At 34.4% G+C, this 72,089-nt stretch overlaps 2 protein-coding genes across 6 annotated transcripts in view; one reads left to right on the forward strand and one right to left on the reverse strand.

Annotated features, from left to right (window-relative positions):
• Window positions 1–5,795: 5,795 nt before the first annotated feature.
• On the forward strand, window positions 5,796–50,331 carry LOC123538586 (BMP-binding endothelial regulator protein-like). 2 transcript variants are annotated; one of them, XM_045322797.2, is made up of 14 exons: window positions 5,796–5,969; window positions 10,389–11,389; window positions 25,459–25,544; window positions 28,419–28,527; window positions 30,107–30,189; window positions 32,180–32,270; window positions 37,337–37,419; window positions 37,730–37,829; window positions 40,587–40,696; window positions 41,173–41,310; window positions 42,252–42,408; window positions 44,129–44,798; window positions 45,655–45,785; window positions 46,478–50,331. In XM_045322797.2, the coding sequence occupies exons 2-14, from the start codon at window positions 11,257–11,259 to the stop codon at window positions 46,660–46,662; spliced, it is 2,076 nt and encodes a 691-aa protein (XP_045178732.2). In that variant the 5' UTR covers window positions 5,796–5,969; window positions 10,389–11,256; the 3' UTR covers window positions 46,663–50,331. The 2 variants fall into 2 exon arrangements, with proteins under 2 accessions (XP_045178732.2, XP_045178731.2); XM_045322796.2 differs by lacking the exon at window positions 5,796–5,969 and adding an exon at window positions 8,040–8,422.
• Window positions 50,332–62,018: 11,687 nt separating this feature from the next.
• LOC123538455 (uncharacterized) overlaps window positions 62,019–72,089 on the reverse strand; it is a 24,265-nt gene continuing 14,194 nt past the window's right edge. For all 4 annotated transcript variants that reach the window (XM_045322572.2, XM_045322571.2, XM_045322569.2 and 1 more), the window contains exon 2: window positions 62,019–62,802. In XM_045322572.2, the coding sequence (XP_045178507.1) occupies window positions 62,271–62,792 (522 nt within the window). In that variant the 5' untranslated portion in view covers window positions 62,793–62,802 and the 3' untranslated portion in view covers window positions 62,019–62,270. The remainder of the gene's footprint in view (window positions 62,803–72,089) is intronic.

Raw genomic sequence — 72,089 nt, forward strand, 5'->3', positions numbered from 1 at the left:
CACATTTATTACTCGTAAATAAGTTCTCTTCATGTAAAGATGGAAGACACACCAGAAAATTGTTTAAACACATTTTATTGCCTTTGCTCGAAGAAAAATTGTTTATTTAACAGTTTGCAGTGCTACTATGAAATGCAAAGAAAAAAGTACGGAAAGAGCAGGAATAAAATCGCTTTAGAAATGCTGACGTCACATCTTTGCTGAAAATGCTTAGCGCTGCAGCGGTTTTTTTGCAAAATCTTTAAAGAATTGTGTATCAGTGATCCCGGAATTTAAATCTTAAATATTTTTTGAACTTGTAAATTAAAAAACGGAATCCGATAATAATTGCATATAATTTAAAGTAAATTCATCAAAGTATTATTGGTAGGCTATATCCGCGGCCGACATTTTATCATTGTAGAAATACAATACAGTGTTGTTTTTTGTCTACTTTTATTTCTGCTTAAATCTGTGATACAATGCGTTTCAAGTCGAAAGGAAGTAAATTGCAATTATTTCATATTTTTTATTCTCAAGTGAGACTTTTGTCTTTACATTATTAAACAAAACAGCAATAAACTGTAATAAAATTCATGAAACGTTTTAAGTTTCAATAAACATGGCGGCAATAATGATGACTCAGCATAATTTTGGAATGTGCATAATTACTCAAATGGGGAGACTAAAAGTAAAATGCGTTTGATAAGCTTTTAGTAATGCTTGATAGTAATCCGCTCCGTTTTAATATGTTCCCTCACAGATGGAGTGTTTTTAATTAGATATGGCAAGAGAAAAAGACCTGAAGATCTCGTGTATAAATATCCGCGAATCTTTGTTTTTTCTATCCTATTTTTTTTTGTTTTTGTTTTATTTCGAAAGAAATGAAATAAAGTATTACTCTAAACAGTGTTAATAATACACTTTTAATCTAACCTTCCTTCATTTTCTCGCCTTTTCAATCACTAAAAGACAAATCTGAATGCATTTCTAGGAGAAAATAAATATCATTCAAACGTTTGCTGAATTCCCACAAAACGATAAAAACTGTAAGACATATTTAGAGTTACAAATGATGTGTCACATAAACAACGACTGTTATGTTTTTATCATAATTATCGTATGTCTGCCTGTAAATATTAATTATCTTTGAGCCTCCTAACTATCTCTAAACACATTTTTGCTCAAAGATTGACATCTAGCCGTCAAACTAATGATTTTCATTACCACAAGGGGGCGTCTAAGTCTCGACATGCGCAGTAGTGTGGCGCGTGCCTAATAATCTATTGACGTCGATAAAATTAAACATAATCCGAATATAAAAAGCTTTCGTAACTAATAGCGGCTTGTTAAGAGATTAAAGTCGCAATTTCGCGCAAATTTAACGTAATTTCAACAAAGTCGGGTTTAAGTGTATTCTTAAAATATTTGAGCATCTCTCCATCAATGTAAACGCCCCGTCTGACTCTAAGCAAGTGTCTGCGCTTTTATCATTAAACATATTTTATGATCCGAGAGGTATTTTACACACAATGAAAAAAGAACTGAATACTTGAAGAGATATATACTACGTATAGTTTCATTCAGAAGTGTAGTCTAGGGCTATTAATGTCTTCCTCAATACACGATTCAGTTTTGGAACTTTTCTTCAGCTGGTAAGATATCAAAGAAAACTTTTCACACGACAAAAAGGTTTTGACATCTTTTTTAACTTAACTTCGTTTTCAGACAAATTTGTTTGTGTTCAGTTCTGTTGATTTCTGTACAATAATTGCGAAAAATAACCAAGATGTACCCGATTCGAATGCAGCTAACTCTCCATCGGTCGTTAATTTATAATATATTGCTCTGGCATTCACCGCAATCTGTTCGAGTCATTCCAGACGCTGATGAGCAACTATGTGCTAAACTGCGGAAAGCCGGAAGCCCGGATATGCATAGTGGCGGTGAAAAACAGGAAGTTGCCATGAAGTTCATTTTGATGTGTACAAAAGGAAATTATATCATATATTAGTCATAATTAAACTAATTTTAATTTAGTCAGCACGTTGTACCATTAGCATTATACATTTATTCTGGGGAAAACACACACACATTTACAATCTCTTATGTTCGGCCAAGAAAGAATGTATATTCCGGTAGGTAGCTAATGTATTAATTGAAGATTGAATAATTTATCACTTACACTCCTGTCCTACTTAGTGTGACGATTTAATTACTAAAACTAGTGGATTGAGACCAAAGTCTTAACAAATCAAATAAACATGATTAATAAATTATAGATCATGATATACCAACAATAAAACACTGTAAACAGCATCTTTTTTCAATAAGAAGTATCGAAGTGGAGGTTTTTAGACTGGACTTTTTGGCCGTGACAGCCGTGTTAGCTCAGCAGGTCAAGCCAAGACTTCTAGTATATGACTCTACAGGTCGCTGGCGAGTTTGATCTACAGGTGCAGGGTATGTTCTCCATTACGATGTGACAGTCATTCGTTCTCCACCTCTGGTCATGTGGAGAAATCTGAATACTTGTACAGAATCTATGTAACTGACCAGTTACTAACAAAAACGGCCTGAAACCAACTGCATCGCTTAAATTTTCATAATTATCGGTACTTTTTTCATTCTGGGGTCAAAGCCGTGTGCTTATATGTGATCCCGTTCATTTTACATAAAGGAGATTGGCAGCCTCCTTAAATTAAGTGTTTTGCCACATATAATATAGAGGGCAAAAGACCCAAATATAATATATTTGTAATATTTGGGAAGGTTTAGGGAGACGTGCAGCATAATATGTATGAATACACAGATTTCTTAGCAGCAACCAAAATTTAATTGTTTACATTCTTTGTTTATAAATCAATGAAAATATGATAGAGAAGGACATATCGTCGTTATTATACATTAGAACAGGAGCACTGTAACACCGCCGAGAAATCTGTGTTACACTCTTTGTCGTAACTGTAACAGAGAGCGATAACCGTTACAACCTTAAAGTATGTTACGATCAAGACTGCGGTAAATTTAATTATAGAAAAAGTTTAAATATTTGACATACATGTTATAGCACAGATACAATGTATGTTGCATCTTTAACCACAACAATGCTTGTAACTTTTTACGGGAATGCTGAAACATAGCCGGCATGCCTAAGTACAAATACGACAGCCTGTTATGACGTGTGACAAATTATACAAAGTTTAAGATCATTAAAAATGTCACAAGAGACGAGTTATCTTGACATATTTAACTTACTGCATACAAATTGTATACGAATTAATTGTATAATCAGCAGACGGACTTAACAAAGGTGTTACGAATGATGTAGCCAACAACGATAACATCTAGAGCTCTCCGCATGACACTATTCCTGCAAAAGAAAATGGCGGTCAAAATTTGAAAAGGTGTTACATCGATTTTGTGATAAAATCTTAATCCCACAGACTAGGAAAAATTGATTTTGTGCTTTCTTGTTGTATTTTACTAAAATACAGACAGCTTGACTAGCAAAACAGTGGGAAAGAGTTCTGTTTTTGACGAAATCTTACATAAAGCTTGTTCCTATATCTTTAACTAGAGCAGTTCAATTGTATATTCCAAATGTCATAGCATGAAGTCAGAAGGAACACTTACATATATTTTTATACTTTATGTGAAGTTAGTTGAAGGACCCTACTTTCACAAAACAAATGGGTTCTAATTGTATTATAGATTTATAGCATTATAAAAAGGACGTTCTATTATTAGGGATGACATCTGTAAGTTAATAATTTATTATAATATCTTTAAACAGGCGAATTATTCATAGACGTTTATACCCTCATAATGTCGGTCAGCTCTTTTCAAGTTTTCTAGATATATCTTATCCGCTATGTTTAATTAAGAAGCAAGTCAAACAAAAATTTATTTTGTTGAGTCATAACCGCAAAGTTGTATTTTTAACTTTTGTAAACATTTAATGTAATCTTAACATAAGAAAAAAGTATTCGTAACATAACTGAAAATATCAAAACGTCGGACTTTTCAGACTTTGAGTCTATCTTGACATAATTGAAACGGCCATAAAATTCAGAAATTACATCTTAAGAAGTTAAGAGGGCGGGCTTTAATATCTTTCTCATCCAACCGCGGTCAAAGACCTTATCAATATTCATTATTATGAACCTTAGTGAATGTTTCAACGCTCAAACAAATATGGTTATTAAAATGTTTAATGTATTTATAATTATACACCACTACGTAGCATGGTAATCTATCTAGTGCCTCAAATAAATATTATTTCAAATAAGCGCTTTAGATTTATGAGAATGGCCCTTTTGAAAAGAGAACGAGAAGTAAAATTGGCCGAAAAGTGATATACGCCATTTAAAGTCACGTAAAATATACTGAGTTAAAGTGATTAACCGATATATTTCGTTTGAGTTGATAGCTAGTATATATGTGAGCGTTTAGTCAAACACAGTTGCTCGCTACATATGTTTACAAGTGATTTAAAACCTGCATAAGCCAAAATTTATTAAAACTGCAATGTCCTCTTTGAAATATAAAATTAATTTTTATCTCATTTGTGCGCGAGTACAAAATATTTCACTTTCTGTATGATCTGTGTATCTGTTAAGATGTCTCCCTAATAAAGAAAATGCTTAGCTTCGTTTTAAAACCAGATTTCATCCCCTGCAGCCCCAACAGCTTTCAGTCAGCGAATTTAGTAGACCTATATAGGTAAAACTGACATGTATCTGTTTTCATTCATAAAATTTGTAAAAAGATCCTTTGGAAGCATAGAATGCAACCAAACAGAATAATGTCAGTCTTGGTTTGATTGAGTCTACGCATGAGAGGTAATGAAATGTGTAACACCTCTCACGCCCCTAGCACTCTATATCTATTGAATGAACTCCACATGGCCCCGAAGTCATAGTGCCCTTAATATAAGTTACGACTTTTTTATGAATTTCGATGTCGGTCGATGTATAAAGCTGAACCCGGAAAACAGACTCAGAACTCCAAATTGACCAATGGCAATGCTGAATTTTCTGAATGCAATTTCGGAATCCTTCGGTCGTAACAGGACATTGTTTTTCATAACGACCGGATAATGTTGAAATTGCATACGGATAAAAACGTTAACGATCGGAAATGGCTAGTTTGCCGATCCGAATCCGAGATAACAAAAATATTTCATTTCTTAATTTAATTATATGACTACTGATAGGATATGGGTTCATATCGACTGGTTAAGTCACCATAAATGTTTTATCTATAAAAACCCGTAGCGTTCCAATACGAGTCAAAACCTTTTAGACATGGCCTTGTGGTCTGTCTTAAGATTTAGGGATCACGATATAATGATTCAGTAAAGCACAAAACTGACACGAGCAGAGTTCTTCAAAACAATGTAGGTACTTTCAAGGTAAAGTAAAACTGCGTTTACCCAAAGAAAAGAAAGAGGAATGCCAACGGGCAAACTATCGGCTGCTTGATCCGTGTACAAAAACCTCCTTGCTGACACAGGTTCTAGATACATGTGACCAGCCTCTTTGACCCCTGCTGACCGGCTCCTTTGACCGACCGATCCCTGATCCTCAACACCTGTAATTAAATAAAACAGAAAGCGAATATTAAGAAATAGAAACTACAGTAAAACAATATTTTAAAAACATGTAATATATAATGTGTACTCATCTACACTTTAAAGTTTAAAAGATCGTGCAGCATTTAAACCACTACGCTCGCTGTAAGGGAGGTCGGTAGTTTAACTCAGTACTCGTTAAGAGTGATTGAAAAGAGATAATAATCAGGTAGCGCGGAGACTGTGCTAGCCGTTAGCGTACTTGTACTGTCTGAGAAGGTGTTCGGGGCCTGATAGGCTGGCGACGAGATCACAGTCTCACCGGCTACGGTGTATTTCCTCTGTCGCTAGTGTGTGTAATAAACCAAAGTAGAAATGGGTGATACAACACTGCATGTTGGATAATATTCCACAGGTGGGGAAAACATTTTTATGTTTTTTAAGCATTTTTTAAACTTTTCATGCATTTTTCTTATACAACACTTGTATTTTTGATATTTATTCAAATGTTGAGACAATAATTATATATTTTAACGCATTTTTTATACTTTAATGTACCTGATATAACTTACAGATGAGTTAAAGTGTTCTTTTTTAATCCGTTCCTCACGTTTTCTGAAGAAAATGACTATGTATATTTATATTACTTTAAACTTTACGTGGAAAATATGGTTCAGATTGTCGGTGTTTTTGCTTCTTATAGCTAGATTGGTATGTTAATTGTTAAACATATTATCAATTTGCTTAAGTAATTTGATTCAATGCATCCCGGTGACTTGCGATAGCTGTTGAATAAATAAAAATACATCCTTGAAAAAATGAGAAAACTTCTTGTGCGATGGGTTATGTGTTTGAATATCTTTTGTAGTTAATAACATGCACAGATGTCTTTTGTACTTATTCTGTGGAGTTTTTTTTTTTTAATTTAACTTCCTTGAAAATGAAACTACTTTGTCTTTTGTTTTAAAAATATTGTGGATTCGAAGCGGGAAAAAATAACTTATATGACAAAGTCATTATGAATAAATTTACGATGCTTTTACCACAGATATATTTTATACATTTGAGCCGCGCCATGAGAAAACCAACATAGTGCGTTTGCGACCAACATGGATCCAGACCAGCCTGCGCAGTCTGGTCAGGATCAATGCTGTTCGCTTTCAAAGCCATTTGCAATTAGAGAAACCGTTAGCGAACAGCATGGATCCTGACCAGACTGCGCGGATGCGCAGGCTGGTCTGGATCCATGCTGGTCGCATATGGACTATGCTGGTTTTCTCATGGCGCGGCTCTTTTGATAAAATGTTGGGCGATATCTTTTTTAGTCGTGATTATAAAAGTGTGACTTTTATAGGTATTTTAATGGCTGGTAGAATTTTAGACAAAATTTAATACGCAGGGATATGTCAATATCTATATGCAAATTCATAATTTTAATCGTTGTCATTAAGGGTATTTCTTTCAGAAGATGTGTTAAGTATATTTTATAACAATCTAATCTATAGTTAGTTCGAGGCGGGGCGTGGTGGACAAAAAGAACATACCGAGATATTAATAGAAAAGTAGATAGGATAGTCTAACTTTTATTGCCTAGCATGATATCAGGCATATTTTACCTACATGAAACAAACATTTAAATAAATACCTTCTTCGTTTTAAATCATTTTAGAGGTGCTAGGATTCGAACCGGAGACAACGCCTAGCAATACCACACCCCCGACTCTCGACTTTATATTATATATTATATTTGTTACAACGTTCCTGAGTCGATAACAAGTGTCTTATGCAGTCTGTAAGAACGTAGAAACGAATTTTATCTTTTAATGGCCTAATTCGAGCCCTGATTTGGGTATCATTTAAGATGTTTTATATATACGAGTTTTAAAACTGTGCCCGAAGCAGTGGCAAGAAAGGACGCAGAAGTAAGAGAAATCAACAGAGAACTGTGATATTTTAGAGATGTCTCACGCAGTAAAATGTTTTAACACGAACGGACGTGGTAACAAACAAATTCTTTCAATGCCTGATTGTCGTAAACGATTCCAAAATCTATGATAGTGTAAATATTCAATATTTAAAACAGTGCCTCACGCAGAGAAAATATTTCAACACGTGAGGACATAGCAACAAAAAAATACTCTCCTTAAATGAAAGTCTGATCGTAGTAAGTGACTCCGTCCCTGACTTGAATACCAAACTGCCTTATAAGTCAGTTTAATTATTCACGTAAATGTGCGCGTTTTCTTTGATCATATAGAAATGATAAATGTACAGTTTTCCTTCTTGGTTGACATACTTTTACATTTCAAGTATATGGGATTAAGCCATTTACTAAGTATTTGTACAAATTATCAGATTTTACGAAAATATTATTTATTTACCTTACGTATATCGTATAAAAAATGTTGAATGTTTTATTTGGTAAGATATTATGCGTTTAAAACTTTGTAAAAATAAATTTTGTGCTTTAATGCCTACGGAAAGATTTACATTATGTGAAGGACTGGAATAAATGTAATTTTGTACTTACAACACGTTTTATGAAATCATACGTGTATTTTAATAAATTAATAGATCGTCTTTTGGCAGTAACGATCCATTTCTTTAGCCTTGATTTTCATTGAAGAGTATTCAATTACCACGCAAAGTTTTTAGAGTGTCGTATTTACTTAAAGTTACGTGAAATAATTTCTTAATTCATAATGAGAGTCTTTAGGCAAATCATGTTGTTCATTTACAATTTAAATTGCATGGAGTAATGTTTCACGGACTTGAATTAGTGAGGAAAAGTAGTCAATTTGTGACTGTCGTGTATTTTAGCATTCGTTACTAATGGATTAAGTCTGCGGTGATAAAATCTTCACAAAGGTAATTTTTAAGTGTGTTATGTACTAACTTTTAAGATATGAATAAAAACGAAAGCGAAAAATGCCATCCTATCTATAAACCTGAGATTTGATTGAAATGTAAATATTTATATTTTTCCTATTAAAGTCAACATAAGATATTTATAACTTTACTAGAGACTGTAGTATTAGTTGTCGTTGACCTTAAGACATAATTTGCTATTATCATGCCCGTGTAAATTTCACGTTGTAGTCAGCTGGCATTTTATCTTGTATCGGACCAATTAATAAGTCTGTAGCAGAAATTAATTGCTATGCCCGATCCAATAAAAACGTTCATGTCTCCAGTTTATTGAAGTCTACGTTCAGCTATTTCAACTAATCTATTCACCAAAATAATCTCTTAAATTTATTATTCCAATAAAAAATGGCAACTACGACAAAGTACTTAAATAAAGACCGAAGGCACCCAATTACCAACATCAGTACAAAATTAGCACATTGACAATCCCAATTAGCGGCCATTAACAGTTAAGAGGGCAACTAATATACACTATGATCATAAAACTGTCAACTTAACCTATCCAACAAAGAGAAGGTTTCGACATTTGCAAAAATATTGACAGTTTTTCAAAATGGTATCTAATGCATCTGAGTCTCCAGTTTTAAGAGCATTTATAAAAAACATTACGTAATTTCCTGCAAGGCACTCGACTTTATTGTGTATTTTTTTTTTACCTGAATCATTTCATTTCAAATTGAATATTATTTTTAAAGATTTAAACGATAGGGAGCGGCAATTTTGTCTTAAAGGCATATGCATCTTCTCCATCGTAAGAGAAAACGATGGTCGGTACTTTGAAGTTTAATATTACGCTTAGTTTTCAGTTGATATCTATGCTTTCAACAGGGCGACTATAAATTTATGTTTAAAACAATTTTAACTATGAAAGAATATTAAAATATACCATATTGTTTATATCAAACTTATTTTATGGATGTCAATGTTTTAGTGGGTCTGTATCAGTTTTTATTGCCCCTTTAATGTCGATATCAATCGTTTATGTGTGTTGTCATAATTTAAAATGCATCTTAAGTTGTGTATTAATTAAGCCAAGCTAAGTCGATGCTGTGTACGCAATTTTAACATTGAATTTTTAACAAAAATGTCGTAAAACTAAATTATTTTACTGATTATATTAATGTTTACAAATGAAACACAAAACTTGTTTATAGTCATAGAAGTAGGGAGATGAGTGGGGTAAGCTTAGAAGCAGGGTCAAATAAACTTCTATAACGATAAAACTTAAAAATAACAACTGCAACAAATTTTAAGTTACGTACTGCGAGATGCAACTTATTAATTTACTCATCCCATATCGCTATCGAAAATGTATTCTTTAAATAATATAGGGTTAAGAATTTCAATATTTTTCATGTCAGAATAGTAGCTCACTTAAAAAAGCAATGTCTATATAATTTTAAAGAAAGTAGTTTTCGGAAATAGTTCAAACAAAATAAAGTAGAAAAAGAAATTAATTGTTTATTCAAATTTGAAAAGCTTATGTAATGCGGCTTGATACGTCTGAGATTCCGATATTTATTGTCAGTAAGATTGTACTAGTATCCCCTTTTGCATGAAAGATTGAAGAAAGGGAGACTGTAATAATTTTATTATCAAAACTGCGCGATCATTCAGCGAAATTATTGCTTTACGTGCAAGTTGCATGCTAAATTTGATCGTTTTAGTATTCATGAAATAAAACTTAACACTTAAAGATGTTTAATTGATACTGCAGTGTCACAAAATGTAATAATATTTAAATTATGAAATAAAATTATGATTTATTAGGTTTAAGCCAGGGAGAAACTGATATTTCGTATCAGTTAGTGCATTCATTAATTTTAAACACTTTTTTCCCCCTACAAAATGTGATACATCTTTTGAAACACACTGTAAAAAAAGATGCATTTCTTTTATATTTCAGTAAGAAACGTGCACACTGTCAGAGAGGAATCTGTCTTTCAACACACCCGGTATAATATTGGAGAAAATCACAAATTGGAGAATAGCCGTAAAAACTTCAGACTGTCAAAATATTTAGTCTGTGTGAAGTCGTACATACTGTTGTTACGGAATTTCTCTCCTGACGTTAAAAACTGTGAAATAATCTGTTTCATATTCGTTTTTTTTCTTTTTGCAACAAGAACTATAAAAAGATTATAAATTGTAATCTGTGCGAATGAACATATATTTTTCATGGCGCCGTATTTCGAAAATATATCATAAAATGGTAAGATGGTTTAAAAAGGATAATTCAAATATTAAAACTTCGGAAAAAGTATAATAACTCTATACTTAATAAACAGTGGGGATTATAATACAAGTGAAACCTGATAATTAAACTACAAATATGCATGACTGCTTGTGAATCTATTAAGTATTAGTCAGTTTAAATCAAAGTAAGAGGGAGTTAAAACGTTGCGCTGTTCATGCGCATGAATTAATAAAGAAAGTGCGAATGCATTTTTTGTATTCATTTTTTTTTCTGTAAACCGGTTGTCTCGTTTTGGAATTAGAAAAATGTACTATTGGAATTCGATTGGACTAAATGGTTCATCGCACCACGTGATATTGGTCATGTGATTTGAAGTTCTATTTTAACATAATTTAAAAACAAAACATGCACAAGAATGGGTGCAATGTATGCACAGAATTGTTTGGTTTTGAACAGTGGAAGAGAATTATAGAATTTAGTTTCAAAAATATTGTCTGTTTGTTTTTCTAAAGTGAGGAATGCTTTTTTCAAAAAAATGATGAAACACAAATCAGAGTGGATATGAAAGTTTACATGTATGAAACTAATCCCCGATGACGTTACTATGGTTACACAAAATGATGGAATAATTAACAATTTTGTTGGATTTTACTGGTGTCTCGCATTTATTTTCATCATGGGATTTGGAAAAGTGCAAACTCAACTCTCAGGTTCGTGGAATTTCTTCCTTTCTTTCATTTCTATTTTCTTAGTTTTAAATTGTAGATTTATGTAGAGTTTCCTTTATAGAACATTATTGCACGTCAAAATATTCAATAATTTCTTCCTTATTTGAATATATTATGTTAAAATACATTTCAAAATATGTGTAACTGAAAATGCAAATAATTTTTAAGTTATGTTAAATCATTCAAATTAACAGTTTTAATAAAATGTACTACTAGGAAAGCTTTTTAACCCTTCTAATGCTAGACACGATTGATTCTGCTTTTGCGATCAGTGTAGATCATGATCTGCACTGTTCTCTATTCAGTCAGTATCTTTTTGGTAAACACCCCTTTTAACAGTTAATGATACTGTCCAAATTAAAAGGTGGATAAGTTCATTATAGAAATTTAACAGGGTAGGGGTTAAGAAATAAACACGCTAACATATACCTCGTGTGGACAGAATAAGGATATTCTTCCGTTTGTACATTTTGTATATATTTTACAAACGAAAATGACATCTACATTGTGATTTCGTCACAGGTTATCAATTCATTCTAGGAAAAAAATGAAAGCACCGAACATAAATTATATCATGCATATAACACATGAGAATAAACTGTTGGTTTTTATGTGTGTGTGTTGTTTTGTTGTTGTTTTTTAATAACTTAGAGAAATGAAAGTCTTTGCTGTAAAAATACAAGTATGATGTCAATCCAAAATCAGTATCCATTAGTCAAAGGTAATTAGCCCAGAGTTTTCTGGTTATTTTTACCAAACAACACTTTTATTCGCCTGCTTATAACTCGTCAGACATTACTGGTAGTATATACAATAATAAATAAATTTGCAGGCGCCGAATCATTGAAAATAAATAGTTCTTCATTCTTTGAAAACGTATAAAGTTCGTGACCTTTGGAATTCCGTCTTGAAACCCGTTCTAACAATATTTGTAACTAAACACATTGGTAAAAAGCATTCATGCAATTACGTACATCTATTATATATATATATAAAATCTTTTACCATAAGTTTCTCTTTTGTCTGCAAGGGTCTTAGCAAATCTAGTCGAGGACCTGTCCGACAAACACTTGCATTATATAAGTTTACAGTTGATTTTCGGGATAAAAAAGTTGATTGTCGTGATAAAGAAAAACTGTCTTTCTCTTAACTTCCCGCAATACGTTTATAATAAAAACCAGCGTAATTTTGGATTTTTTTTAAATATCAAATTCTGGACACGGATACATTAAAAAAAAATCCCAGCACCACCTCGCCCCATAACACAAAGTACCAGATACGCCACTGAAGAAACCAGCTACCACCTATGTCGATACTGATAGTGTATATGTCATGGAATTAACTTATCAAGTTTTTTTATTATGTTAGATGGAATTTCATGATTTTAATAGCAACCTTAATACCGAATTTAAAAACTATTACATCAGTATTCTAATCGTAAAATCTACGGTTCATCCAAAGTGCTTGTATTACGCGGGACAATAAATCATCTTTGCATAGGTATTTATGATATATCGACGCCGAAGATGAATGCAGTTTGTCAAGAAATGGTAATTTAGAACTTCCCATGCAAGACAGTGATTGCCAGCAATGTGGTTTATTAACGGCACTAGCCAAGCTAAAAAGTGCCGTACTTGGCCAAGTAATATGTTCCGACATAATTATATTATGTGTATAGTTTTATATAAGATAGAACATCTGAAGTACAAGGACGGTTGCAGAGAGTTATTCATTAAATGGGCGACATTTTGACATTGATTGACTCTACGCAACAGGAGATGCTGAGCCTAATGTAGATATAGGCCTACGATGCAAAGTTTGAACCTATAGATCTTCGGGCAAATAACGGGCGGCTGGAACTATCCCAAAAGCGGAAACTGAACTTACTCTGACTCAAACGCCTTGCAATGCATGGTTGATAAAGTGTTGGGCACACAGTTCAGAGCTTTTAGAAAGAAGCAACGATTGGGCACACTTGTATTCCACTGATACGAATAAGTAATTTGTTGTTGGTTTTTTTTTTTGTTGTTATTGTGTTGTTTTTACATGAAGCGGATTAGACAGAAGATCAGATAAGTTTCAACTATTCTTTTTATTTTTTTTTAATCGAGCAAAATAAATTTTATTAAGAACAACAACAGCTAAAAATGAAAGTTGCAAAACCACATGAAAACTTTACATTAGAGTATTAATCATTTTAACAGTTCTAATTGCTTTCTAATTGCTATCTTTGAACATTTCTAAAATAGTTTTAACCTAATTTTACCGTTGTCATAGCTATGGCGCCATATTTTTCTTATTTTTAAATAGCCATTATTTTGTGAAGTGACGAAGAACACATTATCATTAAAACCCCTTATACCGTGACTATCTTAAACTGTTATTTTCATTTCATGTAATTACGGCATGAATTAAATTTAGCTAAAATAGAAAAAAACTATTATACTGAAGAATAAATGAACATTAGTGAATTTGAAGGTGTATCTAACTTTTAGTGGACAGAAGCCGGCCGTCGCCCCTAACAAAATAAGTATTGATTCGAATACAGAAGTGATTTCCGCTTCAGCTACCTATCTATCCACGTCATATTAGGTCATTTTTCCCTTTTTGTAGCAGCCGGGAAAATTCATCCATCATCATGAATTTCTCACTGCATAATTTCAAAAGTAACAAACCCTTGTTTTCAAGGTCCTTTGCGCTCTTATTGCATATAGTATGTCTTTCCTTAAAACAAACGAAAAATAAAGTAAAATATCGACTGTCACTGGGCAATATTTTATTTCTACGGAAACGTGAAAGTGACATGAAAATACGCTACAGGTGTTCAAAAGGATATCAGATAATTTTTTCTGCGATTGAAATCGTCCCTGTCACCAAACGTGTCAGATTTCGTTTACAAATATCATGTTTCGGAACCACTCACCGCCGCTCGTAACCTGTTACACGTAAACGATTATCTAAATAGACAGCGGTGAAATCTTCATTTTACATGAAATGAAATTTCATTTGTTTTATCTGACCCTATAAACCAAGTGAGAGTTACTGTCTGTTAAAGAGTCAATGATTTTGAATTTCCTTATCGTAACGGGATACCACAGGGCGGTGTTTTTACGCATATAGTTTATATTATGTAATACGATTCCATTGCAGGGGGCTTTCAGAGATAATTGTGCAAAACCTTTTGAGGTGAAAAGAAATGACATTTGACAAATTGACACGTGAGACGTCTTAAGAAAGGAATGATAAAACTATTTGATAAAAATTGAAACTCTTTATTCTCGACAGATTTTATAACATTTATGTCTGATAATCTATATAGCAAAAATTCCATTTAGAAAAGTTACGATCTTTTTTAATGTTAACATGACCTTCAGCATATGACACGGAAAAAAATAATCTTTGAGGTATAGTATTTTTAGTGTGATATTACTAAACATATCTTTCTGATAAAGATATCAAAGTCGGCCTTAACGGGCCATGAAAAATATACTATACTTATGTTTTTATCATTCCTACATGTGATGATTCTTTGATAAATGTTATTGAATATAGAAGCAAAACTGTAATGATAATAATAAATTCTGGAATATCAAAAATAATGTTATACAGTGTATATCTTTATTTCAAAATCTTACAGTATAGTTTCACAAGGAAATTTTAGGATATTACATTTTAACAAATTTCTCACGTGATGAAAGACTGCTTTGCGATCAATCTAGACTGTTACGACAATAAAAAACACTAGTCCCATTAAAAAGCGTTTTTAAGATTACTGTAAGATAATTAAAATGAAACTATTCCTGTATTTTTTTCTCTCCATTTTTGCTTAGTCACCCACTTTTTTTTTTATAACATCACTAATGCGCAGGATTTTTGTCAGTTATACATTTAATGTTTTAATGAATTACAGTGAGACACCGCTCGCTTAAGCACCGGCGGCTAGAATTCCAGGGCTCGCCCGACCAGTCCGTGTTGTTCCTTGTCGTGCTGCCTGATTTTCCATGCAGGTCACACACGCATAAATAATATTCCCTCTATATATTCTATATAAAACTGACATTTTTAAAGAGCTATCAAACATAGCTAGACCATTTCAGAGAACAAATCCTTACCTCATTTTAAAGAGTTTAATATGATAAAACTGACATAAAGTGAAGAGAAAACTAGGGGCCATGTATTTTCTAAGAGAGATTTCTCTTGTCACATTTGCTTACTGTAAAATCACATCAGAATCACACTGTTGTGACCTGGAAGTATTACTCGTAGTATAATTGAGTTACAACCTCCTCTCCCATTTTTTTTCTACAAAAATGTCAAAAATACATCCACAATGAAATCTAAACAAAAACCAGCTTTAATTCAGATCTCTGTGGCCGTGCCAAGTGAAAAATTAGTGTTCAAAACCCTGTCCGCTATTATGCGACCAGATAGCTCCCACGCTGGTTCCTTTATAATAGTTAGGCCTGATATGGATCGCTTGAAATCTCAGATACCTCGAGATTTTTTGCTCATCCCGTTGCGATGTCGAGCGATCGGAGTTTTACTGTATATATCTAATGACTTAACCCTAATGTTTCGTAAATTGAAAGTATTGCTGATAAGCATATTGTGCTTTAAGCCCCATTAAATTTCTTTTTAGTTTTGGCCACAAACTTCAAATCGATTTCTTCTCCCGTCTTGCAGGGTATCTAATCCTTTCCTGTTAGAAAGTCATATACATCTGACTTCCCCAGACTGAGGTACGTCTTGTACTCAGGTACCGGTTATCGGTGCTTTAAAAGCCTTCACTTTTATCTTTCATACATTTATACATGAGTAGCGAATAAAGTGAAAATATGCCGCTATGAGTCAGTTGTTCGAAGACACCGCAGACTTTGGCTCTTTATACTATTTGGGGAGGAGGGGGTGGGTGGGGGTATCAACTATTCATCCTTTTCACCTCCCAGTTTCGGTTACCAAAATCAACTCTTTCTATCCTGTATAGTTTTTTCTTTTTCAACAACCTCTCTTTCCCTCCATTTTCTTCCTTGCTGTCTTAATTTAACAACCGTCTTTAGATACTTTTGATACTGTTTTCAGTCGCTTTAGGTTTTATCATAATATTTAATCAAAATAATACGGCGTTTTTTTCTGTTTCTTTATCAATCTATAGACACTTTAATCGCTGAAATGTTGCTCTAAAATTTTGGGTGGCAGACCCTTTAACAGTAAATCACGCAGCTCGATAGGTTTTCTGTATTAAATGCCCATAAAATCCGGTATATCACAGGAGGGGAGGCTCCATCACTTGTATTAATCCGCGGCCAATGAGGCGCGAAATTAACATTTCATTGATTTATGCATACTGTGACTAGAGCCTCATTTTATATATTTCATATTTTATTCCCCTATTTTCATAAACGTCTGTAATATACTTCGTTCAAATCGTTTTATACTTTATGACTTTGAAAAGTTATATCTTTCTCAAAGTGTGCAGGGGCGGTGAAGTAGTCACTGTTTGTATCTGTTGTGCCTCTCAAGGAAGTTCTGTTATTTAATTTCTCTTATAAGTTTAAGCTAGCCCGAAAATCCCTTACTACTAATTGTCTATGATAGTCCTCACCGCGAATTTGACGTTCAGGGATCCTTTTGATGTATATATAAATGTACAAACGTAGACTTATTTTTTTTAAATGTATTAGCGTACGGTGAATGTGATATGCACTTTTGATAAAACAATACAGCGTTTGAATAGTGACTTTTATATATTACATGCCTTTGTTAAATCTATGGCGTTGAGTACACTTGGCTGTTCGACCTCTTGCCTTTCAAAACATCACCCAATTTCAAAAAAGACCTGCTACGCGCCTGAAATATTTGGGGTATATTTCATATTACAAGCTCGACAGGAAATCATATATTGGCGTATTAATTTATAGATCTAATTTCATAATATCTTTTTAGAACGTGTAAACTGATATCTGAATCTTTTATGATAATTATATTTGTGTTTTTGTAGCTTAGATTGTAACTACAGACATCATGCGAAATCATACTTTCTTACCTTTTCATACTTTTTTCATAAGTGACTGAACTTTCAGAATAGTACCAACTTGTTTTGAAATTGCAACTGTACCATTATGCAGTTGTTAAGGTCGAATAGTTTAGACTATGTGAATACAATTGCACAATATTGAAATATATTGGGTTTTGCAGTAATTCGTGCTAATATTTTCAGCAAAAAAAAATAGTACAATTCCGAACCATAAAAAAATTGGGAAAAAAATTGAGTACAACGTCGTTTAACGATAGATTGTAGCTACTTAGTATGGTACCTTTTTTGCGTGACGAGTCACTTGTCATTTAGATTAATTGGAAGTTTCCGTTTGACCATGTTATAATAATATAAAAAAATTTCTAAGCTTGTTTTAATATGTTTTCTGCTCTGACAAAGTATAACATTTTTCTGCAGACCTGGAGAAAAGATTTAATATATCAAGCGACACCTATATTAATATTTTTTGGAAAAAAAAGTTTCTTTGATTTATTGCATACTCAGTCAAGTTTTCTATTTACATCCTCCTTCCTGCCCCGAGGTCGCGGATCTGAAACCTTCTGGAGTTCCGATGTACATGTATTTTCTAACCATGATGTTTGCCCCCAGGAATATAGAGTTTTCATTCTTCAATTCTTACGTAAGTGAGGGAGTTTGGATTTAACAAAAAAGGTCATACATCGCCTATACAGCTTTCTTAATGTGACAAGTAATGATAATAGCTAACAAATCCGAAGGCAATAAAATGTAAGACATGTATAACAGTTTGAACTTCTTGCATAGTTTTTGCACGTAACCTTCATGTTTTTTCGTTTAGTATAATAAATTGCGTTAATTTTGAACGGAAGAGATTTTGTTTTCTAAGAATACTTCTTCGTGGAGCCAAGTTTTCTGCAGAATAGATTGATGTTATGTGAGGTATTATTCATTTTTAGCCAGTGTTAATACAGGTCTTAATTAAACAAATTGTAGTTATGCTTTTAATGCAATATTCTAGAATAAAATTAATCATTTCTGAGAAATCAAGATTATAAGCCTAGTCGGATAGGCTGGGTTGTAAATCGTAAAACTGTTTGGTAATGGCATTATTATTTGTAAGAAACATGTGCGGTCTCGTTCATGTATTGGCTTATTTATAGACTAGCTAAAAGTCAGATAATAAGTTTATTTTATTATATGTCATGTTCAGTCATTGGACCTTCAATTCTGTAAAATTCTCTGTTAAATAGTTGGCTGCATTCCCACACGTTTGACAGTAAAAGAAGTTAACCATTTTCATAACTACAAAGGGAAGTATTTTAACATAATGTAAAAGAAAAGACTATGGCTGGCAAATGTACGGACTGTATATCTTGTTAAACATTGATTGACGGTTCTTGACTTAATTGGCATATCGCGTATCGGGAAACGTAAAAAAAAATATCATGCTATTGCAAAGCATCGACAAATGCTATAAACGTGAAAACGTATTATTTTCATATAATTAAGTGCATTTACATGACCTAATCAATGATACGGACTAAGTACGTGTACAATATATCGGTGCGCACGTGCAATTATCCTAATACAGACTGCACGCGTATTATGTCCTAAGCAATTGCTCATGATCTCCTAACGTAAGTACGCATATGTTGTATTCGTACGTGTTTACATCCTATATTACATATCTCTAAGAAACACCAGTAGCCCAATGTAAGTACGTGTTGATATCATTACCTAAGTACGTGTTCATATAATAAATTAAGAACGGGTTTACAATCTAACCAAAGTACGTGTCAATAGCTTAATCATAATTTTACAGTTCGTATTCATGTTCTAACTTGAGTACGTATTCACATTCTAACAAGTCAAATGGTTTATCGCGGCCAGAAATTTGTACAAACCGGACAGAAGTTGCGAAATTGTCATTTGTGCAGGAAAGAAGCGTTTACCATAATGTCCAGTACTGGACAGGTATAGTGACCATGCACGGACACAGCCAATTTTCTCAGAGGGGGTCCGCTCCCCTGCCCCCAACCCTGGAAATTTTGAAATTTAGCACTTCATTTTTTGCATTCTGGGACAGTTTTATGGACTAACCTGTTAAATTTGGGAAAATAATAAAATCAAGCTTTCTTGAAGGTAAAATTCTTAGTTTCTTTTAGATAAATGATATGAATTATGTCGGGATCGTATGTAGCAGCAGCCGCATATACTTTACATGCAGTCCTAATGTTGCCTTTTTCGAAAAACATTTTCTTTCCTTCTTGTCTTCTTTCCTTTTTTAAAGATTTTCCAGAGGGGGTCCCCCCCCCCCCCTCTGGATCCGCGCATGGTGACATATCATGCTTTCTGTTTATGCAGATAAACTTGTGTTTGGTTAAATTTCAACAGAGCACAATTGTCTGAACAGTGTGCAAACTCATTACTGTTTTTTCAGGCAAGGGTGGAAAAAAGTGGTAGACAATGAAAGCAGTAACATTTTATTAAAAAAAAATAAACAATGAGACAAACATTTCCAACATCTTTGGACGGTTCAAAAATCCCATGTTAAACATACGATAAAGCCCGAAACGTGTGAAAATGTTCCGAATGTAAATCGGGTGAAGTAGGCGCTCTATGTATAGAGTTAGATTATGCTTCTAGATACTGTACCAGAGGGGTCGGTCAATTGTGGGTTATCGATTGAACTGGGCGAGTCTACTTACTTATTACTTGAGGATGAAAAAAAAACGTTTTTCAAATGTTGCTCTTAAACAAGGGTGGCGGTTGAACTACTAAAAGTACAACAACAGTTAATTCACAACAAATCGTACGATATGTTTTATAATCAGTGGAAAGTAGTCGTATTTACGCTTATGAGACCTGTTTCACCCATAAGTAAAGAATTCACAGGTCCATCATGAAATATTTTCCCCAGCGCGCATATACTTTACCTATTCAATATGATCGCGGCCTCCCCGGGCCGCGATCAATAAAAGCACGTATTCATATACTAACATAAGTATTTTTATATTCTAACATAAGTACGTATTCATAGGTGTTCACAAGTTATAACCATTGTGGCTATCAACACGTTTGCGTTCATATCCCGGCTTAAATACGTGTTAAATACCAAACCTATATGTCTTCCTATACGTAGCCTAGCTACGTGTTTACATAATAAAATAACATTTTCTAGTCTAAATTACAAAGTACATCTACTTATATATATATAATTTAACCGAATTACGCGTTCATATCCGAACGTAAGTACATATTCATATTCTAAACAGTCTACATGATGTATCCCTTAAAGCGAAAAACGTGTTGATATTCTAACCTATGTAGACAGTATATTTTATATTCATTCTAATTTATTTAAGTTTAAACTATACATTGTACACCAGTTTGTTTAAATTTGAATGTTAAAATCCTACGTGTCTATTTTGAATCACATTTGGGTGCATAATACCGGTGTCATTAGATCAAAGGTTATGGTAACGTCTGAACCTGTATTAAAGTGAATACTTTTGGTTGAGCAGACGTTATATTATCTGGTCTGCATAACTGTCGCTTCATTAAGTTTAATAGGCCTAACGTGCAGAAATATCTTAAGAGGAAATCAAAACTTAACACTAATGATAAACATCAAATATGACATAAATGAGAATATAAATACATCACATCTGGCAAAAATATATGTAATATTTCATATTTAATGTCTTGTATCACTTAAAATTGTAGGTAAGACACAATTTATGCATAGAATTTATTTCATTTCAGGATATGAGCCGATGCAACTGATACATGTTGCCTAGCTCGAGTATTCGGATATCTTCATTTCATATCGCACATATATAATATATATTTTATCTTTTTACCCTCTACAAAAGTTGTCATCATACTAAAGTTGCCTTGAAATGAGCAGACCCCGGTGGGATAAAAAATTTTGTTTCTGATCTTTTTCCTACTATTATCATAAGCATTACGTATTACAATTTGAACAAGATGATTCTTGTAACAGAAGAATAATGTCCGGAAAAAAAACACTCTTTATATCTGAGAAAATCACTCTTTTAGTGCCTGTATCAAGGGCTTTCCTGGAAGATCTCTTTTCAAAAATCTTAAAAAACATCGACTCTTTCACCACAAGCCCACCAGGATCCATGTTATTGGAATAATATCAAAAATAATCTGATGTCATAGGAATTAAATAACGCCATTTCATAGTTTTTATATTTCACACTATTTTAATAACTTTTTAACACTGTTAGGAAAAAAGGGTAAAAAATCAATATTATAGCAGAAAAATCTAACATTTGATAAATGTTTCTTAATAAACTACATTGTAGTTGAATTCAAATGACGAAAAGCTCGGCGGAACCTCGCGTTTCATTTCTTGCAAAATCCGGTATAATTACACTGAGTGAAAAATGATCTTCGCATAATTTAGAAGCTTGTGGTTATTAACTAAGGAAATGTTCTCTTTTGTGTGTGTGTGCTAAAAATAGAAGAAGAAAACGAAATGTTCATTGCTTTGGCATAATATAATCAAGCTGGTGACGTGGAAGTGCCTTTAACTTGTTATACAAGCTATATCAAAAGTCCATTAAAGCTGATATTGTTTTGTTTCGACAGTAAAATAATAAAGATGGATAAAAAGATACGTAAAACCCATCTTCCGAAGCGTCAGTGTCCCTTAAATGCTTTTTGATTGACCCTAACGAAATTTTAAAGAGCAAAAGTAACAGATAAGAACTTTAATTGCCGCTCATTTGCATGTGCTTATTCCTTTTATGGGTTTTACTACGAAACAAGTAAAAACTGCGGTTGCATGCGACGACTGGTCAGTTAATAGCCTGCACCAAGCAGCTGACAGACTTCGTGGTCGTTTTATTGTCCGCAAACAGTGGGCAGTGGTCATTTATGTGTCCATAATCGTAAAATTATAGACTACCAGTAACACCATCAGATAGAGCACAATGAGTCGAAAGTACCACAAAGTTAAAAAAATGAGCGGCAAGGTCATGATCCGAGTATTTTAACACATTAGTATAAACAGGTGGTCATCCAATAAAGGAGGTGGTCATTTAATAGAAAGACCTTTACCGTCCTTTAGATAGCTAATAGCCGGTCTAACAAGTATTTGATACAGGTGGTGTCGTTAAACATTTGATAAAAAACTGATGTGAATTTTATGAGCCTAAAGATACGTCAAAGATACGAATTTTAATCTGATCTTTTAGTGGAGTTTTTTTTCTTGTGTAGATGAATGATTAACCATACGTATTTTTATTTCATTTTTCCTGTTTTCATAAGTATGCATCTTTGATACGTTTAAACTATACGTTCGTATATTCTATGTCTGTAGTCTAACAGGAATACAGTTTTATGGTGTTGTTAAAAAAAAAACACGCTTTATTTGATGTATGTTAAAACAATAAGGTTAATATATCAAACTGTTTCTTATACGCATTTATCAAACATCTAACAGCGTATTTATCAAATAAAATAATATGCTGAACGCGCAATACAATTCAGTTTGTCCCCTTGTGTTATGTGCAATTTCTTTCAGTTTTGACTGACCTGCTCTGATTTTTTTCAACAATATTTCAAATACTCAACGGCAGTCAGAGAACCTAGCTAGTTTCTGGACTTTTTCTAGTACTAAGTACAACACATTCTGGAACGAACCTTTCAATAAGCAATTTGCTTCCGGTTCAATTTCCACTCGTCAGTTCATTGTATTATCTGTTGTGAACTATATGTATGTAAAAATTTTTGGCGAATAAATATGTTTAAACTAATACATTCTGTTCTGTTCTGTTCTGTTCTGCTGTTCTGTTCTGTTCTGTTCTGTTCTGTTCTGCTGTTCTATTCTGTTCTGTTATGCTGTTCTGTTCTGTTATCTTAGAGTATTCGAACACGTCTTATCGTAATATAAAGTTTGAATATGTTGCACTTATTGAACAAATTTTCAATGAAAAGAATTTGGAAAAAAAAAACAATAAGAGCGAGACGGAAGAGATTTCGCTAACTCATTGTAATGTAGAGAATGTAAAGAAGCCGTCGGTAATGATGAATAATTAGCATTTCTGACATATAATAATTACTTGTATGTCAAAAAACACAGTATTTATATTATTAATACGTTGTTAACGTGATAAAATACGCACCCATCTGTTGGTAACTTCGGATGAATTCCGACAGTCAGCGTGCTTTGAAAATAAATCTAAAACTTTGCTAAATCGTGCAAAAAGTGTGGAAAAAACTTGGTAATGTACTAATAATGGCCCTTTTATGTTTTGATTTGCAAACGAACCAAGACAATACCACACAGAAGCACAGACGCAGCATTTTTCACCTGTATGAATCATGCCATTATTCAAAATCCTTAATTCCGCTGCACAGTGCGTTCGTAGTTTTTCTATCTAGAACTCTACTCAAAAATATGAACGTTTCAATGTACACGTTGTCCCGTAAACTCCATTCTTCAGTTGCAATATTTTCTGTTTTTATTTTATTTCTACTACATTCAGTAAATTGCCCAGTCTTTTCCTTTGTTCTTTCGTTCGTTCTTTCGTTCGTTCTTCCGTTCGTTCGTTCGTTATTCTGTCGTTCGTTCCGTTCGTTCGTTTTTGCTCTTACGTTCGTTCATTCGTCCGTTCGAATCTTCATCTCTTGATTCCTTTCTGTCTTTCTTTCTTTGTTCATTCATTCGCTCGCTTGACTGTACTTCCTTAATGTTCGTTCTTTCGTTCGTTCTTTCCATCATTTCTTCATTCGTCCGTTCGTACATTCCTCTCTTCTTTCCTCCTTTCTGTCTGTCTTTCTTTCCTTATTCATTCATACACTTGCTCGCTCGCTTGACTGTACTTCCTCAAAGTTCGTTCGTTCGTTCATTTATGTCTGTAATTCTTAGCTGTCTGTGTTTTGGCATGTTTAGGCATAATTACGACAGCTAATCTGCGAAATTGTAATTTAAAAGAAATAGATGAAGAAAAATACAATACAATACAAACAGAGAAAAACAATTCTCAAATTCTCTTTTTTAGCTTAGTTTTCTTTGCATATTTTCTTCCCTGTTTCCACCATGTTTTTCGAAGTGTACTATTTAATGTGTTTTGGCCATTGACCTATGTTTTAGACAGGTCAGGATGTTGTATCTATGTACCATTATGTTGTCTTACACTCAAATCGTGATAACCAATACATCATATATCATTCAGCCACCTGGTCAATCGCTTCGGGCCTACCTTTTACAAAATCGGTAGGTCGCAACCCAGTGAAACCACAAATTTTTTCACTGCACTACGGTAGCTCACAAGGACTATAAAACGCAGTAACCGAATTTTCTTGTCAAGGTATTGATACTGGTATTGTCTTAAGCTCTTTCAATTCTGATATTTATTTATATTTAGACGCCCGTCATTCAGTTTCGCCAACCATTTTATAGCAGTAAAATTAGAATATTAATTTTGCATGTGTATGAAATCGGAAGTTCTTTACACGCCTTCGTTACCTATCTTTGAGTTCGCTACATTCGAATTAATTATCCCGCATTTTTACTGCGCGGTACTAACTTACCAAGTATGATGCTTTTATGCATATCGATGACATTGAACCGTATTCAGACTAAAAATTTTACGATTTTGAATTAAAAAGAATATATGTGATATGTGAAGTTTGTATTTAGATTTAGTATAGTTTGTTGAACAATGATTTCTACACCCAATAATTCATCAAGGAACTCATAAAAATGTGTGACACAGGAAGTTCTATTCATTTGAAAGCATACATATTAAGTTGTCTAGAATATCCCTTTGCATCGTAAGGCAAAGGGTATTTAATGATGATAACTTCAGGATTTGTTTAAAGTTCCTACTTCGGGTATATTTATCAATTTCTTAAACTCATTTGACTGTTCAGTTGTTTTGAAAATAATAAACAATGTACGCATTAACGGTTTTACCAGTATCAGTTTTTCCTCCTTAAAAACAATAATTTAACAAGAGGTTATATAGTCAACAGGGACTTTTTTTTTTGTATTTTTCAGGAAGTTTTGCATCGTGTAAAAATGAAGGTGAAATCGTTAACGTGACAGGTATATCTGAGAACCCGTGCATCACATGCATTTGTATGGTAAGTGTCTTAATTTTTATTCTATACCTATTTTACTCTTCCAATCAGTGAATCGTATTTGTACCACGTGGCCGTTCAATACATTTCCATATTGGATTCAATATATCCCTAATAAAAGTCGCTGACAGATGAAAGTATCCAAATGAAATTCAATATCAATAAACACTTGACGCAATGTTTCTGTTAACAGTTTTTAAATGGAATCGTTTCCGTCTCTGTTACTGAGAGAAAATTAGTGAAGAATAAAAAGATTATTTACATTAACCTGTACAATACGGGATACATTTGGGTTGCCGCCTATCGGCTTCTAATTAGCACTCGTCCAAATATATTTTATAAAACAGTGATGAATAATTCATATTGTTACATCAATGGAATTCCATCAAACAATTTTGCAAACTTACCAGTTCATATCAATTTAGCAACATCTTAAAAATAGTTCGAAGATTTAAAGCTCCGTATTCAAAATTGGGGAAAAAAATAATGTCTTTCTTAATTTTCAAAGAATTTGATACAGAAGGTTTATCTAACATTGAAAAAGGACAAAACGAAATTAAAAAAAAATCGGTATTTAACATGTAAGCTGTTGAAGTTGTTCGTCCATGCAAAAATGTCTCTGAAATTTGTTCCTTTTGAAACATATTTTTTTTTTGTACTTTCCAGTCACATGTCAAGAAATATAGACCGAATGTCGTCTTCTACAAACTTAAAAGAACTTAATTTATATAATGTTGGTCTAACGATAACTTCTACTTCTTTCTTTATAGACACCTTTTAAGAAGTCGGCTTAAATAAAACGCTATGACCGAAGTAAAACTTATCTGAAAGACAGGATTTCTAAAAAAGCTAACATTTTTTCTTCTAAAACGAATACTGTTGCACTTCTACACCTTACGTGAACATTTGTATGAAATAAATGGACTTATTCGAAGTCTATCCAGCTATATGTGGGTAATTAAAACTTCATCGTAGGTGAAAAGGGTCCAATGTTACTTATAAAATTATCATTCCTGCGGTTTAACCTATTCCTGGGAGGTCCCTGAAGAATGGTTACCTTTTTGTGCTGTATATACCCCGAACAAAGCCAAATATGTTTGAATGACAAAATGTACACACAGCTACCGTCTATTTAGACGCTTTATATTTTATACTGTAATTACTAAACTGGGTCCCGTTTATAGGATTCAAAATAATCAGATATCATTTTTTATTTTGTTAAATAGCGTTTGTCTCCTACAAAAGAAAATTTCACCCAAGGGGTAAATTTTCTGACAATTATCATTTACCAAAATGAAAATATCTGCGCCTGAAATCTCAACAAAATATTAAGATGTGTCTCTCGGTGTAATTCACCCGTGTTATAATAAATAATTTCTGAGATGACATTCTTTTAACGCAAATACTACTTAAAAAGCGTTTAATCAATTGAGAGTTTGTCTTGACAAAAGAGTATGTTTGATATACAAAAAGGCAGACGACATTTTTTTCACGTTTGTATGGAAATGAATGATAAATGAATTCGTGGTGGTTTTTCGTGCTAAATCTTATTTAGAACAACATTAAAATATTTTCCATTTTTGGGGAGTTCATTAATTTTGGCAGAGCTTGATATGAAATGAATTGTCAGTCTTGAAGGCCATAGGTGTGTAATTAATTTTCCTTAAATCTACATTATGACCGTTTTTTCAAGAAGAGGAATGGATAAACAGGGCAATTTCCAAACAATAAACAATTTAAAGACCTTTAAATAACATGAAAATAACCGATTAGTTTTATAACATTTATCAGACAAAGTGGCTTATACCTGTCTCTAGTAATCAGACTTCCAAGAGTTATGAGTAATAAATTGAAAAAAAAAAAATCTGGTCCATAAAAACTATTTTATATTGTTAAAAGCGTGTGTTTTACAATGGTCCTGCATTCGACCCAAGTTCTGAAAATCTATTACAGGACTATTTTATGACATTGCCTTAACATACATACTCTCGTCTGCATTCTTACGGTTATGGAAAATAGTACTAAATAGGTAATCAAGCAGCACTTTCGGATAATGGCGGAAAGAAAAATGCTCATTTTTTCCCCAGCAAAAGTGGCATTTTCATGTTTTATGTTAGCCATTTCCTGTTTTTATTTCATTGTGGACCTATATTGTGCTATTTAATTGACCTGTCAAAACATGTTCCCGGCTTTCATGTTAATCTTATATAGGCTCGAACAGAATATAATAAAAGCCGGGTCTATTTTTGACAGGTCAAATAAATTGGACAATTAATAGATGTTTTGCATGTATAGAAATGTAAACAAACCTTATTACTCATGTGTTCATACCCACAATGTAGCTGTCAGTTTGGGAGATATTCCATAGTACAAGAAATCTCTCTTAGAAGATACATGGCCCCTACTTTCTTTTTGGTGGTTTATAGGTCATTTAAGAACATAAGGCTGGTAAATCGTTTTTAAAATGGGCCTGGCTATGTGTTACAGCTCTCAGAAGATTGTTATCAATTTTATATAGAACATATAGCAAATTAATTTACTACTGTACAACTTATAATTTTAAGCGCCGCCGTTGAAATTACACGTCATGAGAAAAAGTTCATTAGGCTGGATGACGGGTATTTCGTAATGCCCGATCATTACAGAACTGTCAAAGATTTTTTTATTACAATGTGAATAATATGCTACTCATCTAGAATAAAATATATATTTGCCAATTCATCTATTTCATACTCTCTTGTTCTGCTTGTTTATAGACACAAATGTATTAAGTAAGATCAACAAGATAGGCTCACTGATGAGAGGTTTCCTGGAATTGTAGTTTAAAGTTAGTTGACAGATACCTGACGAATATAAAAATGTGACGGTTATTTTCAGAACAAAATCGTAAAGTGTACACAGACGCAATGTCCGAGTACGGAAGGCTGTCACGTGATCCTGTTCGACAATTTCCGTGAGGAGAGAAAATGTTGTGACGTATGCAAAGGTAAACGCTGGCATTTGTAAAATGTCTCTGTATGGTTATCGCACTGGCTTCACTGCAAAAGGTCTTGGGTTCAAACCCCAAACTTTGCAGAACTCACCATATAAGTGTTCTTTCGGAGATGTAACTTCTAATCTAAGACGACACCTTTTTTTTCACGGGAGACTAAGTCCGTCGTGGATTTCAAGTCAATCCACGAAGTTAATATCCTCAATCCCTTATATCATAATCTTGGTTATATCCTTGAAACTTCGGGCACACGGAAATAGGTTATTTAACAGTATGTCGCTAGCAGTTGCTTTGCAACCATGAGAAGTTTCTGGGTTTGGATCATGTTCTGTAGCTTGCACTATCCTCAGAAACCTGAAGTAACTAACATCGTTTTGGAGGAGTGCTCACATGGGCAACCGGTGGCGACCACAAACAAACTTGAATACAAACAGTACAAAAATCCAGCTTAAAGCAAGCAGCCATGAGGCCCCGTGTTCGATCCCCGTGCGTAACGAATGTTAGTAAGTAAAGACTGGGTCTTCCTCCACCATTAAAGTTGGAAAGTCGACATATGACTTATCATGTGTCGGTGCGACGTTAAATCCAAAAAAAAAAGTAAGGACTGGGGTCCCTGTAATGCAATTATATCAACTGCCTCATCAAGAGGCCAGTGTAACCATGGAAACATATCATGTTTACATATTCAGTGGCGATAACCAAGGGACTGAAACGGTCTTTTTTCTAAAACAAAACCAATACTGCTTTTAATATAGACATTTGTTAAAATGCAATGCCTCACTCACAAACGTAGCAATGATATTATATGTCAACTGTCAGAATATTTTTTTTAAAAAACAAGGGTGTACACAAATGACAAATGACAATAAAAATAAGGCTGGGATTATAAGTAGAAAAAAACTACTTTACATTTACTAAAACTGTGTCATTGTGTAAACAGGTTCTAATTACCTGCTGCTAACGTGTTGAAAATTGTCTATCAGAAAAGATGTTCTGTTCAAAAGTATGTTGAGCGAATCCGAGCTGCATACAAGAAGAAGAAATTATTGTTTAAACGTGCACACGTCCCATAGCACGTAGCACGGAAATGTACATGTACATCTTCTTAATTGCTAATGTTTGCTTCTATAGCCTTGATTTGTTTGTTCAGGGGTTAACGCCGTTTTTCAACAGTATTGCAGTTATGTAATGGCCGGCAGTTAACCTAACCAGTGTTCCTGGATTCTTTAATCAGTACAATCCTGTTCTCCGCAAGTAGCTGCCAACTTCCCCACATGAATCAGGTAGAGGACGAATGATTTAAGACACAATGTCTTTTATCAAATCGTCACGGAGAACATACGATCTGTCCGGGGATTGAACTCGCAACACCGCGATCTGTAGATCTGCGCTTTCCCTATTGAGCTAAGCGGGCGGGTTCTATAACCTTGATGTTGCATTTTCATCTTTTATGGAAGAGTTGGCAACCTGCAAGAACTCTTATTTTATTATGTATTCAAATATATCCATATATCAAACGAGTGAGTTCATGGCATACTGACAAGTATACTACACGTATCTTTATTTTTTAAAGGATGTGATTATGAGGGGAAATCGTACAACAGCAGCACGAGCTGGACAGATTCAAATGATCCGTGTATCAAGTACACGTGCTGGGTAAGAAATAAACATTTTGAGATTTCTTGTGTCTATGTACAAGGATATTTCTTCCATTTTCTCTTGAATTATAGTTCAGAGTTCAAATTTCCGAACCCTGAGTCATTTAACGTTCTTAATAAAAAAAAAATACAGCTATTTGAAAATTCAGCTGTTTAAAGTTCAAGCCTAAATTTCGGACAGGCAGTGTTTACAAGTACTCACCAAGAGCATTGTCACTGCTGAATTTATTTAAAATTAATCATGAATACTCACTGGCTATTTTTTTCAGTATCTAAAATGTTTGCCTTTGCTTATTCGTACGCATACACACAAAAATACTCAACCTCGTTAGTACTCTTTTGTCCAAAATTTGTGACTCCTTGTTTTCATGCATGTACTACCTTAACCTTTTGGCTGCTGAATTTCTAAAATGGACTGATTTATCATTCAGTTTTGGCAGTGCCATTTATTATTCGAAGGGGTGTTCAGTGAATATTTACTGACGGAATAGCGAACAGTACAGACCATGATCAGCCTGCATGGATGTGCAGGCTGATCTTGGTCTGCACTGGTCGCAAAGGCAGAATCACTTGCCGCCAGCAGGCTAAAGGTTTAACAACAAGGCTGTTAGGGAAAATCAACATTGAAGTTTATTTAGGAGTGAAAAAAATGAGAATTTATTAATTTCAAATTTAGTAAAAAAATGCATTACTTACGATACCTGAAGCCAGACATGTCAGTTTTAGTAATTTAGTTTTCGGCTGTCGCCATACGTGTCACCGGGCTTTTCTCCCCCAAAAAGCCATATGTTATATTTAAACCTAAAACGGTTATTAACAGTCACTCACTGATTTTCAAACTGTCCATTTTAATTACACCGAGAAAGATGATACTTTCATACACAGCACATACCTCCACTTATCTTAATCTAAATCAAAATCTAAGATCGAAACAAATTCATTGACAATGCATATGGAAAGCCTGTGTTTTCATTTTCAAACAGATAACATCAAATATTTTAATTGTCTCAAGAAATCCGAGGATCCGCCAATTTAACTTGACAGACAGTCGAAAGGTACAATTATGATATAGCGTTACCTATAGAAATTATTAATGTTCTTTTGCTTTTCTAATCTGCGAAAATCTTAAAAATCTAGCGCCCATCTGCTCATCTTTATTCATTATGTCAAAGTTTGTTTTCTGGTTTTTTAATAATTTGAAAACTTCCGATGAGAATTTTAATATTAAAATGACCAGCGCTTGTACTGTGACAAGTTATATCATTTTGACACTATCAAGATCGCCTGTCCGAAAATTTGAGTATAGTTTGACCGTTTTCTGTTGGACATCTGACTTACTCACGAACTCTGTCAAGTTCGCAATGATAAAAAATTGACCGCTATACCGCAAAGTTTCCTTCGAATAAATATAACGAAATGCTAATTTAAATAGAAATGGAGCATATACATTGTACATTAATAATTTATCAAAGTAGTAATAAAATGAATGAGAGAAATAATGCTTACAGTTATATTGTCCGTAGTCATCTGTCATAGTATTGAAACTTTTATAACTTTCTGTTAAAATAATCAATTTATTAATGTGCTTTTTTGTTTTTGTTTTTGTTTTCTTTTAGAATTCAAACTCTTGGTACTACAGCGTTGTTTCGTGTTATGTAAATTATGTCGTCTTTATTTTGATTTATTTTCATGATGTTTGAGATTTAATCATTTTGATTAGAGGAGCGATGGTCTAGAGATTAAGGTCTTTAGCTCTCAACCGGCCGGAGTCGTGAGTTCGAGCCCAACTGAGGTCATGACCATGCCTTTTCATATTACACCAGTACCAGTTGTTTCCAAGCGGACTCTAGAGTGGTTCAAATAAACTAAAATAAAATCTTCTAGAGTGGTTCAAATAAATTTGAATAAAATTAGTATGAATTAATCATTTTAATACATCAATAATGTATATTCTTAGAACAGTTATTGAATATCTGAATATATTTCAGGCCTCTGTGGTAACGAAATCAAAGACCCAGTGTTACACACCGTGTTACGACCCAGTACCTGTGCCCGGACAGTGCTGTCCGTCTTGCCAAGGTTTGTTTAATATTTTAATTACATACATGTATGTTTGTCTTTGACTTAAAAGTGTCGTGTTATAGAGCCAAATACACCGGTAAAGTGTATTTGTGTGATCATACTTTTCCCTAAATACATGTAGAACACTTATTTATAATATGTTTTTTTCTCATTTTTTTTTACTTTTATTTAAAGTTTTATTTTTCATTCTGCATGGTAATTTATGTCAAATCAAAGTTACTTTTAAGTTAAACTAGCAAAACTTTTTCTCAATTCAAATTTTAGGAAAATCAGTTCATAAAGGATATTGCGTTTCCTTAATTCCCATTACCCCATTGTTGCAATTGGATGGATCTCACTCAAAGGGGTTTAGTTTATGAATTAGCGCAAAGATTGCAAAGATATCATACACATGAAATATGAATATAATTATTCGTATAAGAATATTTTACTTTTTGTGATGCAGAAGCAAAGTTTGCATTATTTGATATCATTAAATGTAAATTGTGCATTTATTTTTCTTTATTTATTTTTATCTAATTCTCACGTCTTATATTTGCTTTTCTGCAAATACAAGTAAAAAGTGGCATATAATATTTAAACTTGCTCATGTAGAAAATAAAGTTCTCTATATATCATATAATATATCTTGGTTTGTTCTTTTGGACATTTATAGATTAGTATTACATTGGGCGAAATTCGTCACCAATTTAAGATGAAAAGGAAAACAAAGAAATACTTTTCTATAAAAAATTTGATGTACTTTAGCAGTGTAAAAGATTCTTATCACAAAGGGCAGGACGTAGACATTAAATACGGAAAAGGAGACGCGAAAATGTGTTTTTTATGTTTATCAAACGTTGTCATCATTTGTATCGTCTGTATGTACATCCGGGCTTTTGTCGAAATGCATTATGGGGACATGGTGTTTTTTGTTCTACAAGTCGGAAATAATTGGAAGAAACAGTTATTGCTTTTAAAAGTAACAAGTTTTTCCCAGACTCGAAAATACGTAAATATGTGTTGAAAAGTTGAGTTAATAGTTAGTTATTTTTTCTTTTTAATTTTTGTAAATATAGCTTAACAAATATGCAGGCAATTCCATTTTCAGCTGTATCAAATTAGTGTATTCAAATATTGAAGGGCAATGAATAAATTATTTATTTTTCTAACATTCCAATTTAAGAAAAATCCCTGATATAATATTTATGGTATTTATGCATTCTTAAAGCATTCTTATATAAGCTATTAATGTGGACAGCTCACTCCGCATAGCGGCGGACCTATTGCTAGAGATGGCTTTTGGGAATTTGTTGCAGCTGTTTTTAACAGCTTTGCAATTTTTAATATTGTTGGACCTATTGTACCTGACATCTGTTCATAAACATCGCAATTTCTTGTTTATTAGAAATAACATCAACAAAATATTGTGTTTTTTTTTCTCTCACATTATATGCTAGACGTTCATTCTATAGATATATTTAACATGTGATACTGTTTCTGTTCCATATGATATCAAATCATATTGCTCAGCTGTTGAAGCAATATTTGTGTAAACATGATTAGCTACATAATAATAATTACATAACAAAGCAAAACATGTAGTATATCAGTCTATTTAAGCTTTGTTTAAAAAAGTCAAGATGTCCGTACGGCGGAAATATTTTCAACGTATACAAACAGACAGAGACAGATGTACTTAAAATGAAGTGTCTACAGTTATTTGACGAAGCCATCAATAAACAGTTATCATGTTTTAAGATTTTTACTTCTGGGTCACAATTGGTTTAAAAGGTCAAATACCTGATGACCTTGTAACACTTAGTCTGAAACACTTAAAGTTTTGAGACACTTTTAAACCTAGCTGTTGATATTCAACGCATAAATACACAAAAATCTAATAATAAATTCGGAAGTGAATGATAAACTTATAATATGATTTAATATTGTACATAATGATTAAAAATTGCGCAAAATTAAACGTATGCATTACTTTAATAAAACTTTTAAGCTTTCACTTTGGTCTTCGACGATTATCAGGCGAAATATTCTTCAATTTACACTTCTGAAATGGTAGTTTTGGAACGCTTCTCTAGTTAATACCACATGGACACCCATACAGACCCTAAAAATGGGCATCCACCCAGACTCTAACAAATATATGCAGATGCTTAACTTGCAAATTATTCAAAGCACTTTAACCACGTCGCTAAAAAGGTGGTTCAACAAGAAGGGTGCCGGAAGCGCACTATATACAGCCTCCACACTCCTATCCGCTTTAACAAGGACCAGGTATCACCTCAGCATGCTATCAGTTTCTAGCTTGGGCATCAACTAAACTCACTGTCAACTGCAAGCCTGTTTAATGTGTGTGTCAGAGACGGTTCCAGTCCGATTTTTACTTCTGGCACATTTATTGCGTCTTCAGAACTAATCTCCGGGCAGTGCCACAGAGAGGCCGAGTGGTTAAGGTTGCTGACTTCAAATCACTTGCCCCTCACCGATGTGGGTTCGAGCCTCACTTGGGGCGTTGATTTCTGCATGTGTGGAAGCCATACTGCTGGCTTACGGAAGGTCGGTGGTTCTATCCAGTTGCCCGCCCGTGATGAGACAATGCATGGAGAGGCACCCGGGGTCTTCCTCTACCATTAAAGCTGGAAAGTCGCCATATGACCTATAATTGTGTTGGTGCGACGTTAAACCCAGCAAAAATAAAAACAAACAAAATACCACGAAGACATCAAAACAACTTTATTTAAATATTCTACTTATAAGCAGCAAATGGAGCCGGACAGTTCTATGCTATAAGGCAAAGAGCGCCGGATTGTAAATAACAATACTTTGAACCGTTTGGTTTTTATGCATCTAGAGTTCATGGCATATTTTAAGACACGAAATTGCTGAGATTGACGTTATTTGACGTTACGGTATTTTGGTATAAAAATCGTGCGGAACCGCAACAGTTTAGTTGTCGAACGTCAGATCCAAGTTTAATACCACTTTTATAAAATACTTCCCAGTCGTATGCAATTGAAATATACGCAAACACTAATATAAACCTCTTTGAAATACATTGTTAATTATGTCAACAAAAATTTCAAGGGTTCTTAAGATGTGAAGGGGTACTTCAGGGCGGGGTTTTATGTCTATATTTGTTTAGCAAAATAGACCCGTGTATCGGTATAAAGCAACATTATCACCAAGTATAAAAGACACTTTGTTAGGATTGTGTTTATAGCTGCTCGATTTTTATCATCACATTGATGGGTGGCAGACAGTTAAGAATGTATAACTGAAAGCTAAATATTCGGAAGCCCTTTGTGCTTAAATAATTAGCTTATTTATGCAGAAATATTTGCTAGCTGTGATGACCTTAGAGACTTAGTTTTCTGATTGTATTCAAAAGCTAAGCGAATAAGCTTTAACATAGTGTATTATTATTCATACATTTTCGGGCATGTTTATAAAACGTTAACATTATCATGATTTGGTATGTTTCATTCATGCATTCGGCCAACCTCCTACTAAATCCCCCCCACCACCACCACCAAAGTTACTCAAAACGTATTTAGGGTATCCACAATCTCATACCAAGGCGTGAGTACCTGTCAGAAAATCTGGGTCATAGGCACAAAAGTAGACTTTGGAGACCAGTTTCAAAATTCCAACATCTGATTGGATTATTCTTTGCGTACTATTGCAATTATCCAATGTCAAGGCTGTATTCTGAGGCTGGTACCGAAAATCAGTTGTTATAATGGAGCGGAAAAACATCGAGAGGGAGCGCAAGTGGTTCATGTAGTAACACTGTCCGACTATAAATCAAGTGTCGTGAGTTCGTTCCGCTTCCAACTAAAATTTACTAACATTGGATAGGATCTGTGTTGGTACTTTACACTGGCACGCTAAATACAGGAAGCTTCTGAAATTGAGCGTTTTTTTTTATCTTGAACTATCTTCCTGTCTTCATTTCGACAATGCATATGGCTTTCCGTGGTCCAAATAAGTTTACAACAAACAACGAGAATGAGCAAATGTAATTGTAAGATGTTAATGACATACATAATTTGATGTAAAAGGTAGGAAAGCTTCAGGCTCTAGCTCCTTCAGCATACATAAAATGTCATGCGTTCAAACATTTCACAACTTTGAAAGTACCTAATCATATATCGTGTATTCAATCGTGTGAATTCTTCCTTAATTAACATCACGTTAAACATAGTTGATATTTTTTCTCCATAATTCAGTTTTAAATAATAAATAAAAAATAAAATAAAAAAAATAAATAAATAAAAGTAATTAAGTAATATTGAGCTCGTTGAAGTATTTTATTTGTACATTTTATGTACAGTTCGTAAGATAAAAATAACATCCAACTAGAGGTAGGTTAGGTTGGCTCCCAAAATATTTCGTTGCCTAGTTTTTGTCTTTCATTCTAGGTTTTCGGAGGGTATTTCTAGATACAGAAGATAATTCAATTTCAAAAGCTCACCCAGGTTCTTTTACGTGCAGGGTGTAAACAGAACCTACTCGGGATCTTTATTATACTACTTGTAATTTTAGGTGGAGATACGGGGAGCCGAACTCGCGTGTCCTGGTTTCTCGCTGCGTCCGTTCGGTACTTTTAAATTCCGACAGTGAACTATTATACATATATTGAATGGCTTGTCGGTCAACAGTCAAAATTATCATCCTAGGTTCGATGGACCAAAGAACAGTAGTTTTGATTATTGACCGGCAGGGCATTCAGTAAGTGTTTTATTACATGACATTAGAAACTAATTTTCTCATTTTTTTAAACTTTTGGCTTATTAACCCAGTAAACATGTGTTCAATCTAACCGGGTCATATATATAGCACAGACTATGGTTGGTCGATTTTTGGATGCATTTATTAATAATTGTTATGTACGAAGAACTCGTTTTTGTCAATCAGCATTTATAATTGCTTTAACGGTAAAAGTGTTCATGTTTATTTAAATCTGAGTGACATTTGTATAATCCACTGACACAGATAAATGATACGAATTGAAATGGAGTTTATTTACATTTTGTCATTTTGCACGTGTTTTCTGTGTATTGCAGGATGTTACTTTGATGGAAGGAGATTTCAAAATGGCGACCAGTTCAACCTTTCTACAGATCCTTGCGTACATTGCACGTGCAAGGTCAGTAATTATTTTTATACCCAGTTTACGGAAATTAACTGTTCAGAATTATTATAACTAATGAGTACTTACACTACTCAACTTTTGAATGTGTAATTTAGTTGGTCCATATACGGGTCTACGTAAAATATCGTTCTGAATTCTAAAAAATAAAAATGCCTGTAATCATCACAGTTATGAATATGATGATCAGTTTTCAAATTCCGTATGATAAGTATTTTAAACATATGAAGGGAAACAACCTATGCATAGCAAAGTATTTTGATTCAGAGAGTTATTTCCCTTTCTTTACCACACATTTTCTTTTCAGGACGGCAGTGTATCATGCGTTAAGCATTCCTGTCCTGTGCTGAATTGTCCGAAAGAAAACATTTACAATGTAACGGGAGACTGCTGTCCAAGATGTAGAGGTAACAGATAAAAAATAATTTGCAGTCTTTTACTAATACTGCATGCGTGGAACTAAATGGCCTTAAATTAAAAGTTTATTTAAACCAAAATGGAAATATGCAAAAGAATTAATTTAGTTAAAACTATCAAAATATCATTAGCAATATGTTGTTTTTTTCCTCTGAACTTAGCATAGGAAACATCAACTTATATTAAATGCCAGTTCTTGTTTTATAAGTTTTTAAACAGTGTACAAAGAGAGACTTTTAGTCTTTTAGATGTAAATAGTTGTCCCTCTTGTACTGAAAATGATGATGATTTAGTTTGTTTTTAAATTGTGGAGAACATCTGGAGTTTTGTCCCTTAAAGGCTAGACTGAATGTATCAGGAAACCTTACTAATACTTATAAAATTAATACCGTCATTTGCTAAAAATAAAAGTGTAGTTGTGATTAAGTCTAAAGTCAGTTAAAAACGCAATCAATCATCCTCCATCATTAAGCAATGATTTGCATCGAGACAAAATTTGATTGAAAGTAGATCTGACAATCGATCTAGAATATTCGGAATCACAAATGAATTTCGAACGAAATGGCAACACTAGAGTACACAGAAATTATTTTTTTTATTGTTAAATGGAAAAGATAGTAAAATTTTAGTTTCGAGGAGGGATTTTAGAGAGAAAATGTAGTTGGTACGGCACGACGTGCTGCATTTTTCGCCGCAGTGCGATACAACTTCGACGCTGTACACCATGCGAAGTTATGTAACCTCAAGTTTGCGACCATCTTGTATGAGCCTTCATCGGCTTTTGAGGCATTATATAGACTAATATAATGATAATTATATATGGTCTGCATGATTTTTTTTTTAATTTTTTGAGAATGACAATATCTACTTACAACATGACAGTGACATATACTAGACTAAGACAATGTCTTTAATATCTTAACATCAGAATGATTTTCATGAACTTTTTGAGGGAGGAAAAAGTAGGTCACTAGGTTTTGGTGGGTCTTTAAGCGGAACGCATTGGTACCTAGCTTGGCAGTCAAATCGAGAATGATGGTACCATTATACAACACGTCATGCGTCCTCCAACTCTGATTCATGTTAGAATATTGTCAGCTGGTGCCGAAAAAAGAAAGTTTTACTGGTACTGAATCAGAGAATACTTATGTTAACTGACCGCCGTTGACTAATAAAAACCACGGTTGAAAATGGCTCAAAAATCATATAAACGAACACTAGCAGAATGTGCTCTGTAAAATGACCGGACTCTCCTGAAACAATATTGTGCAATTTTTCCCGTCCATCGTTTATTTCTCTCAATCCAATTACGTATTTCTCGGCGAAATCTGTAGAAACTGACAAAATGAGTTACAGGACATTATCAGTAATTGGCTGACAGATTCATAGATCAAAGAACAAAGGGGCGGCAAAGTTACAATATTATAACCGAAGGATATTGTCGGGAGAAGAACAGATATGACAGATTATTCGAGTTAAGCATTTTATGATAATTGACAGTATCTTGTACATCAGCTTTCATATATTGGTGGTCTGTAAGCTAAATGTCATGACGGAAATTTTTAATCTCACCGACTTTTTTTTCGTAGGGGAGCGGGTACATATAGTTGCCGTCTTGTCCGTCTGTCTGTATGTCTGTCCGTCCGATCTTTGTCCGAATAACTCCTCGATAATTTGCCTAGACCTTTAGAAATGTGCCACTTTGAGTGACTTGCATATTGGTATAGGATATGGATGTACCGTGGGATCTTTAACAATTTTACAGAATGCTGTATATTGATCAATACCCATAAAAGTCTTGTTCGAATAAGTCCTCCTTTAGTTTGCAAGGGACCTGACCCAAACTTGTACATATTGCAAAGACCCTTTAAAATTTTACAGACGGCTATATTTTGCTTTACAGATAATTCCTGTAACAGTTTTCACGGAACATTGCCCAAACAGACAGACATGCAATGTTATTAAGTGAACTTGTGCATATTATCAGGATATACATGTACTTGTGTATATCCAAGTGTAAACGCTACCCTTTAATAAAATCTGTAAAAAAATGCTTTGGAAGCAAAGTGCAACCAAAACACACATTAAACTCTCATGTTTACACTGACATAAAGCAACAACACTTTATTCGCATATTGTCTGAATAAATATATTTTACAGTATACCCCAGCATGCCCCATCCCGCCTAACCCCCACCATCACTGCAAATAATTGCACCCTCTCTTATTATAAAAATGTTCTGTCGACGAGCTTAGAATAACATTTAGAGAAATTTAAAATGATGATGATGATGATGATGACGATGATGGTGGTGGTGGTGGTTGTGGTAATGACCATGAAATAAATGTTTGCTAAGATGTTGTTGTTGTTATATTGTTGTTGTTGATGATGATGATGATGATAATGATGGCGACGAAGACAACGACGACGATGATGTTGTTGATGATTATTATGATGATGAAAATAATGATGACTATGACCATCCGCGTTTCTACTTTGTCATCGCCTTCTATATCGTCTTGTACTCACCATTATTATCATCAGTAGCAGCATCATTGTTGTCGACATCAGCATCAGAAATGCATGTTTTCTTATCCCAAATCATTGTCATAATCATCCTGCTATCATCAACATACCAAAAAAGGTGCGTGTGGCAGCTGTGGCCGTATGTAAGCTGTAGATATTGTTTCAAAAGCAGTTTACCCAGGGAGTCTCAAACTTTCCTAATTAACCTGTTGTGTTTTCAGGAGAGAGAAAAATATACAATCTGCCGGGTGGTCGGTGTTTCTATCAGAAGAAAATATACAGCAACGGCAGAATGTTCCGGCCAGATACATGCACAAGATGCCAGTGTAAAGTATGTTATTTCTTATTGTAAAGTTATGTACCCACTGAAAAAGTCGGAGTTTGTGTGGTGAGGAGGGGTTATATTTGGCGCATTTCTTCCCACTCGCCCATCCTGTAACAGTATCAGCGTGTTTTAAAAATGCATTTTTACCATCAATACAGTGTAGCTTGATACAGTGATACATGACGTAATAAGGAAGAGTAGAGCTTACGAACAGTAACTCTGTCATGAACACTTAATGAATATGTAAACGGCAAGAGCCATAACTCTCTCTTGCATAGTTGTAGAAAAATCTCCTTTCATTTTGACATTTTTGAATATTAATGACTTATCTATGATTTATGAGCGGAATATTTTTGTCATTATCGTTTTACTATTTCCAGTATACGATTCATTAAATTAAGTTGAACAATTCATAAGGACAAACCGTACCCAGGCTGACAAGTAACCGATTTACCATAATCAGTTTTAATTCTATGTTTCAGCAAGGTACATCGGTATGTGAGAGAGAAACATGTCCGCATCTGTCCTGCGCAGAAGATCAGAGAGAACACGTGCCGAAATCATGTTGCATGAAATGCCCAGAAAAGAAACAGTGTCTGTACAATGGTATATTTTATATGGTATGTTAATATTCTTTGATCATATTTCTTTAAATAAGATGCTGCTAACTGAGGCGTTAGACCGTGTCTTGCTATCACGAGTTTAACTAATATTCTATAGTCTGTTTCAGTCCGTTACTAACTCTAGTCCGAACTAAGCTTAAATGAAATTCAATGCTCTTTCTCAGAGCTGGCTCAAAATTCAATACTCGCTCGAAAATTTGACACGCATTAAAATGAATTTCGATAGCAAGGCTGCCTCAAAATTCATCTTGTTGGAAAAATGCAATTTCGATCTCAAACCTGGCTCGAATCAGTGTGCATTCTTTTCATGAATCGTACTTACATATCCAAGTTAGATTACTCTTGGTTGAAATTATCTAATATTATTGAACTTTGTCAACTTGGAAATATTTAACGTTTTACGAGAATTTAACTGTCAAACAGTATCTCAATAATAGCTAAATATAATGGATTGAAACTAAGACACGTCATCGTTCATCATACATACTTATCTAACCAAGTTAGAGAATTATTTTTTTTAAATTAGTTGAAATTAAGGCCCATATTTAATCAAGAAAATGCGTCGCAAAAAAGGTCGAGATCGTTTTCTTGTTAAACGTGCACGCATGAATAGACGTTCACGCAAATATATATGTGTACATTATAATTACACATGCACTTGCAAAGTTATAACTGAACGTATATATTTACATGTGCACTTGTACATATATACGTGCAAGCAGCACGCTAATATATATGTGCATGCATTATAATATACGTGAACATTAGCAGATTCAGACTCTGCATGTATGTGCACATACACATTTAAAAGCACCTGATTATTTCTCTCCATGTGATATACGAAAAAATAGCCGCATTATGCAACCAAACGAAAACAAATTTCTGCGTAAATGATTTTGAAAATTGAACTTTCCTATCGTATGTAAATTATCTTTCAGCACGAGCAACAATGGAAACCTGACACGTGCACCACGTGCGACTGTGATAATGGTGTAACACATTGTCAAACGCAACATTGTAATAACGCCCTCTGGTGTCCACAGGGATTCACCCTACAGTTTGACGACACCGAATGCTGTCCAAGATGTGTAGAATGTGAGAAAAATTTCATCTTTTGTTGTTGTCAAAGTTTTATGCTTTCATTATGATTTTTTTTATTTCATTTTTTTATGTATATATACAATATTTTCACAAACGTGCAGTAATCTTAAGACACCCCGACAAAAAATGGCAGTCCACAAAATACATAAAATGAAGTTGCATTTTCAGTTGTGTTATTATGTATACAAGAGGTAATGTTTTCGATTTGTCTTTTCCCCACCATTTTAAGAATTCTCTAATTCATATTTTGTTACCACTTTTCCTGTTCGCTGTGCTTTTCTAATCTTTACCTTATATTTGATATTTTTTTTCCATTTTGATAAAATAACCAAGCTTACATGCGAACGGAAGTGTATTGTGCAATTTCAAACACTTCCGGTAACAGTTACTTCCCTTTAGCGCATGTCACAAGAACCATGTGAGGGTGAAAGTTACATGACCTTTGCAAAGAAATTCAAATATTTTCGTTCACTGACGTTAATCTGGGTCAGTTATAAAAACGATCTGTGATGTATAAATGCAGGAGAACTGCGCCAAGCATAGCATATAACTCCATATTTTAAAACTTGACTTAACTGGTCGGAGATAGCTGTCTGTGAGAGAACAGTACTTGTTACATTTTACAATCTAATGCCTATTCCCTTCTCATGCAAGACAATACTGAACGCTTAATTGGAATTTAATCGGAATTTTTGAAAAAGAAAAACGCATGCACGTGTTGCTGCAAAATACGTAGGCAGATTGCAGATTGTGCTACATTACGCCTTAGTTAAGACCTGCTTTGATTAAAAAGATGTTATCTACGGGAGAAGTAAGATACGAGCGTTATTGTACGAGGTTCTGTAATTAAGCCCCCAGTTTCCTTGTCATTTTAACATGTGCGAAAATACATTTTTATTCCATTCAAATGTAGCGATTGCAGAATTAACAAGCATAATCGTACGGCGTAATAGTGTAAAAATGTAATTTTCTTAAATTTTACAACGTATTAAATCGCAACCTCTCTCATACATGTCAGATACCTATTTGTAAGACAATTCCCTAAACACTTGGAAGACTTATGAACATGAGGGCTGTCACCTTAACCAAATAAATCAAAATATGGTTTGGGAAAATAATATTCCCATATAAACCCTTCCTGTATAGCAATCAAATTGAATTGAAGTAGTTTATCTTGTAGATATCGCGCAGTGAATGACTCGAATACATTTTTAAACGCAAGATATTTGCATGAGAAAGATAGTTTTCACAAGGATGCACGTAACATTACCAGTTCAGCATGTTTAAATATCTGTTTTACTGATATTACACTGAAATTAATCCTTAAGGACATAGGTCTTTTATATAAATGTGCAGAATAGTGCCAAGTTCTGTTTTTTTTTCTACATTGAATGCGCAAGTCTATCACGTACTTAAGTATAAAACCAACAATACCTAATAATTCTCACAGTAAACTATAAATAAAAATTGAAGTTGCCATTGCACACGAGTACGTGTGCATTTAACAAAAATATCATTTCATAAAAATAATTGGCTCAGTCTAAAATTTGTACGATCAGTTACTACAGGTACTTACAAATTATAATTTTACTAGTACAGTTGAACGTGTATTTTGTGAGCCTGCTATGTTCTGAGTTTACACCTCAGACGCTTATTGAAGTAGACTTCACATACTTGTACAACCCCTCTTATAGTTTTAATATTCCTTTTACAGCTCGAGCCGTTTGCACAGTGTATGGCGATCCTCACTACCGAACATTTGACGGGAGAATGTTCAATTTTCAGGGTCCTTGTAAATACATTTTAACTGAAGACTGTTTTGAAAAGTCATTTTCTGTACGGGTACGAAACGACGCTAGGACGAGTAGCAGTTTTACGTGGACAAAAATGGTTGTGATATTTATACACAATATAAGAATAAACTTACACAAGAATTTACGGGTAAAAGTGAAGCGAAAACGAGTAAGACTTCCATACAAGCACAATGAAATTCCAAGTTTTACAATAGAACGTAGACATGATATGGTTGTTTTTAATTGGTCCAGTGATTTGACGGTCACGTGGGACGGAGATAGCTTTGTTGATATATCTGTTTCCAGTAGGTATAAGAGAAAACTTTGCGGTCTTTGTGGGAATTTTAACGGACTTGGCTTCGATGATCTCATCGGCAAAGATGGCCGCCAATATTTTACTGGTGAAGAATTCGGAGAAACTTGGCGGTATGGAAGCCGCAGCGCATGTGTGATCAAACCGGAAGTACCTCCAGAATCTCAGTGTTTGAATAATACAATAGCAAATCTACGTGCCAAGAAGGAATGTAGTTTTCTCCTGGGGTCGGTCTTTCATAGATGTAGAAGACACGTGGATGTTCGTCCATATTATAGGTAGGAAATACATTTTGATAATCTTCTGTTTGTTTCCAACTTTGGTTGTCAGATTGTTTACAAAGCAGAAAGAGAAGTTGTCCTAAGATATATTGTTGTTATGGTGAGAGTAAAACACTTTATCTTCTACATATATAATATAATATTATCTTCTAACTCTGTACAGATTTTAATGAATTAACATATTCACTCTGCTCAACATGAAATCTGATCTGGATTAAGTTGGAGCGAAATACTACTACTGCCGTGTGACATTGGATCAAAAAGGAAATTACCATATATGTCAATGAGGGGGGCATTAATCCAGGATAGTCTAAATTACTCCCTTTTTTCCTAATTCGCCATCTAAAACCAAAAATATTTAAACTTCCCAGTTCAGTTCCATTGTTAATCGTTTGCATGATATAGATGTATGCCAAAAGAAGAAAACTAAGAGAGTTTTATATGGACAGATTGTGCGGCTTCTCGAAATTGGCTTGTCCGAACCTATAGTCCGCTAAAGTGGTAAATCATGTATTGGGGAATGAAAGAAAGGAGTAGGCAGGACTTTAGTAGGGGAAGATAGCGTCGTACTGTGTAAAACGGGGTAAATTTGCATCAAAGTTAAAGTAGTAATATTTCATACACTCCGGAAGAACATGACTTAAAAGTACATATTCTGGTGTTTTAATGGAATGGTTTATATTTGTTAAAACGGTTTAGGTTGGAAAAACATGTATACAGATAGATTCAGTTTTGTTGGTGATTTCTTTTATAGAAGGGAAAAACCATGCAGTTAGGAAACAAAGTAACTATATGTTTACACTTTCATGTCTTAACTCTGACTCTGATAAATTTTATTTTGAATATTTTGCAGTTCTTGTATAACAGATACTTGTGAATGTCCAACAGATAAACGATGTGAGTGCGAGGCTTTCCGGGCATATGCTCGCGCATGCGCACAAGATGGAATTCATATAAACTGGGAACCAGTAGCTCCATGTGCAGGTATTTGTCAACATTTCAAAACTGTTAGTACTGCTTTTTATTTTATACCTGGTTTCCACGACTTTCAAAGAAATCATGGTACAATTCCCAAATTTTACTCCCGAGACGTTTCGAGCAAATTCCTTAAACAGATGCAATAACGTGCTACAAGATGAAAATAAAATTGATCACACTAGAATTTATCGTACTTTAAACTTATAAATTGTTTTTGAACAAGTGAGTTAATCTGAGTTAAACATGTGCAAATTTCGCATTTCGGGTTAAGTACACCTGTCAATATGACCTTGCCTTGACCATTTGTGTCGAAAGCGTATAAACAGCAGCATTTGTTGGTTTGCAGTTAGCACCCGTAGAAACTCGCAATTAGAAAATAGCAAAAAGCAAATGACAGTTCACAAAACAGTAGACAAATAGCATTTATTAAACGGCAGTTGGCAATTTCCAATAAGGTGCATGTATTTTTACTAAGCAATCAGCAGTAGGCAAAATGTCAATTAGCAAACAGCTGTTAGCATAAGGCAAATGTTGTAACAGAAGTTCCATACTGTATGTTTTTTATTTCTTTTCTCTAAACTTTTCAGTGTATTTTGTCTTGCAGGTTTACAATACTATTTTTTTCCTAAAAATGTCTCTGTTTTAATAAGGAACAATATATATTACATTTAACATTTGTTTTCATCTTTCTTTTTCAGCTGAGAGTAAGTGCCCCGTTGGATCTAAATTCAAAAAGTGCGCGACACCCTGCCCAAAGACTTGCGAAAACTACAACAAAATAGAGCCGTGTCTTAAGCCATGCATACAGGCCTGCCAGTGCAGATCAGGGCTAGTTTTACACGAGAACGAGTGTATAGCACCAATTAACTGCCCGCGAAGATGATGCCACTCAAAAATAGTGCGTCATGTAGATATTATTTTACATAATTCAGGTGTATACTTGTGAACATATTATTTGGAAAAATGCTTGCGTGTGTTTAATTATTTGCAGGCTTCATCACTTTGGTATCAAACGCATATCTGGCCTACAAATGTCAAGCGGATGCAAGCAGATAACGTTAATGACGTCACGTAGAAACTGACGTCCTTACGTTATGTTTATTACGTAAATTCACAAGTTTATCGTATAAGTGCTATTAGGTGTCTGTTTTAAATAGATGTCACATAATTAGAATGGTCATGTCACTGCATATTCCTGTTTTGAATATTTAAATTATTTGTTTGCTAATTATAATGAAGAAGAATAAATTTCAGTTCCCTGTTTTTATTATTTAACGTGCTTTAACTGTATTTTATAAATAAAATAATACCTGGTCAAGTTTTTTGTGAAAGAAAAGATGTAAATGTAAAAATGACAAAAAGACATTCGCATCTCTTTCTTTTGCTTAAACCGTTTTTATCTTGTTTTTACATTTTACTTATCTTAAAAGCACCCCATAGTCCTATTTCTAAGGATATTTCTCGAAATTTAGAAAGTGCTTTATTTTGAATGCATTTTCCTTACTCCCTTCATGCAATATTATGACATATAAGTTACACCAGAGCAGTCATAATGTTTCTTTCTCTGGGAAAATTTTAAGATACAAACTTCGCTGACTACCAAGGGAAAACAAGACAATTTGACTCTATATTAGAAGTGCAATTCTTCTTGCTTAGAACAATATTTTTTTATAGAAAACATTGAATAGAGTATATAGCTATTTGTTTCAGTTTTGATTGAATTATTACGGTGGAGTATAGGGAACATGTTCAAAGCGAAATTATGTATTGTATATTTTTGTCTCGATTTATTGTCGTTATTTTGAAGTCTTTTACTAATATTATGTAATCAAGCTATCTAGCAACAGGATTTTAATTAAACTTTTAAAATGCTTTTAACTTTACGCTCCAGAAAAATAAAAGTTATTACCTTAATGATTGAATAATTTAGCTACTTAGATATATAAAAGGGAGGTTGTCAGATAAATTTATGTTTTGGATATATTTTGAACGTGAGAATAGATATTTAAATTGATTTCTAAAATTTTAATTATTTTATGCCCCCGGAGGGAGACATATTAGTTTTCAACTGTCCGTCCGTTCGTTAGTTCGTTCGTTCGTTCGTCACAACGTTAACTTTTTGCATGAAGGCACTTTACTCGCGAACCACTGCACCCAGGACCTTCAAACTTCACATGCTAATAGTACTTATTGAGTACACGACCTCTATTGACTTTGGGGTCACCAGGTCAAAGGTCAAGGTCACCAGGTCAAAGGTCAAGGCGCTGCGGGGGCATTTGTCACCATTAGTGACAGCTCTTGTTTACATATATACAAGTACTGGTACACATATTCATAACATGAACGTAAAAAAGCTTTAAAATCAATTATAAAATAACTTGCCCCTTTTGTCATATTTGTGCTGCACGTTTCAACTATGGAACTTTAACCCTTAGCCTGCTAAATTTCTAAAATGGACTGGTCCATCTTTCAAATTGGACAATACCATTAACAGTAAAAAGGGGTGTTTACCAAAAAGATACTGACTGAATGGCGAACAGTGTAGACCATGATCAGACTGCACGGATGTTCAGGCTGATCTTGGTCTGCACTGGTCGCAAAGGCAGAATCACTTGCCGCCAGCAGGCTAAGGGTTAAAAAAACACATAAATATACCTGTAAACCGTTAACTTGTTACTAGTTTTCAGTTTTTGGGCACTTTTTTGCATAATATATTTATATATCGAACTTTATTTTTCATTTGGCATATCATTTGACGTTGTCTTTCTGTATACAAATGGCCAGTGATATTTATCAGTCTGATTTTTATGTGTATGTTGTTTTTATTTTTTTTATTTAGAAATGTAAGCATAAAACGATTCTGTTACCTGTTCATGTAAGTCGATGTTGCGTTTCAAAGGAAGAATCCATTCGCCCAACAGAAATGAAAAAATAGTCGGATTTCACAGGTGTGTGCATATGTATGGTTACATTTGGCCCAGTATATTACATCTGAGTTTGGGAACCAACAGCGTTCTCATTGCTCCGTTTCAAAACTGTGCTTTGAAGGAACCAACGATGATTTTAAAAAGTAAACGCGGATGGAAATATCTGGCTCGAGGGTTAGGCTTTACTGAGATACTGCAAAACAGTTACCCGAGAGCCAGATATTTCCATTCATACCTTTAACTAGTGACATGTTCTTTTTCTTGCATGCCGTATACTTTAATTAATAGAAGAAATGAAGTAAAACGAATGCTTTTCTTTTAAGCACTATTTTATTAGAGTAGCATATGAATTTACGCATTAATTCAAAATTACAGCACATGCGTCCTCTTACACCCCTGGATGTAAGACAAGTTTTTCTAGCACCGGCAAAAAAAAAACAAACAAAAAACAAACAAACACGAGAAATTCCTGTCTGACATGCAAGAAATATTGTCGTCAAATAGATTTTTTTTTTCAAAACTGCAGCATCTAATTGGTTGATTTCGAACACAGATTTGAAGTTGATCAAAAAATCAAGCCTGCATTCTGAGGCAGGGCCTTGAATCGAAGTTAAAAAAAAAATTGGAGAAAAAGTCTGCCCATATAAATGAAATTAATCGCAGTTTTCAAATTTTCTACGATTTATTGCATATTAGATGGTCTAAAGTCATTTTAGAGAGCTCAGGTTTTTTAATCCAGATTTATGGCTGTTGAACTCGTTTTTGAACAAAACATTTTCATTTGTTTATTCATTTTTCTGATTTGTCTAATCTGTTATTCTTGTGGTTGGAAGGATAATGCATGTACTGTATAATTCATTACTTTTTGTTTTACTTTTGTTTTATTTTAGATCTCTAAATACTCGTGAGATTTTGATATTGTGTACATTCTGGTGATTTTATGGACTGGAATATGGATTTGAAATGGACGATCCTGCTGAAATTCAAATCGATTTTAGATTATCACGTAACAAATTATTTTTCAATCTGGATTTCAATGCCTTGTCATAAAAGTATCGACTTATCTTTTAATATCCGATTTATTTCGAAAAATTTTCTGTATATTTTTGCATCTTATTACAGCATCAGGTAGCGGTTTACAGTATCAGGTAGCGATTGTTTACTTTCATTTCCTTGTAAGTCTGAAAATATTCACAAAGGGAATTTCTTTAATTTTTGTTGTTGTTTACGATATATCTTAATAGGTGATTTGACGTTGAATAAAATTATTGTTTGGAGTGAAATCAGTCTTTGTTAATAAGGAAAGAAATCCGACCATGTTAGAGTTAAAATTGAAAAACGACAAGTTTTGGTAATATTACTTTTTAATTTAATAATCCATAGATGAAGATCGTGGTTTTTATTTGATAAAATCTACAATTTTAACAACAGTGAGTTATCTTTTCCAGCAACACGTCATTAATAATTTTCTGAATGTCTGTGTGTATCTGTATACATGTGTTTATACTTCAGGTTTTTGTAAATAGCTACTAATTTATTTTATAAATAATAGTTTTATGATATACTTTTTAATTCACATTGTATTTTGTTTATTGATTTTGTGCCATTAAAAGTGAACAACTGAACATGGGTTTGTTGGTTTTCCTCCCCATTGCAACTGTAGATATGATATGAGTAATACACTCAGTTCCAAAACAAAGTGTGCACTTAGTTTTCTGTTATTTTTTCTCGGTTATTTTCATGAAAACTTATAATGTTTGGTACCAAAATTTAAATCAGTTCGTAAACAAATTGGTGTGCATTTTAGATTTTGAGTTATACCTGAGACTTAGTGTATGAAAAAAAATGAAACAAAAACGTCGGGGAATTTTTTGAAATATTTAAACTTAAAAAGTGCACACTTTCTTTTGGAACTGAGTATATATTTTGTTTCATGTACCAAACTTGTAATAGGTGATTTTTTAAAGGTAAGCTTTTATGACCGCTCGATGTCCGTCGTCCGTCGTGCGTCGTGTGTCAACAATTTCTAAAAAAAACTTCTTCTTCAAAACCACTGGGCAGATTTACACCGAACTTCACAGGAATGGTTCTTGGGTGCCCCACTTTCAAAATTGCCCAAACAATTGAAATCTATGCAGAATTCTAAAAATCTTCTTGTCCAACAGTAGCTAGGGCTTTGATATTTGGTATGTGGTATCATCTAATGGTCCTCTACAAAGTTTATTCAAATTATCCCCTAGGGTCAAATATGGCCCCGCCCTGGGGGTCACATGTTTTACATAGACTTATATAGGAAAAACTTTGAACATCTTCATGTCTAAAACCACAGAGCTTAGGGCTTTGATATTTGTAATGAAGCATAATCTAGTGGTCCTCTACCAAGACTGTTCAAATTATCCCCCTAGGGTCAAATATGGCCCCGCCCCGGGGTCACATGGTTTATATAGACTTATATAGGGAAAGACTTTGAAAATCTTCTTGTCTGGAACCACATGACCTAGGTATTTGATATTTGGTATGTAGCATTGCCTTATGGTCCTCTACCAAGATTGTTCATATTATTACCCTTGGGTGAAAAGAGGCCCTGCCCCGGGGTCCCTAGGTTTACATAGACTTATATAGGAAAAAACTTTAAAATGGAAGACCTAGGCTTTTGATATTTGGTATTTTGCATTGACTAGTGGTCTTCTACCAAGATTATTCAAATTATGCCCCTTAGTTGAAAAGAGGCCACCAAGAGTGTCCCTAGGTTTACACAGACTTATATAGGAAAAATCTTTAAAAATCTTCTTGTCTGAACTGGAAGACATAGGCTTTTGATATTTGGTATGTTGCATTGCCTAGTGGTCTTCTACCAAGATTATTCAAATTATACCCCTTAGTTGAAAAGTGGCCACCAAGGGTGTCCCAAATTTTACAAAGACTTATATAGGATTTTTTTAAAATTCTTGTCTAAAAGTTCAAGGCCTAGGCCTTTGATATTTGGTATGTATACTATCATTGCATAGTTCATTTCTAACAACATTGTTCGAATTATGCCCCTGAGGTGAAAAGAGGCCCAGTCACGGGGGTCACTTGTTATATAGGAAAAGATACTTCAAAAATTATCAGATCATATTTCCTAAACTGTTTAATTATAATTACCTGATGATCCAAAGTGATTAGGGTTCACTTGACTGTGACCTTAACCTACTGGCCTACTTCCTTGTTTTTTAAGATGCAGCCTTGAAATTTGGATGACATGTCCAGTTTTTTCACACCGATCTTAAAACTGACTTTCAGTGACCATGAATGTGACCTACTGACCTACTTTCTTGTTTTTTAAGAAACCGTCTTGAAATTTGGATGACATGTACAATTTTGCACACCGATCTAAAACTGACAGTGACCATGTATGCGACCTACTGACCTACTTGCTTAATATTTTAGCATCAGTTTGCCATTTGATACATGTAGCTCATATAACTCAGGTGAGCGATCCAGGGTCATCATGACCCTTGTGTTTGAGAAAATTGGTTTTTTGAATATTTGACTGATAAATTTAACGAATAGTTTATAGTTAATATTTTGTTATTTCCCTATGCTAAATTCTGGCCAACAAAACTTTTTAAATTATTTCATTCCAAATACATGTATTGCATTTTTACATGAAAATTCTATTTTTGACTCCCTAAGATATCCAGAAAGTTTTATAATACTCCATCAACAATATGTAAGAATTTTTCATGCCCAAAATGGCTGAAATTTACAAAGGAAAATACTCTATCAAAATAATTTTATGACGAATTCAAAACTAGGACGCTCTTTTTTCTTTGCAAATAGATAAAAAAAAATCCGTAACTGTTATAATGCAGTCATGTCTGGACAGTTTAATCAACAATGTTACCAATCTCATTTAAATTATATCCAAACTACGTAGGGATGGGAACGAATACTGAAATCAATATTCGAATATTCGGTTTGCCATATTCGAATATATTCGAATATTCGGTTTGCTTTAATGGAAGCTTTCAATTCTTATTAAGTGATTGGCATAAACACAACGTATTCATTTGTTTACAGCGTGGATCATCGTACGTAATAAGGCCAAAAAATGTTTGCTTCGGGTAACCCGATCCTACTTTGCAAAACCCGCCGATCCTAGCATATTATTTTACGATTCTGTCAATATAATCATGAACATATTTAACTAATTCAGTGTTTTAGCTTCAAAATAATACAAAAAATCAAAACGATTATAATTTAGACCGTCGCAATTTTATCTAAAAATAGCAGGTCGCCCCATTTAAACACGTGACGCGCTGTTGTATTACCGCCGCCATTTTGAAAATTTTTAATCGTCGTGTAAAAAGCAAGTAAGGCAAACTTAAACCTCCTTCAACATGAACTTATGCATCAGTAATATGTTATCTTGATTTTATTATAAAAGTTAATTCGAATACGGCCGATTGCGGATGAAAACCGATTCTGCGGATGGTCTGAAACGTCGTACAAAATATTGTGAAAAGATCGGCAATATCTACAAGTTTGGTATTGTTTTCGAAAAAAAAATTCTACAACTTGTTACATAAAATAGGCGCCAATAAAAATGAACAAACGATATAAAGATATCACATCCGTAGCGATTACCCCAGGTAATTATGTATTGCAATTTTCTTGTTAATTGGACATCTTTTGACATGCATCTGACACAATGACGCCTGTTGCAAACTGTTAATCCGTAACGATGGCCCCTGCCAATTATGCATTGCTATTTTCTTGTTAATTGGACATCTTTTGATACTCGTGAAACAAACATGACATGGTTTTATTCTGTAGAATTAGCATGCTCATATTGCCCAAAATCAATGATACTTATTTTGAACAAAAATATACAATAATTTACGAATATTCGAATTTGATTTTCATATTCGAATATTCGACCGATTTCCGAATATTCGAATATTCGAATATTCGTTCCCATCCCTAAAACTACGCATCAATACTTTCCACTTATGTGCGTAAAAGATCAAAGCTTAAGTCAGTCTGATTTTGATGACATTGTTTGCATAATCTTATCAGTTATCAAATAATTGTTTTGTAATGATACATTATTCTTTAAATCGTCACCTTTATCTCAGAAGCGCTTTTAAAGATCTGACTGGAACATAATAAATTATAATGGTTGAGTTTGACGTATATGGTACAGCGATTTACCCTCTTCATGTTAGAGCTACTAGTTAGCGTTTGGAGGCGAATCCAACGAAACCAAACACTCCATTTTGTCAAAAATGAACTTATATGCTTCTGGAATTAAGGTAATCGGAGCGCCATCTGTATCCTGCCTTCAACTAAAATTACCTACAGTCGTCTGGAGGAGTCACTCATATTGGTTACCGGTAACACAGTGGAAAAAATAAGATTGGACATCAGAGGGTCTCAGACTCCAAGGGATAATTACATGTAGCCGATAGATGACCCAGATACCTTTAAGGTCAATAAGGTCAATTTTTGTTTGTTTGTTTTGGGTTTAACGCCGTTTTTCAACAATATTTTAGTCATGTAACGGCGGGCAGTTAACCTAACCAGTGTTCCTGGATTCTGTACCAGTACAAACCAGTACAAACCTGTTCTCCGCGAGTAACTGCCAGCTTCCCCGCATGAATCAGAGGTGGAGGACTAATGATTTCAGACACGATGTCGTTTATCAAATAGTCACGGAGAACATACGCTCCGCCCGAGGATCGAACTCACGACCCCGCGATCCGTAGACCAAGACCAACGCTCTACCTACTGAGCTAAGCGGGCGGGCTTAAGGTCAATTAGTCAAACGTCAGGTATACAAATACCTTAGACTAGGGAAATAGTTTTGCAATTTAAATAAAATTTCAACAAAAGAAATACTTATTTCTGTTATAATTTATAGAAGCTTTCACTGAAATTTTAGGCATTTCTGGTCGTCTGCTGATTAAGCAAACTAAGTCCATTGTCGTTAGCCAAAAAATGGTATGCGATTAAAATAGGAACTTTTGAGAAGAAGAAGTTTCATAATCAGTAATGAGTGAGAATAGCGATTTAGGAGCCGTACCTTCAGTTAGAAGTAAAGTTACGTCTCAAATTAAATTCAAAGTTTCTTAGAATGCATTCGGAATGATATTTGAGCCGTGCCATGAGAAAACCAACATAGTGGCTTTGCGACCAGCATGGATCCAGACCAGCCTGTGCATCCGCGCAGTCTGGTCAGGATCCATGCTGTTCGCTTTCAAAGCCTATTGCAATTAGAGAAACCGTTAGCGAACAGCATGGATCCTGACCAGACTGCGTGGATGCGCAGGCTGGTCTGGATCCATGCTGGTCGCAAAGCCACTATGTTGGCTATCTCATGGCGCGGTTCATTTTATAGACAAGTTAGGTGTTTCCTGGGAAAGCTTTTGCGTTGTTCATTAACCACCGAAGGAAGTGGAAACAACGATGTGTGAAACGTAAACGTATAATTTTGCTAGTAAATTTTTTTCAAACCACAAAACGTCTGGAGACAGGACAGAAATAGTTAAGTAACTGCCATGGGCTTGGTAAAGTTGGACGAAGGAACAACAATCTGGGCTGTTATATTGCTTTATCACTTGTTCCTTATTACTCTAATCTTGAGCCTTTTTAAAGGTATACTCACTCGTATCTAAATTAATGTCCTCTGGGCTGAAAAAATCCTCAAATGACCCCGAATCTGACAAGGGTCGTGCTGACTATAGAGCTACTATTCTTATACACTTCACGCCTCCTTGTCGCGAACTACTTTTTTCAAGTTTCGTAATCAATCCACTGCATAGTTTATAAGTTATGCTCCAGAAAAAAAACAAAGCCTTGAAAGAACGTGTACCAGCTGACAGACACTACTCATTTTTGTCACACTTCGAAACACAGAAATATATTTAATAGAATATATTACATAAATATCTTTTCACAGAGTTTATCAAACGAGTTCAATAAAATATTTATATGCAAACCTATCTTATATTTTCATTTAAGCACTATAATAACTGTATTTTGATAGCATACGAACTTATGCATTCGTTCATAGATTATAGCACGAGAGTAATCTTACACTCCGGGATGTAAGACGAGATTTTCCAGCACCGGCAAAAGCACAGGAAAATCATGTCTGACATGCAACAAATTTGTTTTCTATCTTTTCACCATTCTAAGTTGATGTCCGACGTGACAAAATATCAAGTGGTAATATTTTAGAATATCAAAACTCCCTGAAGATTTTAAAATTACTTTTCTCATAGATTTTAAATCACTTTCTCAGTTTTATTAAATTGTGATAACAGCAGATGTTTGCAACAAAACAACTTATAACGAGGGGAATTCAGAAAATTTTGAAACTAACGCGCTTCCACAGAAACTATTTCTGGTACAAGCACGATATTTTCATGGACTTCTAGGGCGTTTCAGTAGTCATGTATAAAAGAATCATCAGAAGTGGTTAAAATGCCATGTTAATGCAATAGTTGCACCACAAGCGCCTAAAAGACGCATCACAGAAAAACTGTATTTTTTTTTGTATTTTCATGATAGTAACTATACGTGATTTGAATGGCAAAAAGAAATACAAGAAAATACAGATAAAAGGAGGTTTAATGGATAGGAATATTATTTTTACCCTTAAAGGCTGAAAAACAACAAACAGTGGCTTAGGAAAGGACAAAAACGATCCGTTATCGCAGAATGAACTCAAAGGGCCCTGTTGTGCCAATACTCAGTGTACCCGGCAGACCTAAAACTGGAAGGTTTTACAGTGACAAGATTCTAAAATCAGTTAGATTAGAGCAATATATTTTACACCAGTATTTGCTGGACCAGCAGGTCAACAGGTCAAGCAACTGCCACACCCTATATATTCGCTCGACCTATGTATTTTGCTGAAAACAAAAACTGGCTGGGTGTCGTTACAATTTCAGACGCCCTTTGTAGCTCAGTGTGTCAATGTCTGCATAGTATACCAAGGGCAGACTACTCTGCCGATAGGTTTGTCATTCTTTAAAAATGAATGTTATTTGTAAAGAAATAAAAGTATACAATTGTTGAAAATTTGATTATGTTTAGGAATGGTGAAGAAATGAAAGTACTAAAGTTTTAACATGGTTTTATGTGCATTTTTGATGAATCAAGGACCAGAACTCATGACATAATGATCTAGTTAAGCACATACATATACTCAAACAAAAGAAAAAACAAATAAAGGACGACGTTTTATAACTGTGTAAAATGTGTGTGAAGTTGGCGAGAACATTCGACATTTGACATTCGACATTGGAATAGAGCAATGCATTTGGACATTCAAAGCATAAAGTTGGCGAGAAGTTCGACATTCGGCATTCGACATTGGAATAGAGAACGACATTAGACATTCAAAGTGTGAAGTTTGCGAGAAGTTCAACATTCGACATTGGACATTTGAATAGAGGACGGCATTGGACATTTAGAGCGTGAAGTAAGCGATAAGTTAAACATTCAACATTAGACATTCGAAACAAGAACGACATCGGACATTCAAATTCACAAAACATTGGACATTCAAATTCAGGACGACATGGACATTCGAAATAAGGACGACATTGGACATTCGAAATAAGGTCGGACATTGGTAATTCGAAACAAGAACGACATTGGACATGGTGACTCAGACCGACATTGGACATTAGAAACTAGAACGACATTGGACATTCAAACCAAGAACGACATTGCATATTCAAACACATAACGACATTGGACATTGGAATTCAGAACGTTGTTGGACATTCCAAAACTAGAACGACATTGGACATTCAAATCAAGAACGTCATTGAACATTCGAATCCTAAACGACACTGGACATTCGAAAAAGAACGACATTGGACATTCGAACCAAAAACGACATTGGACATTCTAACACAGAACGACATTATGCATTTGAATTCAGAACGTTATTGGGCATTCAAAACTAGAACGACAATGGACATTCAAATCCAAAACGTCATTGGACTTTCAAATTCACAACGACCTTGGACATTCGAATCTAGAACGTCATTGGACATTTGAACCTAGAACGACATTGGACCTTCGAATTCACGACATTGACAGTCGAAACGAAAATGACATTGGACATTCAGACACAGAACCACTTTATACATTTGAATTCAGAACGGCATTGGCCATTTCATACAAGAACGAATTGGACTATCGAAATAAGAACGACACTGGCCATTCAAACCCAGAACGACATTGGACATTCGAAATGAGAACGAAATTGGACATTCGAACCCAGAACGGCATTGGACATTCAAACCGAGAACGACATTGTACGTTCGAAACTAGAACGACATTGGACATTCGAAGCAAAATTGACATTGGACATTCAAACCCATGTCTAATGCCGTTCTTGTTTTGAATGTCAAATGTCGGTCTTGTTTCGGATGTCCAATGTCGTTCTGGGTTTGAATGTCCAATGTCGTTCTCGGTTTGAATGTCCAATGTCGTTCTTGTTTCGAATGTCCAATGCCGTTCTGGGTTCGAATGTCAAATGCTGTTCTTGGCTTGAATGTCCAATCAGGTATTTGTTTCGAAGGTCCAATGCCATTCTGAATTCAAGTGTCCAATGTCGGTCTGTGTTTGAATCTCCAAAATCGTTCTTTGTTTCAATGTCCAATGTCGTTCTAATTTCAAATGTCCAATGTCGTTCTTTTTCGAATGTCCAGTGTCGTTCAGGATTCGAATGTTCATTGTCGTTCTGGGTTTGAATGTTCATTGTCGTTCTGGGTTTGAATGCCCAATGTCGTTTTGGGTTTGAATGTCAAATGTCGTTCTGGGTTTGAATGTCAAATGTCATTCTAGTTTCAGATGTCCAATGTCGTTCTGAATTTGAATGTCCAGTGTCGTTATGTCCGATGTCGTTCTAGTTTCGAATGTCCAGTGTCGTTTTGAATTCAAATGTCCAATGTCATTTTGGGTTTCAATGTTCAATGCCGTTCTGGGTTGGAATGTCCAATGTTGTTCTGAATTCGAATGCCCAAATTCATTCTGGATTTGAATGTCCAATGTCGTTCTTGGTTTGAATGTCCAATATCGTTCTTGTTTCGAATATCCATGGTGTTCTTGTTTTGAATGTCCTATGTCGTTCTGGGTTTGAATGTTCAATCTCGTTCTTTTTTTCGAATGTTCAGTGTCTTTCTGAATTCAAATGTCCAATGTCGTTCTGTGTTTGAATATCCAGTATCGTTCTGGGCTTCAATGTCCAATGTAGTTCTAGTTTCAAATGTACAATGTCGTTCTGTATTCGAATTTCGAATGTCGTTCTGTGTGTTTGAATGTGCAATTTCGTTCTCATGCCGAATGTCCAATGATGTTCTAGATTCGAATGTCCAATGTCGTTGTGAATTTGAATGTCCAATGTCGTCCTTGGTTTGAATGTGCAATGTCGTTCTTATTTCGAATGTCCAATGTCGTTCTTTTTTGAATGTCCAGTGTCGTTCAGGATTTGAATGTTCATTGTCGTTCTGGGTTTGAATGTTCATTGTCGTTTCTGGATTTGAATGTATATTGCCAATCTGGGTTTGAATGTTTTAGACGGTTCTAATTTCTAATGTCCAATGTCGTTCTGTGTTTTAAAACCAATTGTCGTTCTTGTTTCGAATGTCCATTGTCGTTCTGAAATGTACAATTTTGTTCTGGGTTTGAATGTCCAGTGTCGTTTTGAATTCGAATATCCAATATCATTCTGGGTTTCAATGTCCAATGTCGTTCTAGTTTCAAATATCCAATGTCGTTCTGGGTTTGAATGTCCGACGTGATTCTAGTTTCGAATGTCCAATCAAATGTCGATCTGATTTCGAATGTCTAATGTCGTTCTAGTTTCGAATATCCAATGTCGTTCTGGCTTCGAATGTTCAATTTCGTTCTGGTTTAGAATATCCAATGTCGTTCTTGTTTGATTGTCCAATGCCGAATGTTTAACTTCTCGCCAACTTTTCGCTTTAAATATCCAATTTCGGTCTGTACAATGTACAGTGTCGTTCTTGATTCAAATATCCTATGTCGTTCTATTTCGGATGTCTAATGTTGTTCTGAATTCGAATGTCCAAACTGAATGTCGTTCTTGTTTTGAATGTTCACTGTCGTTGTGGGTATGAATGTCGAATGTCGTTTTCAATTTGAATGTCCTAATCGTTCTAAATTTGACTGTCGTTCTTGGTTTGAATGTCCAATGTCGTCCTCAGTTTGAATGTCCAATGTCATTCTCTATTTGACTGTCGTTATTGTTTCTTCCAACGTCGTTGTGGGTACGAATGTTGAATGTCGTTTTCAGTCTGAATGTCCAAGTCGTTCTAAGTTTGACTGTCGTTCTTGTTTGGAATGTCCAATGTCTTTCTGGGTTTGAATATCCAATATCGTTCTTGTTTCTTTCAATGCCGAATGTTTAACTTTTCTCCAACTTCAAGCTTTGAATGTCCAATGCTGTTCTCTGTTCCAATGTCGAATGCTGAATGTTGAATGTTGAACTTCACACCAAATTCACACGCTTAGAATAGACAGCGGACTCAATAAGCTTTAGGTTGTCGATATAGACTTTAGCACTAAAGAGCAGATACAGGACTCGCGAGAGACGCGTTTAGCTCGATGTCGATAATTAGCTCTTCACATCAGAGTGACGATTTAAGCTGTATGTTATTGATATGGGCTTTAGCACTATAGAACAAACAGTGGACCCGAGACTGACTCATTAAGCGCTGGGTTGTCGATATAATCTTGAGCATATAGAATGCGGTTACAGGTCTCAAGTGGATTGCTTGTAGGTCTTGGTTGGCGATATAGCTACAGAGCATATAGCGGATTCTATGACTGACTCATTTAAGGAATGATGTTTTTTTTTGCTAGCGTGTTGACTGCACTTGGACGTCGTCATTCAAAACAGGGCATGTTATCACTAAACAGAGTTATCGTAACTTTGGCGCCTTTCCTTAAGCGGTTCATACAAAACGAACTTCATAATGTATTGAGCAATTAGCGGGATCGAGGGTTTCTCATTATGTTTTACGTTGTCGTTAAGATTAACTTAACCCAAAGCGGGGCTCGAGATCGAGTGGCTGAAATCGCAGATTTTGAAGCCCTTGTCCCTCATGTATATGCATGGGTTCAAGCCCTGTTTGCATCTCCTTGAGTGGTAATGTTTTTCATCTATATATAACCTGCATAAGATCGATGGCTGTAACCGGGTAAAAAAAAGTAAAGCTACAATTTCTTGTGTAACATGGGTAGTCGACGAAAGTCCCCACCTGGAACTGCTGGAAGCGGTATCAATTTAAGAAAATCACCCTGCACTGAACACTAGTTAGGATATCAGCCGCGACCGGGAATCGAATCCAGGCCGCTGGCATTGTAGTCCAACGTGCTACTGCGCAACTGACACCCTTGAGCACCCATGCCTGAAACAATAACCTTCTCATTTCCGGAACGGCATCTGCGCCTTTTTCGAACATTTAAACTAGAAACTTGAGTGTCGATAGACTTGAACTAAACAAAAATATAGACAGTAACAAATACATGTAGGTATGATTTAAGCAGTACCTTTTAAATGATAGGTAGGTATTTTGTATTATCTGAAATGTTATAAACGATTGGTTGTCTGGTTTGTCCAGTTTCAGACTATTTGCATTGAGTTCAAGACCTAATATGTGCAGTTTGATTTATACATAGCAGTTACAAAACATTCCTACATACCACATCATCTCTGACCGGTTGTCTGAAAGTGACTGACAAAGTCCCGCTCATAATAAGATGTATATAGCAAGTATATCCAGACTGTGACTAAAAACAGATCTGGTGCGCCTGTACTATATATACCGGATTAAAGCGATTTGTATGACTAGTGTATTTAATGTATATATTTTGTAACCATGGTAATCCTAACCCTAACCTTTAGTCAGTATATAATACATATTAACCCTAAATGCGTGCGGACATGCACATTTTTGCGTATTTTTGCCGTGCGCTCTGAAGATAATGATTTTGTGACATGCGCAGAACGACTACACCAGATCTGAAAATGAGAAACATCGATAATATCCGGAGAGCAATCGCATCTCTGTTGGATCAGACTGTTGTAACATTGTGCTAAACGGATGGAAGTAAGAAACATTTACGCGCCATTTTCATTATTTCGATTCCCTTTATACATAAATACATATGTAAAACTCATACATAGTACGAAATTGTATGTGTTTTTAAAATTAATGCTTTAAAGAGATTTTCTCTAGACAGTCGACATAATGAAGAAAATAAGGTGTAAGTATATTATAAAGTCAAAGTTTTCCTTTATTTCATTAAACACCATATTTTTTATCACTATTTTTATTATATCAATTTTTAGCTATTTTTTTTCCAAAATCATTATTCTCTATTTCCTCATAAACATCTGAAATCATTTCTAATAAAACTATACGTTTCTTTATACCGTGTTCGTCTCCCATGATATGTCAGTCGTTACTCAAGCAATATGTAAAAAAGCATCCCTCCAATGTTTTTTAAATGTTTATGTACGTTTATCAATCTAGTCTGAAATAGGATCTTCAAAGTCTAACATTTCTTCTGCTTCCATTCCTTGCGCGCGACTCACATCACGACCAAATCTACCTCCACCTAGAGAGTAATCACCAAACGCACGTTTACCAAATCGTCCACCGCCCAAACCATAATCATAGTCCCACGAGCCTTGGCGTTTATTCACGTCAAACGTGTTAGAATTGCCATTCTTTGACAATAGAACCGACAGAAGTGGATGTGCTCTTACTTCTGAAGTTGGATAGTTCTCAAGTGTACCGAAGTGAGGGTTATCTTTAACTTGGCTCACTGAAAATCTTGAATTAGGCAAAGATAATTCATTTCTCATGCTATTTGGTTTTGCGTTGATGCTAAGTTCTTTCCTTAATTCTTCTAGTAGAGTTTCTAATTCACCATTTCTTGTGCCTGTGTTGAATGAAGATGACGGGAATGCCATTACGCATGCGCAGAAAATTGTCAACACTGTTAGACATGTGACCACTTCTTGCAACAATTTCATTGTCGTACTCATTTTGTAGCTTCTGAAAAAGAGAAAAGACAATTAAATAATGTCTTGAGAGTTTGTTTGTCGTCTATTGGACTGAAATATGTGAAAGAAAATATGGGGTTTATATGAAGGACCGAGAACATAAACCTATTGGAATTAGTAAAAAAGCTTCTGTATTTTTTTTCCCAAATTAATGACGATAAATTACACGTAAATCGCATGAATATATATATATCAGGTGGTTTTATTTTTTTCCGCAATGTACGCATTTTTATCATTTACATATAATTTATGTGATTAATCAATCACAAAACCATCACAGAAACAGATAGAGAATAGTTCTGTCTGAATAATTCTTTTACTGGTATTGAAAGAATGCATAGAATTACCTTCATGCTGTCTGAACTGTCTTCCCCCCCCCCCCCCCCCACTTCCTCCCCCACCCCCAGTCCAAATCAATATAACTCACTATGTTGGTTTTCTCATTCCGCGGCTCATATATGTTTTATACTCACATAGATATTGTGTATTAGTTATTTTTGTTTTTATTAAGTATTTGGCATAGTATGCCTTTACATAAGAAAATATCATATGTTGAGCACATGTGTATGAAAAGATACGTTGTGTTTACAAAGTATAAGAAACTAACTTTTTTTATCGACCCTCTGTCTCTTCCATGATATAATCATTAATGACGCCATAAGCAATATAAAAGCGAGACTAATGGAAGTATATTTAAAGCGATAAACACCATATTTTGAAACAAAAACATTTTGGTAACTCCTTTCAGTTGGTCTGTAAGCTCAGCGAGGAAACAATTTATAAACAATCACTCGTTATTGGTCCCTAAATAAGTAAACCAATAGCTCAGAATTATATCGACAAGACAAAGCCTTCAGAGTAGTTCTTAAAAGTTCTTAAACGGAAGATAACGGGATGTTACAGAATATAGCCACGTCACTATCAAGTAAATTACATATTTGAGCGGGCAATATTGAATGTACCTCTTCAAATCTAGTGGCAAGTAATGTACTATTACGTACACATTTATTTCTCCTCTGTTAAAAAAACGAAATGTGCTTTCTCTTTAACTATTATAAATAAGATTACGCAAGTTTTTCCCACCATCCTGGAAGACACTCGGGGAAAATAAATAATGTTAACGGTCCTATTAATTGGTTTGTAAAACAAATTCGCGCAAACAATATAGCACTGTTAGAATGTCTAATTAAGTTGATAGTGAACTATTGTATGAAGCCATCAGGAAGCTGGGATCGTCTTCACTTTGTGATTTACGATCAAACGACGTCTGTGGGAGGAATTTAAGTTTTAACTAATTGGGTAATATCCGAGATAACTCTATTTTCGCTAATACTTGCGAATGGTTCCTCGCAAACTTTAAAATAGGTGCATATGTATGGTATTTATGATATTTATGTTGGGCAATACATATATATATATATATTGTCGATATAATTACATAAATATATCTATATATAAAAAGAAACTGTATATATTTACGTTATGATGTAATAAAAGAATTCGAACAAATTTTGAATTTGGTGTAAATATTAAACCGCATCAGGATACAGTGCGCGAAAACTCAATAACTCGAATAGCGCTATTGACTGTAAATTCGCGAAATAATTAGCGACACGAATTTACAAAAAAAAAAAACGCTTGAGTAAATAGTTTGATAAATTTACGGATTCTTTTGAAACTAAAAGATATATGGGTAGTTAACTGCATCATATTTTACAGTCTGGATCAGTTTCTGAAAAAGTAATAAACGAGCCTTGGTAAAATATTTGGAAAAAAGGAGACAAATCTGCTAAAACTTTTTGTACTATTAGGTGATTAAGTACTTTTCATCTCATTCAAACCACTGGCACCAGACCAGAAAGAAAATGCCTCTGTACATGTTATACCCTACCCCTAGGTATTCTATAAGAATCATGGTCATGAACGGGAAAGTGAACTAACCCAATTCAATCGTACATTTCCCACCTAATACGTGCAGTTCGGTTTATGGGTACATCTTTCATCGCGTACCAGTCACATAGTCTCAATATTCCATATTGCAGAGATGTACCACTTATTTTATGCTTTCGTCCACGTTACAGAAAAATCTTGCGTGAACTTCCCTAATGAACATCCGATATAGAAGAGTGTGCACATGTTAGGCGAAATGTAAACAAACATAAACAGAATGCAAATTATCCACAATTTTACAATAAAACTCGAAATGATGAATGGGATTCATCTTGCATATGATTTTGAATTTGAAATCATACAGTGGTATACATCAGTTCTGTTTATTAAATTCATTTTGCACATTTATGCTGCGTATACACATTTTAGGGTACGCGTGTAGTAAAATGACGACTGACATACATTTTCACATCAGCCAATCAGAATGGTTTTGTAATCTAGACCGGAAGTTCACCAGAGAAGTTCAAGCAAGTTTTTTGAATAACATTGAAAAACCTTTAGATTACGCGTTGTTTTTCTAAGATAAGAAGTATTGAAGAAATGTGACCGGTACATAATGGAAGATAAATTACCATTTGTTTAATATCCATAGTACACATTTACCGAACTGCGTGTTTTAGGTATGAAATGCGCGACTGAAATGGGTTAGTATATTTTCCCGTTCATGACCATGGTTCTTACAGAAAACCTAGGGGTAGGGTATAACATCTACAGAGGCATTTTCTTTCTGGTCTCGTGCCAGTGCTTCAAACAGTGCATGTTTTCATATGGAACGCCATAGCTGTCTTCTGATGTTGATATAGCACTTTATGCTGTACATAATTATACCGGTATATGAAATGCCTCCGCCCATATGATATTATACAATGTTAATACTGTATATAAAGAGCTTAACATTGTATAGGCGGTGCTTCCATCTGTATATGCGGTGATTTTAGCTATATATGGTGTATATATGGTTATTTCAACTGTACTATATATATGTGATGCCCGGTGATTCCATCTGCATTTGTGGTCTTTTTAACTTTATATGCAGTTCTTTCTACTGTATATGTGGTGCATTCAATTGTATATGTGTGGTTTAAATTGTATATGTAATGCTTTCAACTACATATGCTGTGCTTAGAACTTTGTATCGGAATTACTTTATGTGCGGTGTTTTAACTTTCATCTGTATAATGAGGTACCTGCAAATGTATGTGCATTTCTTTTGAATTTACATGCGGCGATTTTAACTTTATATGTGGCGCATTGTGTTGTATATGTGGTGCTTTCAACTGTATATACGGTTCGTTTAATTGTATATGCTGTACCTTTATATTTATATCCGGTGCTTTCAACTTTATATGCGTTGCAAAAAGCATTATGTGCAAACTACATTATGAGATCGGAATATTACGAAAGTTAACGAGTATTGTCGAAAACATCCGACATAGGATATTATTCAAGGGCATTCTGCCTCTTCTACAGGCAGATCACTACCAAATCAAATGTAAGTCACAAGTAGTCCAAATATAAATAGTGCTAATTTTTCTCCCTTTCCTCGTGCCCTTTCTCAATAGCATCGTGTTTTCTTTTACTCTACCGCGATTCAGTATGTATCACTCAGCATTCTATTGAAATCGGCATGTTCCTATCGCATGCTAGGTAAAAATGGCGGCGTAAGAATTTAATGTCATTGAAAGAAGCGAAAAGGAGTTAATTCAGCGAGTTGTATTTAACGAACTGTAGTTTTCTTATATAAAAGTTAACAACCCCTTTTCTTTTTGTTTTTCTAAAGTAGCGATATAGTTCTTTATGGGAATATAAGTCTCTGAAAATCTTATATGCTAGAAATTGTCGAAAAACCGTTATAAAGTAAGTGGATTTTATATGAAATAAAGAACAGCCGAATTTAGTGGTGTCCAGCACATGTATTGTTAGCTGAAGTCCTCGAAAATGAATGAAAAGGCCATTAATCTATTCTTAATTATGTAAAATGGTGACAAATGGCTGAAAACGCTTAAATTTCTTTTGGTGTATGTGTGTGTATGTGTGTGTGTGTGGGGGGGGGGGGGGGGGGGGGGGGGGGGGGGGTTGAATTTAGACCCAATTTTCGACAGGGTATTTTCGGCGATGCTCGTTATTTTTCGTAATAAACTGGATCTCATAATATTGTTTAACCATAATGATGTTTGCACTGCACATGTACTTGAAATCACCGCAAAAAAGTTGAAAGTACCGGATATGAAAATCGAATCACTGCACATAATGTAAAGAGGACCAACGAAAGGTGAAACAATCGCATATATCGTTAAAAGCACCGCATACACATTAAAGCACCACATATAAAGCTGAAATCACCGCATGTGCAGCTGAAACTACCGCATTATTATAATTATACCAGATTTATATAACGCCCTTTTCATGATAAACACGTGATAAACACGTTCAAAGGCGCTTTACATATAGCAAACGCAGCCACACAGGGCGCGAAATTCATCCTCTACTAGTACAGACACAGAGCGATCTGACCAGAGGGACAGATTGAGATAAAGCCCCCAGAACAGACAGAGAGAATGTTTTAGATACAGACGTGACCGGCTAACTTAGCCTAGCTCTTTGCGAATAGACAGTCTGGTTCTTTAACGTGCCCGGTGTATAGCACCGATACACGCAAAGTTATCTTTCCTTGGAAGAACCAGTACAGGCCTCAAGTTAGGTGGGAGACACTCAAGAGCATCTCAGAAATTTCCAGTGCCTGGACCGGGATTCGAACCCCGGACCTCTGGATTGACAGTCAAGCGTGTTACCACTAGACCACCGACTTACGCATGAAAATGTAAAACTAATCCATATACAGTTGAAAGTATCACGTATGCAGTAGAAAGCATATCATAAAAAGTTAAAAGCACAGCATATGTAGTTTAAAGCATCACATATAAAGTCAAAAGGAAAACTTATAAAATGAAAATCACCGTATATACAGATAAGAGCACCCTGTATACAGTTAAATCCGCATATAGTTAAAAGTACAGAATACATAATTATACTTAAATGCACAGCATTATTCAGATAAAGGCAACGCATATAAAGTTGAAAGCACCACATAAACAGTTGAAACGATCGCATACAAAGTTAAATATACCGCACAATCAGATGAAAGCATTGCATATACATTTGAAAGGACCGCATATAAAGTTAAAAACACCACACATACTGATGAAAACACCCCATATATACAGTGTTAAGCGCATCATATACACGTATAAGCACTGCATATACAAGTAGAGGCGCTTCATATACTGGTATATGTACAGTAAAAAGTGCTATGATGCGCAGGCTGGCCTGGATCCATGCTGGCCGCAAATACACTAAGTTGGTTTTCTCATGGTGCGGCTCATTTCATCTTGTTATGCAATAATGAAGGCAATTTCCCAGAAATTCTAATTCTAACATGCATTTTATTTTTGAGGAGTTTTTTTTTTATCTACATAAAAGGGCGTTAAAGACATTCATATAGATTTGATATATACAGTTATCTTAATTTCAATTCCTCTTGTAACCTGTGAGTATCTAATCAGAGTTACACTTGAATAGTATAGAATCTAGTCTTTGATGCGGGTAATTTATCCTAATATAATCAAACGAAGTTATTGCCATTCGTATTTTTTATATATTAACCAAGTCTATTTTAAAGTTGTCCCTTTTTTACTTTACTTTGCATTTACATTTGAAAATCATCCTTTAAAGATTTAATTATCGCTTAGGAACAAAATCTCAATACATGAGCCGTGCCATGGGAAAACCAACATAGTGGGTTTGCGACCAGCATGGATCCAGACCAGCCTGCGCATCCGCACAGTCTAGTCAGGATCCATGCTGTTTGCTTTCAAAGCCTAATGGAATTAGACAAACTAATAGCGAACAGCATGGATCCTGACCAGAATGCGCGGATGCGCAGGCTGGTCTGGATCCATACTGGTCGCAAAGCCACTATGTTTGTTTTCCCATGGCACGGCTCATATATCTCCTTATTAAAATCGACGGTCCATGCTTGTATTTCATGACCGGTCATAAGTTCAACACCATATCTGGTTGGTAGAAAACTAACTGAAATTCATTTCTCATTTATCATGTCATGTAATACAATATTTATTTTATGGTTTGCCGGTCAGTTGTCAAAACTATTAAACCCTTGGACCTCGGGCAATAGTTTCGACAACTGACCGGCGAGTTATGCATTCAGTAATTGTATAATACATATAAAAAGATACATTAAGTTGCGCAAAGAAAATATAGACTGTCACAAAGAATGGATTTACATGTTGTATTCAACATTGTTTAACATATTGTATTAAAGGGCACGGAATGCCTGACAATATAAGTTAACTTTATATGAAAGTCATTCTCAAGCCTTTCATAACGCTGAAAGAAATTTTAAAATCAGACCACTATTGTAAAAGATATGGCAGTTTGAAATTCTAGAAAATGGTTGGAGGCAGCCGCAGTGTCTTTATGGCGTCTTTTACACATTGCAGAATTCTTTATTTAGCAAATGGTCTTTCAAGTTAAATAGATTAATTTCCTATGTTTTTTTTAGTGTAAGATGTAAAACAATGTAATTTCTTTCATTATATGTGGAAAAAGTACAGAAATTATTTTACAAAAAAATAAGTAGATAAAGTTCAAATATGTATCGATAGATTTAATAAATCCGCCATGGAAACTAAATAGCCGCCATTTTTGATCAAATATTTAAATGCTCATAACTTTCTCATTTGTAAGTTATCTCCCGTGCTAGAAGGATAGGACTAGAGTAGTTCTACAAGAGAATGTTCATGTTTTTTTTATTCGTAAGATTGATTTCAAATGTTTCCCTCGTACTTTAAGCATGCTCGATGCATTTTCTTCGATCGTGATAACTTCAGTAAGGTTAAAGAATTGTCAGAACCTTCATTTGTTCTATATAAGAAATATTATTACACCACGCCTTATATAAATCGCCGGTCGATAGCTTGTGTTGTTGACCGGTGAACACTAAATTGTCTTAGGTTTAAGACAAAACTTGAAGAAAAATCTATGGAAGTTTATTTCTGATGCCACGTATTTTAACAATTACTGAATTGCTAGCTTGCTGATCAGTAGTCAAAACTATTAACTGGTAAGTCGTTCTATAAGCGTATATTACATTACAACATGATTCCTTATATAAATTTCCGGTCCATAGTTTGTACTATTGACCAGACTATTGTTCAACAATAAATTTTGTTAGTCTAAAGTCAAAACGTAAAGAAAAGTATTATGTAATTATATTTATGATGTCATGTAACAAAACTCTTACTGAATGGATCTGAATAGTCAAAACTATCTGCCTTCGGGTTTTCGGACCTCGGGCAATAGTTTTGACTACTGACCGGCAGGTCAATCAGTAAGAATTGTATATAGTTAAGGCGCTCTAACACGATGAGAGATCCTTAGCCAGAAACTGATTCACAACGTTTTAAATAATAAAACACAAGGGGAGCGGTGGTCTAGTGGACATGTTTCGGCCGCGTGGGATCGAGACCCATTGGGATCACGATCATGACTTCTTATATGACACCAGTACTGGTTTTTCCAGGAAGCGGACTCTAGAGTGGTTCCAATAAGCTTGAAGCTGCTTACACCTATTAGTATAAACTAAATAATAAAACACGCATCTTACTGTAGTGAAAGATAAAACAAACATAGTAGCAATATATTTGTCGTTACGTTAAGCCAAGGTGTGTGTGTAGGCCAATCATATTAGATTTTAAGTTATACTATTTGACAGAATTTTTATTCCGTACAGGAATCATTGCTATGATTAAAATTTATTTTAAATGTTTGATGTAATTTTGTCAATGAAACAGGAACTTTTTCCCGTTTTTCTTTATCCATAACTTGTCATTGGAATGAGACACCTGTTTCAGCGGCATCCTGTATTAGGCAGACATTTTCTTTAAGCAGCTACTCAGCTAAGCTCCGAAACTAAATTTAGGTCTTATTTTAACCTGGTCATGATAAGGTAGAGTGTTCGTAATGCGTTCGATAACTTACGTTTGATTCCATAATCTCCGTTTACGATCTCGGCATTTCCCGGCAGGTACGGAAAGTCATGTTTGAGTTTCATTAATGGCCGAAGAATACCGAAGTAAAATCGGAGATTACGTAATTGTACGGAAATTTCCGAGCGCCAATACGGGCCGAATTTCCTTAAGAATGCATTAAGTAGTCGCAATGTGTCGCCCGCTTTGCTGGCTGCTAACCACAGGTTTGTAATTCGCATTGAAAGGTCCAATACTAAGGAAAGTGAACATTTTAATTTCTTTTAAAAAGCACAGAAACTATTTCATTTTATTGGAAAATGAAAGTTGGTATGTAAAAATTCGAAATAAATCGCAGTATATGTACACTTATTTTTCTATGAAGTATGAAGAAAGTTAAAAAGACCTGGGGGTCATTCTGTCGATTCATTGAAATTTCAACATAATACACATACATTTCTTTGAGTTCCAAAGACCTTCTGTAAATTTTGACCTGCCAATCTTCATTATTTAGTGTCTTGCAGAAGTCTATGCACTGGCTATGAAAAAAATTGCCAACTCACATTCCCTTAGTAATGGACCTTTAACACTTGAATCATAGAAACAAAATAACTTTTACACAATATCGAAATTATTCAGCTTTCTTAAAAGACTTCAGTAGTTATTTAGTAATTTTGCATAATTTTTATATCGTATAATCATAAGCGATTGTCTAAAATAATGGATTAGTTTTGTAAAAAGAAATGAATTTTCTTTAAAATTACATTTTTTATGAGTACGTCTGATTCTAGATATAAAATACGTTTTAAAGTACTGTAACGCGTTTTATCGCGGATTGCAAACAATATTAACACTGAATGTCTTAAAGGGAATTCCTATAGTTTTTTATGCGCATCTTTCTGCGCAGCCGACACTTTCTATGGAAAACTGAACTGAAGTCAACATTTGTTGAAACATGTTACCGACAATCTTAAATATGAGGAATTTTGAATGAAATAACATTTTTGATAAGTTATATCAGTAATCAAATGTTGATACTGGTTTATGTTGTATTGACAAGTATCATGCCTGACAGGTATATTGCTATTTTTGTGGTTGTGTTTTCACATCGCATTTTAGTACAAAGACAGTGTTGTTCATATAATGTAAGATAATTGACTTAGTACTGATAAGACAATGTCACCTTTCAGATTATTTAGTATTCAATTATAGAAAGAATTAAGAATTTTTAAAACTTTTTTTTTAACTTTTAGCAGACATACATGTAATCAATTAGGCCACG

Source organism: Mercenaria mercenaria, chromosome 18, assembly GCF_021730395.1.
Source record: "Mercenaria mercenaria strain notata chromosome 18, MADL_Memer_1, whole genome shotgun sequence".
NCBI classification, from domain to species: Eukaryota; Metazoa; Mollusca; class Bivalvia; order Venerida; family Veneridae; genus Mercenaria; species Mercenaria mercenaria.

Excerpts from the sequence above, each read along its gene's own strand:
- LOC123538586 (XM_045322797.2), top strand. The coding sequence starts at position 11,257 with ATGAAACTAATCCCCGATGACGTTACTATGGTTACACAAAATGATGGA. Across the intron at positions 11,390-25,458 it reads AGTGCAAACTCAACTCTCAG|GAAGTTTTGCATCGTGTAAA; the intron begins GTTCGTGGAATT and ends TGTATTTTTCAG. Across the intron at positions 37,420-37,729 it reads GCGTACATTGCACGTGCAAG|GACGGCAGTGTATCATGCGT; the intron begins GTCAGTAATTAT and ends TTTTCTTTTCAG.